This window comes from Erigeron canadensis, chromosome 9 (assembly GCF_010389155.1).
Source record: "Erigeron canadensis isolate Cc75 chromosome 9, C_canadensis_v1, whole genome shotgun sequence".
NCBI classification, from domain to species: domain Eukaryota; kingdom Viridiplantae; phylum Streptophyta; class Magnoliopsida; order Asterales; family Asteraceae; genus Erigeron; species Erigeron canadensis.
In genome coordinates this window covers 3,876,689-3,941,099 of record NC_057769.1, presented here as the reverse complement: position 1 = coordinate 3,941,099, position 64,411 = coordinate 3,876,689, and the positions used below count along the sequence as shown (strand labels likewise).

The window sequence follows — 64,411 nt, the reverse complement described above, 5'->3', positions numbered from 1 at the left end:
CAAAAATCATCCAAAGTGAGAACCGAATACCGTATTGATTACATAGGTACGGTACCGGTTTCGGTATTTCGGTGTTTTTCATGTTTAGTACCGAATGAGCTGTTCATCAAAATTTTACACCTCTACTTCCATTTTGAATTCTGATTTCTTACTTTGACTAAGCCCATCCTGGACTTTACACTTAAAATTTGTCAACTTTGTTTTATGCAAAATCATTCATTAATGTTACTTCAACTGGATTTTAGAAAAGAAATATTATCATGAACATCGATAGTAGTTGTGACTTCAAAGATATGTAGGACGCATATGAACAGAAGCTATGATTATCATAAATAATGTTAACACTCCATTTATTCATAAGGGAAACCTGTACTACTATCAAATATAAACGGAAGCCATGATTTTTTGTTGGAGCCATGATCACAAAATACAATACTCCATTTAAATGTGTTGTTTAAATCGTCCTCTCAGTGAAAACATATAAATAAATTACGCTGATCGAATAGATATTAACTCATAAAAACCTTCCATTCTTTTCGGTACTACAAGTTGGTTTCCCGGTACCAAACGATTGATACCGAAACCGTTTACTCCCAATTTTCGGTAGACGTGCTCATCCCTATCTGAAACTATCGAAAGCTGAAAGTATCAAAATTCTATAACTAATCTGAAACCAATTTTAAGTCAATAGTGGTATTCAATAGCAATCGATTCAATGTAAAAGATTTTTAGTAATTTTGTTCATCCCGATCCATATGTTTCCTTTATTTCTTTGTCTACCACCTCAATCCTTATCTTTCCTTTTTTTTCATATATGTAACTTTATTAGTCTCCTACTTACTTTTGGCCCAGCAGTTGAGGACGCTTTCCTTTTTACCAACTCCCACGTGTCACTTTTATATAGGAAAACAACATTTCCCCACCATTTCATGTCTTCAGTGTCCATCTTTCATTCTTTCTCATTTGACCATTTCTTTTTATCATATATGACACAATAACAATATATCAATCGAAAAATAAATTGTTGTTTTCTTATATGTTAAAATTACCAAATATGATTCTTTAAACTTGTTGGGTATAGTTAAAAACAGTATAGCAAAAAAAACCTCTTATTAGCCCAATTATGAAAATACAAACGTACTTTGATCATATTTGAATAGATTTTTACCTTCAATTATCGCATAATCGCATATAAATAAAAAGAAAATAGTCTTTCTATCTTTAGTTCTATCTTTAAATAAAGATATAATTATTTACATCTCAACTCATCATATAACAACAAACATCCGTATGTTTATACTATCGTACATAAAACATCAACAAGATTTTTAAGACTTATTTTGGGCTTTTTCAAGAAAAAGAAGAAGAGTAGGATAGAGAAAGCTACTACTACATTCGTCTTTTGACAACATGAAGAGCACATACTAAAATGGCATTTATACCCTTTGGTGTGATACATGTAAAGGTTGATTTTCCATCTCTATCACTAGCGAATAGTTGTCCTTTCCTTTTGTGGTTTGGACATCCTTCAAAATCTTATTAGCAATAAAGTTTATATGAATCTAATTCAATCTTCCACTTTGACAATCTTTTCATAAAAGTACCCTTTATTTGTAAAGCTTAGTCAAATCCATCCAATCTTTAATTTATTCTTCCAAACACTATCTTTTTTCTTGTGTTTTTTTTGGGTACATATACACTTCTCATGTTCATTTCAATCCCATTACCTTTCTAGGTTCAAATATTCAATAGTATCGGAACCAAATCGTGTATCAAACATGAAACCTTAAAGAAGAAGTTGGCGTAAGTCGTTGCAAAATACACTTAAAAATGACATACGCAGATTCCCCGTTTAGTAGAACATTTAGAATAACATAATATGTCTAAGTATTTAACTACGAAGCAACATGGTTTGGATTAGTGGTAAACACCATGGTCTCTGAAGTCAGAAGTCATGGGTTCGATCCTCATCCCATACAAAGGTTGGTGGGATTATTCTACCATTTAAGTAGAAACTGGAAGCAGCCTCTTTACTTAGGTAGAGGTAGGGTCTGCCTACATCATAACCTTCCCCCATACACCGTCGAGGTATTGGGGCTCAAAACCCACGGAGACGGCATTGAGCAGTTTCTTTCTTTTGTCTAAGTATTTAAATAAGACTTTAAATGCTAAGCTTAATACTGGTTTACCTTTCAAGTGCTATTTTGAATAAAAATAGAAGAAAACATGACCTTTAACTTTACTTTTGATTTTTGAGAATGAAATGAATACTTGGGTATATTGGGCTGCTTGTGTTGGGCTGGATTTAGACCAATAACTGGCATTTTGGTTGGGCTATAGAATGGTTGGCTAATTAAATTGTAGAAAAAAGATGTCCTTTTTCAAACTCAAGGCACCCAATGACCCAAGTACTCAACATTTAAGTTCCAAAATAAATAGGCATTTGCTTATATACTAAGAATTTATTTTGAAATGAGATGTGAAAAAGTTCTCATACTACAGTACTAATAATCAGAATGAAAATTTAAGACAAATTAGACACAAACTCGAATCGTATAAGTAGTCTTGCAGACGTATAGGGATCTCCTTTACGGTTACAAAGAGGCACTGCACGTATTCCAGGCCTTAACTCAGAAACCGGAAGGCAAGTTTGGCCGCCAAAATCATCTTTCTCAGACATGTCATATTCATGTACTTCAATTCTAAGCAAAGCTATTTCAGGAAGTGTCAACGGAAAAGTGAACTCTTCATTCCAAACAGGCGTCCAATCGTCCTCTATTTTTTGCGTCTTTCTCATTATTTCATCAGCAGGTGCTCCAGATATACCAACCTGTTAAGACACTAGACAAGTTCTTTACTCATATTTACATTAATTGTAAAATAAGCTTTCAGCATTTATTTGTATTATGAATATTTAACTTTTTTATGTATCATTTAGACCAAAACCACCAAAACGTTGTGTGTTGGAATAAATGTGTGTGAATATTTGTCTTTTTAAAAAAGGATATACGTTATATCGATAATTACCCTTGTGTAAAAATCGGGAGGGGAGTAGGCATCAAAATGAGTTTTCTTGAAATCGAGATGCCATCCATCTCCCATATAAATCTTCACCTGAGAATATAACATATCGCGATTTGAGAGTTGCTTTTCTAAGGGAAGTAAACAGAAGTATTTATTCAGTAAAGCGTATTGACCTTTAAAATTAACTTCACTGGAAGCTCTGCTTTGAGATTGAACACCTCGTTATTTGGCCCATTTGTCATCAAAAAATCCGGTTTTTTAACATAACCACATCCTCCATTGGCCCTGAACATTCCATGCATCAACCAAAGTGCTCTACCATAGCCCTGCGTAGAATTTAGGTGATTGACGTTACAACTAAGGTAAATGAATTCGTTTTCTTCATCAGAAAACCATAAAACTACTAGAAGGCCAACGTGCACCTGCATGTTGAATGCAACCATCTGAGCTCCATGAAGCCAACCAACTAGTGGCTTGTAATTAGAGGATGTAAAACGAGTGCCCTTAGGATAAATTCTAAGAATGTTCTTCTGAGTAAACCTGAAATAGATATAAGCATTAAACTTGGCTTCAAGAAAATAAAAAATTTATATCAAAGATTATTGATTATTTGGTTAGTAGTCTGTACTTTACTATATCCTGTTGATGGTGTTCTGCAGCTTTTTCCAATGCTTGTTCTGCCAAACTTAGACGTCTAACTTTATCCCTTTCGACTTTCAACGCCTCTTCTAGTCCACCTTTGGGCTTGCCAGCATGAATAGCAATCAAATTCTTGTAAGTAGGACATGTATCTGTTTCCTTTAGATGATCTTCTAAATCTTCATTATCATGATCGTTGTCACTTCCATCACTTTCATACTGCAAGTATATAAAGAAGAATTCGGTGTTAAACAAAAAATATATCACAAATAAGTCTAAAACTGGCAAGATGAGGTTTGGGTAACGGGTCAACCGGGGTGGGAGGTGAGGCAGGTAGACAGCTGGTTCATTGTTTGGAAAGGTAGGGTTGGGTTGACCAACAAAAACTTATTTGGTCCAATTTTAAAGTAATCTATAACTATTGCCTTAATCATGATCACTAAAACATGTTTTTCCCCATAACAATCTATACCCATAATTAATAGATTTGTGATTGTATGCGTTTGAACTTTCCCCTTGGTGACTGTCAACCACCCGTTTGCGACAATCCACACTGACCCGGTCATAAGTAAATCGGATAAACTTGCCACCTCTACTAAATATCATAACCCAAAAAGGCAAGTACCTTAACACTTTGAAATCTAATAGATGTGGCCCTTGAGGGCTCTGCACCCCAAACATCATCATCATCATCATTAAGGGTATCTTTAGCCCTCTGTGATTTAGTCCGCTTGTCCTCTTCAGCTTCAAGGTACTCCTTTGGAGGTTTTGTTGAAATTAGTATACGATGCTTCAAGCTTTCAGGTGTGGGTAATTCTTTTAACTTTCCGAATTTAGGGCAAAATAGCATGTCCCCAAATGTTTCATGGACCATCTAGAAAACAGAATATGTAAAAGCATTAACAACATGATATCACAAAAAATCATAATACATGACAAAGAAAGCATATTTACCTGAGCCACTTTATCCTGAAGATCAGGTGTAAGGTGGTCTTCTAGTGTTATGATGACGGGATAAGGTGAAGCAACGAAAGCATTCTCTTTGATTGATCTCAAACACCTTAGGAGATCAACAGGTGTTGTTAGCGTCCTGTGATCGTTCAACAGTAAGTTAACCTTGTAAGTTTTAGTTCATAAGTATCAAAGTAGGTAGTCATATATGTAATTAAGATGCACACCTTCCATGAAGAACATGCACATTATCTTTAGATGAGTTTGGCCATAAATCAAGTTCAATTACTCGCACACCACGTCTCAATGCCTTAATTATTGGCACTTCACTGCAAGGGCTACTCAGCTGGTTTCCAGTCAAGTACGAGTTGTGGCCAGTGTAAATGAAATAATGGGATAATGGCGCGTTCATATCATGGTGAACCTAACATTGGAAACAATGTAAAAACATAAAGTTACCATTTTCTTCGCTTAAATTTAACAAATTACGATTAGGAACGCAAAAGTGAACATTTCCTTCTATTAAAGTTCAACACAGCAATGCATATACTTGAAATGAACTACTAGCATATAATATACAGTAATTTCTAACATGTCTCTCCTTGAAGATATATCAGATCATCACGTTATAATGCAAACACGGTCATTGATATATTTTCTAGAAAGACAAGTATATATAATATAATCCACACGATTTTAGAACCCGCAACTTATTAGTTGACAAGTCATCACACATACCACTTGGTCGGGCAAATTAAGGGTGTCTCTGATATATATTCGCATATGCGAGGTTAAGCAAATCGTAGTTAGAAAATATGGACCGTTCAAGGTGCATAACATGTAATGTAGTTTTCAAGTCAATATCTGTGCATACATCATTCATTCACTAAGTTGGGGATAGTGGAGTGTGGGGTGCACTAATGTTCATTTCTCTCTATAACTTGCCCACACAAGAGATCAATGCAGAAAGTAAAAGGAGCACAAAAGCCACAACTATACATATGGACTATACCCTTACAGCATGGCAAATCGCTAGAAGGTCACTGACCCACGATACACATGTCGCCGTTTGGATGGGCCCTGTAGTCCGTATCAAATATGCATGGGACATGTCACTTTTTGTGGAGCCCGAGTTTGTGGTCAATGGTGCCTCACGAGTCAGAGAAATGTATCTAGTAAAAGCTTAGTCAAATGGAGCACATTGGTCAATTTGCATAAAGAATGTACCACATGATCAAAGGTGTTCATGATGATTTAAGTTCACGAGCCGGGGAAATAAAAGGCCTTTGTCGATATATAAACAAAACTTTTTATAAATGACGATTAATGTTATACAGTAATAGTTTGTGCCTTAAAAGAGGGCCCAAAATGGGTCGGGTTTCCCGTGCAGGGCCTCCCCTGCACATCAGGACATGATTGCTTTTCCAATAGCTAAAAAAGAAAGAAGTGGAAAAGTACATTCTTAATTTCTTATCACAACTTTTGGTCAAACTTATTCTTAACATTCTAATTTCCCCTCAGGAAAAAGTAAATATAACCATCGGCATTATGCCTTAGTTTAACCTCTTAATTTCCATCTGACTTAGGCCCATAACAAGATTAATCAATCAATCAATCAATATTAACCAATTTCTGTCACAATCAATCATCCACAATCCAGAACAAATAAGTAGGTGCCCTGAGTTATTACCAAAAATTGTGTTTTTAGAAAAAATAATTACTAAAATGGTGTATTTTAAAATTTTTTCACAAAAGTAGTGTTTCTTTTATATAATATTCATCTAACAGATAGATTCTAAATGGTAAATTATGACAACTAACCATATATTTTCGTCCCACTAAATCTTGTCCACTTTCAAATTTTCAAATTCAAACTTTACAAACTTTGACTAAAAATATTTTTTTCCTTGTGTTATATGATAGTTGACGAAAGTTATACCAATAAAATACAAATCTAAAACACAATCAATTCATATAAGTTTCATCAAATATTATATGACACAAACAAAAATATTTATGGTCAAAGATCGTAAACCAGTTCGCTCTTTTATGGGAAATAAGCTCCTCGTGTGCTGCCTTATTAATAAGGCCATCAATCTTGCATGTCATTCTGTAATTTAACTAGCCTTATATGTTATTTGCTAAAAACATTCTGCAATTTAAAACAAATTAATTACTCAACAAGAAAGATATATATGATGGTTTGCTTGTTCATAAGATGTGTATTATAGTTGCCCTGATTATTAGTATAAATTGCATCACTTAATTATGATTCCCAGTGTCCCATAAAACGGTGCAAATGTGCAATTAAGTTGAATTATACAAAGTTGTACCAAAGTGCATGTTTTTCTATCAGGAATATACCTAGCTATAATAATGAAAAAATTGCGAACCAAAACCAAAGTCATCACTATCATCAAGTCTTAAAACGTAAGCTAATTAGGAGTAAAGTGTTAAGCTGCATTGTTTATTTAGTAAGAACCAACAAACATTGTTCTAGAAAAGTATAAAAAAAAGCTATGCAAAAACATTCCCAACCACAACAACTTCAGTGAACTTATAATATGGTTGAGGAGATAATATACCATTTAGAATTTATAATAATCAAATTAAAATCTAACAAGAAAGAAAGGTAGGTGATTGAGGAGTTGAGTTTTTATCCAAATAATACAAAAACTTATAAAAAACACCATTTTAATAAATATTTTCTTAAAAAAACATCACTTTGATAAATACTTTTTAAAAGACACCGTTTTAGTAATTACTTATTTTTTTATACAATTCCACTTTGGCTAAGTAGGTGCCCAAGTCATCTATCTCATTATATTCTTACACATTGTTAAAATTCTGATTTGTATCTTCAACTTTACATATATATCCTTTCTTGATTTCCACCACACAACCTTTAAATAAAACATTTCTTTTTATTCTTTGATCCACTACACAACATTTAAAAAAAGATAGTCTTAACGAAATAAAACATGACTCTTTACAGATTTTCCAAATGTTTTTTGACTTCTTATTTCTATACATGTAACATAAGACTTTCCAAAAAAATCCACATTACTCAATATTATATCCGTTATCTATACAAAATCCGTGTCCTTCGAACTTCTTACACACCATATATAAAATAGAACGGTAGACAATAATTAAAACCTTTCGAGTACGAAAAATATGATAACGTATAGATTTGTAGAAAATTATATCACATGGTAAAACAATCAAAAATCATGGTACGTACATTATTAGTATCATTAAAAAAAAATATATTTACATAGATACTTACTTGAGATCCAATGGGAGGATTAAGTTCAGAATTGAACAAATAATGATGAAAATCCTCCAACGTAAAACACTTCCTATTAATCAACGACGTAATCGGATGTCGTTGATGAAGCACATGTTCCACTATCTTTTCCACATCTAAAACCGACTGATGATCATCATTACGAGTATTATTGTTAATTCCACCATAATGATTATTGTCTTGAAACTGATCATTGATAAACCTTTGCAAGTTATCAACATTCATATGTATCCCATCATCAGAATACTTGAGAAATGCTTCTTTAACATCAGACGGCGGATCGGCTTCTGTGACTTTGAATTTTCTTGTAAAACAACAACATATTCTGTAACTTCCCATAATATTTTCTTTTGGTCAACGTTTGACTTTGTAAATTTTTTTTTTTTCTCGTTGGATCTGTGTTTGCTATGTGTAATAGTACAAGTATTTAAAGTGGTTGTGTACCATTACTGCAAAGGCAACGTGACACATGTGTGAATGTATACACTCACACACATATACATACATATAATAATGGAGACGAAATGAAAGTGTGTGGGGTTTATATATATGGTTTGGGGATTAGAAACTGTTGGTTTGGACAATTACGAGTATTTAATAAGAGAAGAAGATATATGGGTTGCCGAATGTGCTTCCCGCCCTATTTTTCTAACCTTTTTATTTATGTGAATGTGAATGCAAAATAAATACTCTTACCAAACCTACATCAATGATTGATTTTATCGGGTTTAGTATATGTGAACGTAAGTATGTAATTTTTTATTCTTTTTAAAAAAGAAACTATTATTATTTATATACTGGCCAAAAAACTCGAACAAAAGTCGAGTGGCCAAATATTACATACAAGATACTTACATCAGATTAAAACTCAACCAAATATTCCCAAGGGACAACACAATTTTTAGTTCTACAAGTATACCATAGGAAACCCAAAGTTTTGACCTCTTGAAACACTTTGTCAGCACACATCTTCACCTTGTCAAATCTATTCTTGTTCCTTGCCTTCCAAATAGCCCAACAAGCCACAAAGAGAATCCCTTTGAAAACTGTATTCCCAATCCTTCCTAGACTTGATTGTTTGTTCAGGCCAAAGATATCTTTGAGCGAAAATAAAAAGATTGGAGGTACCTTACACCAAACATTGATACGCTGCCAAACTCCCATAGCCAAGTCACATGAGCATATCAGGTGCTCAGCTAGCTGAATCTTCCCCTTGTTCACATTGGTTATAATCGGTAGAATCCACTGCACAATTACGAGCCACAAGAGCAGTAGCGACGTTAACCCTGTTCATGGCTAATCTCCACATGAAGATGTTGCATTTTTTAGGTACCCATTTTGACCACTTGAACACATATTTGCCGCTATAATCTTCATTGCTTTTTGAAAAATGCTTGACTCCTTTGATCGTAAACTCGGACTTCTTTCCTCCATTCCAAACCTAACTGTCCAGGTTATTGTTCATCCGAATTCCTTCAAGCAATCTTCCAATTTAATCTTTTTCATCCGCCTCTTCGGGATGAAGCACCTGCCTTCCCCAAACCTTATCTCCCCAAAACTGGTTAGTGTCAATACACCATTTGTCTATAATAGTACATTTCTTATCTTTATCTATGGAGAATAGTCTTGGAAATCTATCTTTTAGCGGTTCCTCTAGGACCCAGGAATCTAACCAAAATCTAATATCCTACGTAAGTATGTAACTAGTGTGAAAAAGTTAAAGTTGTTTTCATAGTACGTAATGAAGTTTTAAATCATGTGCATTTTATATATATTCGACTAATAAAAACTTACTAGTGACAGCTTTATTGTTGGCACACACACACACACACATATATTTGCATGATTTAAAGTTCATTACATACAATAAGCATGTTTGTTTATGAGTCATACTAACATTGCTTCCAAATGAGACGTTACGCTCTCTCGGCAAAGATAATTCATGTTATCATGTCAAATTGTGTATGCGTAGACGGACATCATTAAAATTCAAATACCGTGGAACCTTTTTAAGTTAATAATCGATAGATTAATAACCTCGATAAAATTTATAATTTGTCCGGTCTTAACATGAGACCAGTACAAAATTGGATTAAAATCGATAAAATAATAAAATAATAACTAATTTATTGCAAGGTTGTGGAAGTCGATAATCGCTCACAGGTCGGTTGACAAACGAGTTGGGAGTACTCGGGTGTATGCGGTGAGTACTCGGGGGTCAAAGTGGTCAAGTCGGGGAGTACTCGGAGTAATCGGCCGACTCGACATCCTACCTTGTAGCGAGTATTCGGAGAGTACTCGGTTCTCCTCGGTGAGTTTTACAACAATGATTTCTTGGTTCCAACATAATTATAAATTAATAATTCCGAAAATATTTCAGAATTTTATGATTATGTGAAAAATGAATCTATATTCACTTGCTCTTTTCATTTTTTTTTAACTTTAAAACTATATGAGTTCATCTTTGAATCTCTTAATTGTTTTTAAGAGTAGAGACATATTGTATTCTAATATTGCAACTAAAGTTGTGAAGCATTGTTGTTGCTTGCAATGCTTCTTTCCGGGTGATCAGTTTTAAAGCTACCAATTTATCTTTAAATTCGTCATACATGAACCTATTTAAATTATCAATATAATAACATCTTATTAAATTAATAAAATATAACGATAACAACTTATTAATTTATAAAGGTTTTAGTTTCTCTTGAGCTTAAACCATGGGTTTAAAACTAGCCATGTAACTTCTTTCTTTTCATAAAATTTTTTTATCAGGAAACCGCCAAACTTACCCAAATCGCGTAGTGGTCATTGGATACTTACATAAGTATACAATACAAACAAGGGATTATTACTTGTGAATGTAACTAAATATGACAAAATGTTTATGTTATGTAAAGATCTTATAAAATATCTATGTAATGTAATGAACTATCAAATCCTGGTTATTGGATGTACCTAAATATATGTGACAACCATATAAACTGTCACGTATATGTTTTTTACAGGTCAGGTACATTCAATAATCGGGATTTGAAAGTTTATTGCATGACATAGATATTTTACAATATTTTACAAAACATAGACATTTTGTTATAGTTAGTTACATCTATAGGTAATAATCTCTACAAACAAACATTATACGAGTTCTAATCTTGCCAACTCAAACTACATTGGTTTCCTATTCCTAAACCATAAATAGACGTTTTTATGTCTTGAAATACCTTCTCAACCCCTATCGTTCCACCCTCAAATTTCTTCTCGTTCCATGTCTTTAATGACACCATCAAATCACAAACACGATACCTCTGGTCCTCTTTCCAACACCAATGCTAAAACTTGCCATGTAACTTGGACATCAATATGATCCCCTCCTTTAAGGAAAATGGAAAAATGTGAATCTCATTGATTGATTAATTGGATCGTATAACAAACAATGACTTCAGTCCTTGACTATTCACATTCATATAGTTATCATTTAAAAAAGACTAACTACTCATTTCACATGGCCAGTCTTGTGATAGGTGTTCACGGTCTAAGAACCGGACTGAACTAGACAAATACAAGACCGAACAAATGACCGTAAAAAAACTAGAGCCGAGGATCCAACCGTAACCTTCAGTCCGGTTCATGCTCGGGTTACAGCCAGTTTTCAGGTTAGAAAGAATGGACCGAGAATCGAGTAAATTATGTACAAATGTATTAAGATTTTTTAGAGATAAAGTTATACAGTATAAATTATGTACATGATGCTGATTTTTGCTAAATAAAAGGAACAACGTGTATATCTTAATTGCATGCTACATAAAAGGAATATATGTATATACGTCAAAGGAACTTAGAATTCATCTTAAACTTAAATTTGTAACTTTATTCACGGTTCGGTCCTGAACTCGGTTTTTGTAGGTTTGAACATGGACCGGACCGAGACCTGATTTGCTTAAATTCATAGGACCGTGGACCGGACCGAGGACCTCGGTTCAGTTTAGCTTCGGGCAAAATTTGGGCCGGTTTCTATGTTTTTTCGGTTTGGACGGCAAAATGAACGCCCCAAGACTGATATATGCCAAGATTATCATGTACATGTACTACATTAGAGAATTACTTTTAAGATAAAATGACTTTTCAAATATTTTAAGTTGTGTGAACTTTCTTGTTTAACAAACTAGTTCAACTAACCACTTTGTTTAAAGTACTACAAGCCACGTTGTTGAAGATATACATTACTATTGGTTCAATGCAGATTATTTATACGAAAAATAAAATCCACCAAAGATCTTGACATTTCCAACTTCTTACGAGATGATATTTGCTTAAAACTAATGTTTCTTAATTGCTGTTCAAAAAAAAAAAAATATATGTTTCTTAATTATTTAATTTATTATAACAAAATATTAATTAGAGTTAGTAAGCTTTAAAGCTATTCTAGAAAAGAAAAAAAAAAATACAAAAAACCACATTATACTTCTTACATTTGTCCGAATACCCAACTTATTAGTCGATGGATCAACTACGTATCATTTGGTTAACTTATTAATCAACTGCCATTCCTAATTAATATAATGATATGACATAATATAGAATACATTTTGATATACTTTAATACTATCAATTAAACCTATTTGTGTGTATACACAATATATATATATATATAGTAACAACCTGGTGCACGACACCTTGGTTGACATTTGTTCTCAGTTTGGGTTTTCAACTCATAAAAAGTTAATATCGAGAGACAACCCATTATGTCCAACTGATATATTATGTACCTTACTCGTGGGACAAAGGGCTTAATGTATACGTCGATTTGACAGGGTCATCGCCATTGATGCAAACTATTATGGCTGACAGGTTGATTTGGTGCTTACTCGTGCGATTCTTGGGGCTGCACACAACGTAAACACATCAAATATGAACTAAGTGTACGAATATTGGATATGAGTTTACTCTCTTCTCTTTCTTTTCCTTTGGAGAATTTAAGAAGGATGTGGTAACCTTACTAAAAGGACTTCGAAAGTTCTAGTGACTCGGAACATTGAAACACGTGTTGCTGTTTAAATGTTTAGTAGAATTAGTTTTGTTATAGATAAAGAAATGAGTATCTAAATAATATCTCGGCTTATTTTTCATAGATCATATATTATTTTCTAATAAAACTATAAAAGATATGTTTGAAAAATTCAAATATAATAATAATCATAATGGTAATAGTTATGATAAAACCGTTAGAAATTTATTACCTATAATGTATCCAAACAAAATATTTTTCCTTTCGTTAGTTTTTTTAAAAGGTGAATTTTTGATAAAAACTTCGTGTCATGATTCGACAGCGGGAGGTGTAGAATATGTTGTTTAATGAAATATTTTCTGATGAAATTGTATTAATTGATTATTATTATATATTTAGTTTTGAAACATCAAGTAAGACAATCTCGGTTACTTTGTACGTGACGTCCTAATAGTTAATAGTATGCACATACTGATACGAATTGGCCCAATTAACTCTGGGTCCAGGGTAACCCACCCGCTCGAAGGCCCACTAGTTGTAAAACTCAATCGCGCTCTAGGATCGAAACGGTGACCGAAATCCCATCGTTCTTTATTCATTGAGGATGATGTCAAATACAATAATAAATAATGTTGATGACACGACCTTAACATTTTTAACTTTAACCATCTCAAACTAAAAATGCTTTTGACTAATTGATTCTTTTAATTATGGTTTTCTTAGAGTGTTAATCACACACTGACACGAAAACTAGTAGGTAGTTTATAGCTTTACCTACTCCAATCTCTTCGTATTATTCTATAGTTTTCATCACATGTGTAATCACATAGTATTATTATTTTTGTTACATACAAATAAATAATTAATGAAGTTTACTACACTATATTTTATGAGGGACGTGATAATTGAGTCTTTTTATACTTGTGTTATGTAAGGCCTTCTCGGATAGGCACATCGGTAGGTTTGGCCATCGGTCGACCATTCAAATTGATGCTATTGTCATCATATTATCACGTACTATCTCATCAATTAGCACTCATGAACTTGATATCTACAAACCGACGAGATGTGATGAGGAATGGATTATGAATCATACGTTTTTAATGTGTTATGTATTTATGTGGATTGTATATGTATATATACTAGATGGATGTTAGAGCTTGGCGTGGAACAAATTTTAGAAGGGATAAAATTTAAAAGTCCGTGAAAAATAAACTTAAAGGGGGACAAAATTTTAAAAACCTATAGAAAAATTTTAAAAATTCATTGAAAAATTAAAAATCCATGACAAAATTCAAATTTTGAGGAGGGACATTTGCTCCCTTTGCCCCCCTTTAGTACCGCCCCTGGTGGTGGCGAGTGTGGTAGAGGCAGGTAATAAAGGTCTGTAGGTTATTGATATGAAGATTATTTATATAAAAAAGGATAATGTAGTTATTTTAAGAGTTACAAGATAAATATTGTAAATTAATTTTATGTAAATTAATTTTATTAATATATTATTTATAGATATATACTAATAAAAAAACATAATTGACGAATAAAATACTGAGAAAGTGATAGAGACCATAAATAAAGATACATACGTGATATTAACCGATGAAAAATCTACTGAGCCCTATTAGAAGATGCCTAATGACACTCAATTTTTGTAGTAGTGTTATTATGTACGTTTGTTATTTTATTTAGTTATTGTAATAAATATTTGGTGATGGTATGTTTGACGTATATATAATGTGTTAGGAATATGGTGGTAAAAAGGTTGAAAAGATATTTATAGCAGTCAGTGACAACTTTGAAGTACGATATATCTTCTTTTAAGATATGAGTTACTTTTGACGTTAGTAGATATAATATATTGTCTTAATCGGGTCATACTAACTTTTTCTGATTTAGATTCTCTTGAGAAAGTCTTTTCGATGAAAATATCCTCATTTAAACCTGAATTCATAAATTTCTATCTTGTGAAATCGTGAACATGAGACATAAGAAATAAAATTTCAAATCACCTTAAAGCTAACTAATGACTAATTCACCTAAATTAGTTGGTTTAGAAACCTTGATATACTATTGCTTTAAATGAGTAGTTAAATAACTAGAGTGATGCCCACACGTTGCAGCGGCGACGGTCTATAACGCTTTAGACACTGTAATGGTTTATAGCTTTCAGTTTACTTAATGAGATGCGTCAATGCATGATCTAACCGTACACATCATTCTAAAAATAAGTCGCGTATTAGGTGTAAAAAATAATGAGGTGCAAACACTAACCATGAAAAATAACCACTTACAATTGTAAGGGATGAGACTAAGACAATTAAAAAAATAAATAGTCAAAGATTAAAAACGGTTTATAGCGTTCAGTTTACTTAATGAGATGCGTCAATGCAGGATCTAACCGTATATATCATTCTAAAAATAAGTCGCGTATTAGGTGTAAAAAATAATGAAGGGCAAACACTAACCATGAAAAATAACCAATTACAATTGTAGGGGAGGAGACCAAGGCAATTAAAAAAATAAATAGTCAAAGATTAAAATTGAATACGAATATAAAAAGGACATAATTGGTTCGTAATTTCTGGAGTTATTAAATGGTAATTATTGTTTAAACATTTTGTAATATAATCTCTGACAATTAAGATGTTTTTCCTTATCCGTAACAATACCTTCAGCAATAATTTTAGAGTTAATGGGGATTTTATAACAATAGGGGTTTTAGGTAATTGTGGGGTTTTTTTATTAAGGGTAATTTCGGAATTTCAGGGATAAGGTGTGTGGAGGTAGTTTACATGTCGAGGATATATTAGGTAATTCAAAAGCAGAGAGTTGAATGAGGGAGGAGGTAATTTGTTTATATAGGTAGTATAAATATAGATGTAAAAGATGTTAGAAAACCTCAATGCATTATTGTTTTAAATGTTTGTACAACTCACATTATATTATATATATATATTACCGGTAAAGCAGTGAGAAAAAAATAAACTCAACTTTTGATTTGGGCCATTGAAATTAGTTTTACAAATTAATCTAGACTCTTGAAATTAAAAATCTAAATATGGTAACTACTTTATTATATTAAATGTATACAATATATATATGGTATAAAATTTATTTTGTTTTTTTCCTATTTCTGATTTGCCACATTTAACATTTAATTTCTACCACATTGAAAATAATAATCACAATTCAAGAAATTGTGAAACCATGTCTAAATTATGAATGGAAAAATTCAAAAAACAAATATATTGATTAACCTTTGAAGTAACCAATTGTTTTAACGAAACATGATATAAAAGTTTATAGTTTTTTTTTTTAAATAAAATTGAATCCAGTTTATATTCTCATCCTTAAAAAATTCATGTGAGTATATTACTTTCTAATAAGACATTTTATTGAATTTCAAACTTCTAGAATGGTTATTTATTGTATAAAAGGTGTGGTTTATCAATGGCCTTAGATATAAACGGCCTTAGATATCTTAAGAGTACACTGGTAAGAAGTATGGCTATCTTAATTTAGAAGCAAATTTGAATTTGGACTTTTGGAGGATATTGCATAGGCGTATACTGGACAAGAGACATAATCTTTAAAGTCTGCATGCTTGTGTGCATTTGTGGGCTCATGATGTTCCAAAATTAAATAGGAACTGATATGAAATATGTTTTGATCTTTGCACAAATTCATTACAAAAATAACTGCCAGTTTCTATATTTTAATTTTTTTATATAAATATTGCCCTTATATTAATGGTTATTGTAAACAAACCGATTTTTTTTATTGAAGTCGTGTTTTTACATTGTGGACAATTATTTTATTAAAAAATAGCAAAATATTTGTGGACAATTATGGTGGTGATGACGTCAGGTAATGGTGGCGACAACGGTGGGTGGTGGAGGCGTCAGTACAGTGATGGCAGTGGTGGGGTGGTGGTCGAGTTGGCGGCGACGATGGGTGGTGGTAGTTCCGGTGGCAACGACGGTGGTGGTGTGTTTTCTAATGTAAAAGTAATTGATGTAGTTCTTTCGGGGACATCCAATAAAATTAGAACAATACAGATAACTAATTGATGTAAAAAGGAGTAGTTAATTATTTTAAGAGTTACACTATTTATACGGAAGTTTAGGGAAATTAGATGTGTAATGGTATTATAGATGGTTGAATCCTTTGCATAATTAGTAGTAAATGGTAGATAAAGTAAAAAAAAAATGGTCTAATCAATTTGGTTTAGTTTGTAAGCATAGATGGATAGTAAACTCATCGTCTTAAATATCATCTAATTTTCTATTCCATTCTAATTTAGATCAACCAAGATGCTTTATAATATCGTTGTCATCAGATCAACTTGAGTCGACCTACGTTGGGTTGACGGGTTGAAAATCTTTAATCCTAACCCGACCAATTAAAAGTTAGGGTCAGAATTAAACTCAGACTTGACCTGGGTCGACTTAAATTAAATTTAAGATTTCACTAAAATCAAATTTAAAAATGATGATCGTAAACTTTACTTATGAAGACGAGTGTGTATGACGACGGTCCACTTCACCAACGGTCGATTTTAAAATTTCTAATGTAGAGGTAAATAATCTTAAATAGAACAATCACTTAAATCTCTATGTGTATAATTATATTATATAATTATTATGGGTTTAGACTAACGACTTCGGGTTGGTTGGTTGAAAATATCCAATCCGAACCGAATTGATATCAAAATCGACTTAGAAATCTTAAACCAAAACCTATAAACCCCGACGCACTAACACAAAAAAAAAAATCAGATTAATGGGTTGGTGAGTTGATTTCAAGTCACATAGATTGGTGGGTTGGTAGGTTGGCGTGCTAAATGGGTTGGTGGATTGATCTCAAGTCATATAGGTTTGTGGGTTGACGGGTCGTTCAAATCAAATGAGTTGTAGGTTGTCTAATCAAATGAGTTGGTGGACTGACCTTTAAAAAACGTTATATAAATTTAAATATTTTGGGTTGTTGGGTTGAGTTATTAACCAAAAAGGTCCACCCACCAACCAAAAAAATTAAGTTGGCGGGTTAGCAGGTCAAGATTCACAACCTAACCCCGATTAAAAATGTGAATATACTAACCACCATAAGTTATTAAAAATGCATAACGGGTTCAGGTTGGCAGATTGAAAATACATAAAACGAACTTGACATAATATCAACATCGGGTTGAAAATCTCAATGCGAACCCAAATAAATAAAAGTAGCGGGTCGAGTTTCAAGTCCGCCAGATGAGTTTATGTGAAACTGGTCATATGGGTAGTGAGTGGTGGGTTGACGGGTTGATTTCAGATCAAATAGGTTATGGATTCACGGGTCAAATGGGTTAGTGGGCCGCCATATATAATAGTTATATAAATCTAAAAAATTTCTAGGTTGATAGGTCTATCGGGTATCTTAAAGGGTCAGCCGAAACCGACCTGAAAATGATTGACTGGTCAAGATTTCACAATCTTAACCCCGATTTCATCATCTCAATTTCAAATCAGTTTCACGATGGGTCGATTACATTATGGTATACTATAAAACGTATAGTTCTCAAAATGTGTGAATGTGCGATACATGTTTAAATTTATTTCATAACCCGGTCAACGACCGGGTATTAATCTAGTTATGTATTGTTTAAAGTTTATCTCTTAATTAACTAGTTTTTGGAACCGGACGTTGTCCCTGGAAGAATAACAATATGTAAAACTTGTAATATGAATAAGAGCGGTGATACATACGTAAAGATAAACGTACATTATAAAAGCGTATCATGAAGTCAAAAATAACAATGTGAAGAATAAAAAATGGTTCAAAAGATTATTTAAACACAATATTACATCATAATGTTATGTGATTATCAGGTCGTTGGCCATATAAATATCTAACTATTTTTTATTTACTAATCAATGAAATAAAAAATATTAATAAAAAAAAAAAGTGAATTGAAAAAAAAAGAGTAAGCAGCAGACTACTATACAGCTAGCAGACAGCATGCTTGCTTTACCGTTCTTAATTAAACCAGTCCTCAAATGTGTAGATATACACTAATACTAATGCTAAAAAGACCTTTGTATATATTGAACTATAAATTAGTGATGTAATATATTTAGCAGAAATGGATCTTAAATGACATAAACATATATTCCGAGCTCTTGTTAAAAATGAATAAGGCTTTTTTAAATGTTATTTAGATACATAAATATACACGATTTAATTGAGTTATATCTGCAATATTATTAAAAAAATCTGAACATAAAATTTTTTTTTACTTAAAATGTCGGACTTAACACTTACTATAAAAATATTAAAAAGTTTGACTGTTAAGTCAAGAGTTTAGTATCTGAAATTGGAGTTGAATATGTAAAGAGACATGCCGTTAAATTCAAATTTATCATTTAAAAAAAAAAAGACAAGAGCTCGGCATCTGGAGGTGCAAGTAACTTTACACTTTCCTATTGTATGAATATAACTTTCATTTGGTTCATTGTATGTAACTAACCCACAAAATTGAACGATTAATATAAAAATATATACGTGGCACACCATATGAGCTGTCATGTAGAAGTTTTTTATTGATCTTTTAATCTAAAAATTTAATCTTTTAATCTAACAAGTTTGATACATACAATAAACCAAATTAAAATACATTCACATAATAAAAAAATATAAAATTTATTTACACTCCCAGATACTTAACTTAACTCGTTAAAGCAAACATATATGATTAGAACTACTATACGTAGTAACGTACCTACCTTGCTCCCTTGCATAATAAAAATAATGGAAACCCCCTAATCCCATCCCATCTATCATTTGGTATAAAAAATAAAAATAAAAATTATAGTCAACTTAAATAGTGCCGGACCAAAGGGATGTTCACAATTTCACATCATATTTTTCTCGTGTAATGGAAATTTCATGAAACAACTTTGATTTTTAAAATTCAACATGTCCTAAGTGATAAATTATTAAATCATGCCTAAGAGCATCCCAATGAGAGTTTTATTAATCTTTATTTGTCAAGAATTATTACAAAGATCCAACTTAAAAAAAACTAGTTAAAATTAGCGTTTGATAAATTAATAACTTTGCTAAATTAATAAAATAGTCCAATCTCAACACTATTCATTTTTAAAAGGTTTCTTGTATTTGTTTAGTCTTAAATTAAAAAAAATATAATAAATTAATGCTCAATAAATAATAACTCGATAAATAAATAAATAGGTCGTTTCAAACAATATATAAAGGTTTGAATGAAGTTTCTGGTATCCGTTGTTGACTTTTTGTATATATGCGCGTCACTGAGCTTACGTAGATGATATATTCTATTCTACTACCAATCAAATCATACACGATATAACCGGTTCATTTAAAATAGTAGTTAGAGAAAACAAACCGGCCTGCATATACATTCGTAATACATTATTTACACATATATATATACCTGCACGTACAACCTAAGAACCCGTCCTATTTCACCACCAAATTAACTTGCTGCTTTATCCTCATTAATTGATATCTCCGGTAGTAGCCGGCGGCAGCACATCACAAAACCTTGTGTCTAATATATATCACATTATGGGCTCACTAAACATGTACGATTTAGAAAACAATAATGATGACATTATGAAGCCCATACATCATATCACTGAACCCGAAAGCTCATCAACAACGTTGTTTCGGATTATAACAAATAATTTTCGCGAAGTTCTTTTCGGGACGAAACTTTGCGTTCTTTTACCATTGATTCCGTTTGCGTTTGTAGCCAAATATTTTGATTTCGGTAGTGTAAGTATAGTACGAGTAGTTGTTTTTAACTTTCAATAATTTGTATAGTGTCAACTTATTTCAATGTAAATGTTTGTTTTTTTGTAGGCATGGATTTTTGCATTAAGTTTGGCAGGACTGACTCCCCTTGCGGAGCGTGTGAGCTTTCTCACCGAGTAAGTTGTTACTCGTATTATTTTTTAAATCGGGCCAAAATGCTTGGAAATGTATTCAACTTCACACGAACTACTATTGTTGTAGTTACAAGATTATAAAAGTTACTCGTGTCAAGTTGGATACATTTCCAAACAGTTGCCGTAAATAGAAGTCTTTACCGTGTATAAGATCCTGATAATATTTGTTGTTATTTTATTTGTGCCAATTCCAAAGACAAACTGCTTACTTCACCGGACCTACAGGTATATTTCTTGATCAGTTTCATTTCTGTAATTCTGCAACCTTTTGTGCTCACTCCAAATTAACAAGTTAGATTGATGAGATTAGTTAAACAGTAAATTACTGATAATTAGGACAATGTATGGTTCAACGTACGGCGGATGTTACAAGTTTCATGAAACAAAAGATATTGAGAACGAACTTACGAATTTGAATAGAATGATTACATATGCAGTGGGAGGTCTTCTGAATGCAACATGTGGAAATGCAACAGAGTTGATAATAGCATTATTTGCTCTGCGTCAAAGGAAAATTCATGTAGTTAAATACTCGCTTCTGGGTTCCATTATTTCGAACCTTCTTCTTGTTCTTGGCTCATCTCTCTTCTGTGGAGGCATCGCCAATTTTGATAAAGAACAAAAATTTAACAAAGTAAGAAAATTATTCATTCCCCCAAACTATCTTAATTAGCTTATTTACTCATTTATAATGATTAACAGAAGCAGGTAGATGCCAACTCTTTGTTGTTAGTGTTGGGGTTGCTATGCCAGATTCTTCCATTGCTGTTTAGATATGGCGGCATGAAGGAGTCTGTTTTGGCTTCTGGTTCGGTTGTTGAAATGTCGAGGGCAAGCAGCATTGTGATGCTTCTTGCATATGGTGCATACCTTTTCTTTCAGTTGAAATCTCATAGCCAAGTTTTTGAAATACAAGAGGTTCATCATACTATTTTGATTTATAATTAATTACCTTTCGATGAGACCATCATAATATAATAACTTATAGTGATTTAAATAATTAGGAGGAAGGCCGCACTGAGGAGGTTGAACAAGAAAAGGCAGTGATAGGATTTTGTAGTGCATTTGTATGGTTGGTCGCAATGACAGTGATCATAGCAATTTTGTCCGAGTATGTGGTGGACACCATACAGGTACGTGATAGATATAATAATAATCTTGAATTACTTACAAGTGAAAATTTATCAGCATTATGCAGCTTCATGAAATGTATCAGATTCTGATTATGGCATGTGAATTAGGTCACATCAGATACTTGGGGAATTTCTGTGAGCTTTATTAGCATAATCTTGCTGCCGATCGTGGGAAATGCAGCAGAACATGCTGGGTCCATCATATTTGCCTTAAAGAACAAATTGGTATGACACAAATTATACCCAATTTTAAGACGTCCTGCATATGTCAGCTGTAACACTTATGTCCTCAAAAAATTGTGCTGTCGTTGGTGCAGGACATATCTTTGGGTGTAGCAATTGGCTCTGCAACTCAAATATCGACATTTTTGGTAAGCCATATCATAGTATCATACCATAACCTAGAAGTGACAAGATGGGTGGATTGGGTAAAGGTCAACATGGGTTGGGTTGAAAGGTTTGGGTCGAAACGGGCTATCTTGACCCACAAACACTACTTACAGACTTTATATAAGTTGTTAATGCAACACTTGTGAGTTGTGAATGAAAACAGTTTTGTTAACCTTAATCCAAGTCTTTGAATGGTTATATGCATTAAGCTAGACGTCCTCACGTTGGGGGACTTTCAACCTGTTCAATCCATTTGGCATGTATTCCCTTAAGCCAACTTTTGTTAATTTGACGTGTTTGAGATAAACCACAAGCCAAAACAACTCCATCGCAATCAAATTGTTTGAACTTGCCACCTTAACTAAATTTCTTTGTAAAACTCATTGAACATCAATACATATTAGAAGTTCTCATGTTAAATTTTCGGGTGGATGTTATATTGCAGGTTCCTCTGTGCGTTATCGTGGCTTGGATAATGGGAATCCCAATGAGTCTGGATTTTGGACTTCTTGAAACTGGTTGTCTTGCCTTTTCCATTCTCCTTACCGCCTTAACTTTACAGGTTTACCATTTACTCTGTATATACTTATAACATCTACTTATATCGAAAGATTTGCCACATTTATCTTTTTAATCACCCTCACTCCTACACATGTTTTGGTCGTGTTTGAAAAAAAATTCATACTACCAGTTATCTCAATTTAAGTTAAATAAATGGTGATATGCAGGATGGAAGTTCACATTACTTAAAAGGACTGATTCTAGGCCTTGCTTATGTAGTAATTGGAGCATGTTTCTTTGTTCAATATGCTCCCTCCAGTAAGTGCTCTATAGTCTATACAACTTTACTTGTTTTTTTGAATTTCAATTCATGTTTTTGGTTCCAATTAAAAAGATGTTACTTTTTGTTGGATAAAAAGTTTTAGAAGAAACTTGATGCTTTCAACTTGACATTTCCAACTGTGCATCTTAACTCTAAACTCAAATTTGTGAACAGACCAATACAGTGCCAATGACTTGGATATTCAACTGTCTTATGAGAAACTCGATATTTCATCCGCTTAAGTGTCTGCGTGGTAGGATAGCCCTGATCTCCTGCATCAGTATCAGCGTCAAAAGTTGATGTGTGATCATTTGGGATTTAAAGGTGGCTTTAAGGTTTTATTTTTTACTTTTTGTAAACGGGATTAGAGGACCTTGAAAAAGAGAGTGTTATAGCTTAGGAGGTGATATCGTACCTCTTTTTGATACTTCTACCACACTGCTGCATATATTTTATAAGTTGTATAGTGTGGTAGATGGATAAAAAAAAATGGTACTAATATCACCTCCCATAGTTTATATAAGGGGTATAAGCCCATTCCAAGAATTTTGTGTTTTTCTCTTCCTTCATATAATTAAATGGTAGATAGTATCAGGGCTCTTTGCAAGACCCCTTCAACGAAATCTACTGGCTATAAACCAAAACAGTAAGAATTCACAATTCATGGTCAGTTTGATATTTATATAGTTGTTAAGATTTCACTCTCTTCTTTTTCTTGTTGATATCGGCATAGTTCATCCAAAGCCTTCCTTCGATAAGAAGACATGTCTCTCTACTTGTCGTTCCAATCTAAATTTTAATTTGACTAAGCAGTTAACTTAATTAATTAATAACTGCCATATGGAAAATAAAAATTAGATATATTTTTGATTTGTCTGATTTACCCTTTAAAATGGTTGGTGATGTGTATGTTGACTATTGATTCTTGTTATTATTTTTATCTTGTTTTTATTGGATGGTCATCCTATATATATTATTTATATATATATATATATGGAAAAACAAATATGTTGCTAAAAGCATATATCTTCTTCCATTCCCCCTCATAATCTCCCTCTCTGAAAATCACATGTGTAAATACAAATTATCCTCTCTCACAAAATCATGAAAGTATGCTGCTTTGTTATCCCCATATATATATATATATATATATATATATATATTATATATATATATATATATATATATTGTTATCCCCGTAGGGGGACAATCAAATAAGAACAGTTTTAAAATAAGAACGGTGAGAACACTTAAAAAACATCATTTTGATTCATTAAAAGTCTATAAAACTAACATAGTGCTTAACTAATTATCATTTATTAAGTGTTTAACAACACATTATCCGTCAAAATTGAAAAAATCACGTGTTTTGGTGGATGCATTATTTTGAAGAATACGCATCCACAATGGATGCACAAAATAAAAAACATGATTTTCTTGATTTTGACAGGTCAATATGTTGTTATACACTTAAATAATGATAATTAGTTAAGCACTATGTTAGTTTTATGGACTTTTAATGCATCAAAATGATGTTTTTTTTGTTCTCACCGTTTAAGACCGTTCTCACTGGAGGGTTTATATATATATATATATATATATATATATATATATATATATATATATATATATATATATATATTATAAACATGAAATGAATTGTTATAGATCATATTTACTTGCATTAAAATATTAAATTCAACGGCTTTGGAATAAAAATAATGAGCATCTTTGTGAGGCCATGTAAGAGAATCTGGTGCATTTTTTAGAGCTTTGGGATTTGCAACTACTGAAATTTCATATTAATGTAAAAAGAGAGTCACATGTTTTATTAACCATTAATTAATATGAAGTCATTGTTTATTGTAATAAAAAGATGATGTATTTTTCGATTGGCATAAAAATACATTCTTAAAAGATAGCATATGTTGTAAACTTAGCATCTTGCTAGTTTTTCATATCAATAAAATGGTTTTTGAATGTTCAAAAAAAAAAAGAAAAAAAAAAAGAAGGTACAAGATTACCTAATTAAGCTATTATATTTATAACTTAAACGATAGTTATTGGGAGTAGACTAGTAGTTGCTGTAACAAAACCAAAAATCAGCAGACCACTTCCCTACAGTTTTATGTATCTACAAAATATTAGCATAGATTGCAATCAAGCCCAGAAAACCAGAATTTCAATCTACTCCCCCCCAAAAAAAATAAAACTGAGACAAAACACTATTACTAGTCACTTATATACACTGTTCAGATTTTAAGACTTTTTCTTCTTGCTGCTGCTACATGGAGTAGTTACTACTATCTTTGCTTTTTTGTGCTTTAAACTCTTACCTTTTTTGCTAGAAAAATCATCACCGGAATCATCATCATCGTTGTCACTTTCATCTCCAAATTTCTTGATATTTTTCCTATCACAGAGGATAATTTTTCTTTCTTCCTTCTCTTGCGCCATCTCGGATTTCTCTTTTGGCCTCCAAATGAACAGAGACCTAAACAAACCCTATATCAGCTTTGTAAAAGTTGGAAAACAAGTTCCACAAATGAAGATCTAAGAGCTAAAGGGTCAACTTAAAACTACTACCCTTTTTTTAATTGCTAAATTAAAGACATCTATTTTAGAAACGCAATTATCCAACAAACTCACATATCTAGCATGGGACTAGAGCCCACAACCTTTTGATGGAGGGGTTACTTTGGATAGTCGGATATATTCAGACCAAGGCACTTTGGTAGTTTAATAAAATTCTTACTCACATCTAACAATGTACAGACACTTTTTGGTTTCATAAGATTGTTCTTTTTGGTCATTTTATGTATAATAGTTACTTAAAAAGTCGGAATTTGCTATAGACTAAAAGAGCCAGTTTTCTGATTATACAATATGTATATACTTCAAACGGCAGCAACACATCTTACTACTACTTTTTGAAAGGTAGAAGCACATTCAACTACTATCTCCTAAATAATGTTTTATTACAATTAATTTATAATCCTGTTTACTCAGTAACATATACTTACAAATGCACATCCAATGTCCCTTAATGTTTTTATGGAACCAACACAAAAATAAAGATGGAGATATTTAATAGTAGCCAAAGACCAAACCTTGAACTACCCGATGCCAAAACATCATCTCGCGGATGCAATTTGTTCACCGGACTGATTGTGGTTATGTTTGGGTCCATAACCTCAGCAACTAGTTGGCCTGTGCTGGTGTCTATAAAATCAATAGGATGTAAAGCAGCTCCATTATAGTTTTCACTTATATAACGCCCAACAACCACAAGGGACTCTGATGGATCCTGCATAAAAGAGTGTCTTCAGAAAGTCTCCTTATTTCTGTGGTGAATACTGAATTTTTCCAAATGAAGGTGTCAAGATGTGTGAACTGGGCAGGGTGGGTAATAGGTCATATAGGACAGAGTTAGAACAAGGCATTTTTTAGTATGGGTTCAAACAGAACCAAGTCAGGCAGGTAGATCCGCAAACATTTCTTTGTATCACTAAAAATAGACTTTGAACGACTTTTAACCTCACTGGCCATTTCACTTTTGGCTAAATTCTCTGATTTGAAGAGTTTTAGATAAGATACAGTCCAAACGACTGATTTATAAGTATTTGGATAACGATTACCTCCTTTGATAGAGAATGTTGATATTTATCTAGGATAAACAAATAATCAATAGAAAGAAAGAAATTGAAGAATCACCTTTGGGTCCCACTCTGCTCGAAATGGAGTCAAATGTCGATTAAAATCATGGCTGTGCACAATTTCTCGGCTTGGTGTGTCCAAGTCGCCAAATATAGAGTCCCACACACGGATTCGGTTATCTATTGATGTTGTGACTATTTTGCTTCCACTCAGAGGAGAAAAATAAGCAGAGTTAACCACCCGTTTGTGTGGAAGCCCGTGAAGAAACGATTCGGCTTCTAATCGGCGCATATCCCATATACGAGCCTATGATTCATAGATATTATAAGCATAAAACAGATACTTTTAAGTGACGATAAGGTAAACAAAAGCAGGCAAAAAAGAGATAAGAAAATTTACAAAGTGATCATTTCCACAGCTCAAAAGAAGATCTGGCTGAACAGGGTTGCAGTGCAGTCCCACAACTTTTGTTCCTTTCTTATGGATCAGAACTGAATCTCCTTTTTTAGAATCGGATCTTACATCCACCCTATATATGTAATATAAAATGTGAATGCGTTAAACAGTAAAAATATTATATCATCAGCTTTAGTGATCACTTCAAAGGAAAAAGCAAAACATACAAGTGTAAGAATCCAGAGCTATCCGCAACTAACAAGACACCTTTCTCTGCATTAAGCTCCATACCATATAGCATTCTCCAATTTTTAGGCCCCTATGTACACCATCAAACATTTATGAAGAGAACAAGATAATGTACTTAAACAACATAACATCAAAACTCCCAAAATAATATAGATGTACCTGCCACCCGCCAGGATTTAGGTCCATCAAACACGTTGACAAACCAGTCTCTAAGTCTGTTGAACTGACGGTTCCATCTGAAGAGGCTGTATACACTGTTCCATCATTTGCTGGACTGAACCTGCATATTAGTCAAATTAAACAGTCTACAAGCAACGGTCCAGTTTCCTCCACAGATGCATTAAGCACAAAATTCCCAAAAAAGAACTTCACAACTCGGATTTTGAACAATCATCACCTGATCATCGGCTTAAACAGATCGGGTTGCAGAAATAATGTTTGGATGTGTTTCTGTTGCTTAAAATTGTCATGTTCAGATAATCACATGTTTCAGTATTTGAGAAAGTTGAATTCTTTAACAAATTAAAAACAAAAAATTAAATTAAAAAAATGACATCTTTCTCAAATATATGAGAGACATTTTGTCAAACATTAAACAAACTCTATTTCCCCCAAGAATCCTAGATTTAGCTGCAGCTTCTGAGAAACTAACTATTTGACCACTACAAATCTTGTTTGTCCATAAATTAAAACTTGCAATAATCACTTCCAAAACGCAAACAGCTCTATCTAGGTACATGGTAACAACTTACTTCATATTGTTGAGTAGGCAGTTATGTATGTTCGCGTATACAGTCTTCTCATACACCTTGCCGAAATCCCATACTCCTAGTTGTCCTTTCTATAATGAGAAGAAAATGTATAAATGAGAATAAAATAATAAAACATAACAAAAATGGTCTCATAACAACTTCAAAAGAAGCTAGCTAACCTTATCTCCTGACAAGAGAATGTTATTATTAGTCGGATGAAACTCCAAACACGTAACCCGTCTACTATGGTATCTAATCACTGCACAATTCACTTCATCCGGGATCACAAATTCTGGTTTTATCTATCGTGTACCAATCACCACACACAAAAAATAAGAGTAAATCAAAATCATAGTCTTTAATTAACTGAAACAACTTTAAGATAAAACAACCAAAAAACCTTACAGAAGGAACTTTATGCCGCATTTGGCGTTCAAATACATAATCAAATGGGTTATTTGTTCTTTTACGAGAAGCTGGAATAACCCCAAACTCCATAGCCGCTCGATGAGGACAATTAACCGTCGTGTGACCTTAAGCATTCAAAAACACAATCTTAACTTGACATCCTATTTTCACTCATAACATTTCCTAATTTCCAAACAATCAAACACATAAACCAAAAAAAAGAAACAAGCAACATACCGGGCAATTTGCAGAGAAAACAAGGTTTCATTGGACAATCAATGTAATTAGCTCCTTGAAACCCCGCTTGATGTCCAGTTTTCTTACAAACCTATAAAATCACACATCATATTGATACACATTAATCAGCATAATAAAACTTTACTTAAAAATGCTAATATATAGAAGAAAAAAAACTTTCAAAACTTTCATTTCATGTAACAAAACCACAAAGCATTACCATTTAGTCATTTACTTATAAAGGTAACATTTTACGTGTTTCGTTACATTAACTGAACATTTTGAAAGTTAGTTGAACAAATTTAACATCTTTACTGTAAAGTTTCATTATATTGTCATTAATTAAATCATTTAACTATACATAATATATATATATATATATATAGTGAAATAGGGGTGAGATAATTTGAGACCACCTCCTATTTTAGGACCAACTAGGACCATTGGTTTTTGTACACCATCATGATCTACTACGATATACAAGACTTTTTTGTAAAAACACTAAGACTTTCAAGCGACGGGCCCACAGAAAAATCATGTGTAAGTTAACTTACACACTTACACATGTGAAAGTTACACATGTGTAAGTAACTTACACATGATTTTTCTATGGATCCACAGAAAAATCATGTGTAAGTTAACTTACACACTTACACATGTGTAAGTTACACATGTGTAAGTAACTTACACATGATTTTTCTATGGATCCATCGCTGGAAAGTCTTAGTGTTTTTACAAAAAAGTCTTGTATATCATAGTAGATCATGATGGTGGTGTGTAACTTACGAAAATCAATGGTCCTTTTTTGGACTTTTTTTAGTTGGTCTCAAATTATCTTTCCTCTAGTGAAATATATATATATATATATATATATATATATATATATAAAACAGTAGTTAACCGAGCCTTCTAAAGCATTCTTCAAATTCAAACCTATGCTAAAAAATTACCACATAGGATTTGTCCAATGTGTCATCTCCCTACTTTTTTAACAATATTTTATCTTATATTTATAAAAAATAAAAAGAAACAAACAAAAAAAATCTTCCATCAAAATTATCAAATCTTATTTATTAAATCTAATTAAATAAAAGCAATATATAAAATATTGAAAAAGTAAAAAGTATCAAATCTTATGTATAAGTCTCTTATGGCCGTATGTAATATATGATAACTAAATTAAAAAAAAATCTTTTCCAATTTAGATAATGAATTACAGAGGATCAAACCTCAAACCTGGATGCGTTGAATATGTGTTCAACCTCATTTGTTGTGTCATAGATATATAATTACGAAAAGGAAAATGATAAATCCTCCTAATAATTAGCCTAAAAATCCTCCTAAAACATTAACAAGGTGACATATGGTATCCACTTATTCTCTTTCCTAATCTTGCCTCCTGATTTTTCCACGTGTCATCATCACATGGTTAGGAGAATTATTAGGTTATTTGGTTAGGAGGATTAATCATTTCCCGATATTGGCGGATTTGCTTCAAGTGGAACTAATCCACCTATTCTATGACACTTTTGGCCTTGCAATCTATATACATAAGGACCTCGACCATTATCTAACTTATGATCAACCATACAACCCATAAAGGTAAAGGAAAACATTGTATTATATCGGCGAATGTTTTCCATAAAGTGTTTACTTATGGGATGATTATTGGTGTATAAATTCCCTTATAAGGAGGGTGGTTTTCTTGACCACAAAATAACATATCAATGTCGAAGAATACTTTTCATATCTTTCGAGTTTAATCAAGTTGCCACCGATCAAAGTTTTTACTTACATATCAATGATTCTCATGTTATTTCTTTTAGTGTTTACAGGTTACTCCATGTGGTAAAACCAATCCGACTGAAAAAGACAACAAAGAAGGTGAGTTTTATACCTACATAACATACTTTTACAAGGATAATTTTGATCACTTTTGTGGACAACTGATTTTGCTAATCTTTATATAAAAAAACAACAACATAATTTTAGCATGGCTTCATTGAATTTATTACTGAATGGGGAATAATTTTTTTTGAAAAAGATATAATTAGTTAAAATTATCGAATGTAACGGTTAAACATACTTGTCCATTAAGTCAAAGTTATCAATTAAAATGGTCAAACATGCCTGCCCATTATTTGCTAAGTCAGTTTATTTTCTCACATAAAAACTTATGCCCTTTTATGTTAATTGTGAGAAACAGAGAAAGAAAAGCTAAGGGGGCGTTTGGTTATAGAAAACACACTTTGTTTTCCATTTTTGTTTTCCAAGAAAACATGGAATACAGAAAACGCGTTCTAATCATAGTTTTCTAAGAATGTTTTCTAAGAAAACAAAAAACAAGGTTTTCTATTTTTCCATAGAAAACTTGAAAACACCTTTTTCTTGTTTTCTATTTTCCATTTTCATTTTCCAATTCATTTCACCCCTTCCCCTCCCAATTCAACATGTTTTCTAGTTTTCTAATTAGAATGCGTTTTCAAAATTTTTATTTGTTTTCTAGAAAACAAGAACCCCTTTTATTTTCTAAAAAACTAAAAATAAAAAACTAGAAAACATTTTCTACAACCAAACGCGCCCTAAGTATTTCTTTTATAACTTACAACTTTTCGATCTCTCTATACAAAAATTGAGTTAAACTAATAATGTTTACAACTCATGTTGAAAGAAAATAATAATAAATCAACAAAGACTTTATAACTAAAATCACTAATAAACTAAATATACAAAATAAGCAATCGAAATATATGATCTTCCGTGATAAAAGAATCTTACTAAATGGTTACGTATAAAATGGTGACAAAAAAAGAACAATATCATATCTATCTTAGCTTTTGTTTTTCAACCTTTTTGAACAATAATTATAACAATCAATCGTGCGGGTAAAATACCTAATATATATATATATATATAAACCCTAAATTTAAGATAATAGTTAGGGTTTAATTAACGATTAATTACCTTACAGACTTTTTTAAGACTAATAGTAATTGGTGCTTTCCCTTTCACATTGGCTGAAACGACATCGTTTTGAACTTCATCTTCTTCTTCTTTATCAACGGCGTTATCATCAGATTCAACGACGTCGTTTTCAATTTCTAAATCATCATCTTCTTCGTCGTCGGAACTTTCGTCAGTGTCGCTGTCTCTCTCAATAACTACCTCCGGAAACGACGTCGTTCGTCTTGCTCGTGCCGCCATTTGTATCGATCGGTTATTATGTATATAGATATAGATTTTTATACGTATAGATGATTGTGTGTGTGAAATGGAAATTGAAGTAGAGGGAAAGGGAAACAGAAGAGGGGAGAGTGAACCGACTTTTAGAAGAATGTTACGAAAATATCCTTGGAATTGTAAGGCTGGGTTTATAAGTCTAGGGGTGTTCCGGAAATGGAGAGACAAACACTTCTTATGTTTGGTTGTAATGAAGAATGGGAAAGAGAATCGAGAATATGTAATCGATTTCATTCTCTTAATTCTCTATGAAATGTTGAGAATTGATGTGAATGAAAATTTTTAAAACTTTTTTTTTATTTTAGTAATGTTATATGTATTAAATTTGATTATTATTTAAAATTTAGTATTGTACCAAACGACAGAATCGATTATCTTTTCATATACAATTTTTTTTTTCCACTATAATCATTTTCTATTATATTTTCATTATCTTTTATTCAAATACACCAAACACCATTAGGGTAATATGGACATTTAGATAGGTGGGAAGTGGCGGGAGTTGACGTGGACTGTTATTGGCCTTTCTTGTGTGGTTGTAGTTCCGATGTGACTACGTGAGTGTCTAAATGTATCTGGGCTTTATGTAAGAGGCAATGGGTATCCTGGAGCCTGTGAGTTTCTGATAAATGTGGGCTTAAATAAGAGTCAGTGGCCCAAACTGATACAATTGGCGGCCCAAACTCCTAACAAAATTAGATCGACGGAGAAGCTCTGACCACGTAGTCCTTTGGCCCCGCGTGATCCATTTCAATGAGCGCTTGTGTATTCATACCCGCAACCAATTTATAGCAGAAAAAAATAAAAAATCCTCTATAGTGACACATAAAGCGTTTGCGATGGAGCAACTCAAACTCATACAAATAAATATTTCTGAACGACGCATACTTTTACTCCTAAACTAACTCGAATGTCTATTAACTTAAACTCATACATACAATATGACATTTTGAATTTATTAATTAATATTTAAATCAGAAATGTCAATTATGTGAATTATTTCATATTGTTGATTTATTTATATAACTCAATCTTGGATAATTTCACTAAGGTGGTTGTGTATAAAAGATGTTAACGTGAGGTTGTCTAAAAGTTTATAATGGCAGTTTATTGGATCAAACTATACCTCTCAAAGACTTAAAAAGACTGCTTGGTTCTCATAATATATGAAAGGAATGGAAATTAGGATTTCGTATGTCAACTTAACATGACAAAAAAAAATAAAAATTGCATTCACCAAATTCTCATACATTCCGTAAACCAAACACTCTCTTAGTTTCATGCAATGCTCAACTGAGTTGAGGTTTTACAAAGCTAAAGATTTAAATCCGAAACCTTTACATCGACTATGAGACTAAAAGTTGTTTTGTTCAAGCATTTATATCAACAATAATACACCACTAAGGCCGAAAGCTTATGGTGTATAACTTGTATAATGCTGACATAATAGTAAGTATGTAACATCATTAGTTATGAAATATATTGTATCAGATAATGTACAACAAAAGTTTGTATTATATAATGTGCAAGTAACTTTCAGTGAATTCTATATTATTCTTATTAAAAAAAAGTGATTTCGATCCTTATTGGGCCGCCCATTATTGAAATTTAGGAGGCCCTCCCGTCAATTCATGGGCCTACCAAGATGTCTATTTCATCTAGTACGTACTACGTAGTCGTTCAATAAGTTCAAATTTAAAACTTTGAGGCTTTGAGCTATGAGCAGCCGAGCAGGTACCAAATTTATATTAACTTGGAACCCTTATACAATTAATAGATAGATAAATCCCAAAATTCACAAAAAGAAAAGCATCTTTCAATATATGAGGTTAGATTTGCAACTAACTTTCTTTGAATTTTTCAAACATGTGCCTCTTAAATAACTCGTAACTTTCCTAAAAAAAGCAAAATTATATTATCTAGATACAACATCAAAAAGACTTTCAATACAAGACAAATCAAGATTGAAGATTCACTCGATCGATCTGAACCACAAGTATGGATGACAAACAAGAAAGGCACACAATTTAACGTTATAATTATGATTCGATAAACCCCGAACAGTTGTCAAGATCATTATTTCCAACCGTCTAAGCCATAACTCCATAAGTCATAGAAATACATGGGTTCATATAAGATTAATTCCAAGCCATATAAGATAACCCCAAAAACTTCAATGTTAAATTGAATTTGCACGTATCAAATCATATTCGGTTCAACTAAATAATAATTAATAAAAATATTTTTCTTTATCACAAAGTTAAAAAATAAAAAATAAACAAATAGGTAATCATTATCACTTGATTAAAATCAAAAGTCATGATTAAAAAATTAATTTTTAATCTTAATCCATGATTTTAACACAACGATTAAGATTCTCCTAACTTTACTTATAAAGAAGACAATATCGTCATTATTTTTTTTAACAAAAGGGTATTAAGCACAACATTTATAAAGTTAGATTATTGATTATAAGTAAATATTGATTTTAAAACCAATGGGGGTTGGTGGCCCATTGATAAGGTATTTGAACTTGGGGAAATCCATTTGGGTTCGAGTCACACTTCCCACATTTGTGGAGGTGGATTAATAAGGATTTTTCGGAAATCCTGAGTTTCATCGTAGACATGCGTGTAATTTAAAAATAGGAGTAGATTAGAATGTCGTCAAAAAAAAATATTTATTTTAAAAAACAAAATAAGATTAACAGATCAAAGTTTATTTGTATCTAATTAATAAAAACTTTTGTGCGGGTTAAAAATTGTAAACCATGATTATTATACAATGCTAAAAAAAACTAAAAGTTACTCATACAATCTTAATCTTAATCTTTTATAATACTAAAGTACAGTTGCTCTAATAACTTATCAACCAATCACAGCTCTCAATTTTTTAATGTTGATTTTTGTTTTCAATTTTGACTTTAATTTACACTTTTTTATTTTCCATCACAAATTTACACTTTTTACCCGATAATTTGAATATAATAAACACATATAATAATAACTAATATATATCCGATAAAATAATAGCTAATAATATGTTCTATCATATATATATATATATATACTAATTAATTAAAAACAAATTAAATTTGATGTAAATATATTAAGATTTTAATAGTAATTGTACTATTTTAAATTTAATATATACTAAAAAACAGTTGAACTAATGACTTATTAACCAATCATATTGCTCGATTTCATCAAACTGACTCTCGCTGATGTCATCATTTTGTTTTTTACATAGTTTTATTTAATTAATAAAAAACAAATAACTAAAATAATTAATTTTACAATGTTATTAAAATTGGTTTCTATCTACAAAGTCCGGTTTTCACACACGAACAATTGTACATTGCAGTATCTCGGATTAAGTCGAGAAGGGATTTAAGGTGTTAATATGTGACAAAGATCAAAAGACAAAAAATATTACAACAAATTTAGTCCATAAAGAAGTCTTTCAAATAATGAAGGAGAGTATATCCTTTCAATGTTCTTTTATTACATTAATTTTTTTTTATTAGTTTAACATTCTTGATATTTGAATTGAACAATAAGTATCTACTTATATCTTCAACTTTGAACTTATAAGCTTTTATGAGTTACATGTATTAATATCTAATATTAATAATATCGTACGTCTCGTGTCCAGTGTTGGACACGGATCTAAAATATAGTATATAATGTATTATTAAGATAACTATTACAACAACAAGAAGAAGTCATGATAGGATATTAAAAGATAAGTTAAACTTTTTCGTCAATGTTATCATATTACGTTATTTATTTTTGACTTTAGCTTTGTTCTTTTAATCACATTGTTTATAATTAAATTTACTGGTTTGTTATTTCTTAAATTTTTGTTGGATTACATATATAATTTATTTTTAATAAAATATATTATCTATACTCCCTATATAAACAAACTATCCCCTCCCAAATTAAACACTCTATCTTTAAAATCCTTATTTTACCCTTTTAATTTACATTAGCACGAAACCCTTTATTCCTAAATCTATATCTATACTATATTAATATACAAACTAACCTTAATTTTTAACACATTCCTAACTCACACTAAATCTATCCAATATATTCTTAAAATATTTTACACCCATATTTTTCCAAACTATCTATCTCATTTACTAATTAATTTAAATATTTTCACCTAATATCTCTATTATATTTTTAATAAAGTTATTTACAAAATATACATCTCTTAACCACAAAATAACTAAATTACTATTTACATCTATTACTTTAAGATTGATAATCACATCGTTAACACCCCCGCCTGTTGCCGCCACCATCGTATTGCATGGGTATCCATCTCGTAAACAATAGTGTGTATAGGGTTCAAAATATAGTATAACAAAAAAAAACAAATATAGTATAATAATTAAGATAAAAACAAAAAAAGCAGCAGAGTGTTCTTCCTATGCAAGGATAATTGTATTTGTATCAGGAATGTCATGTCATTAGACACAAAAACAAATAAACGTAAATCCTTTTTTCTTTTTCTTTTCACAAAAGAAACAAAAAAAAGTTCATATTTATCGAAACCAGGAATTTATTTAGGGATTCTCAATGTTCATAAAAAACTGTGTTTTGAATAACGTCAAAAGCGTTTATTTTTTTTAGTACAAGGCAATTTAAGCTTTCTTTTTCTTAAAGCTTTTTAATTTATCTATGATAATTAATGGGTAAGAATAATTATAAGAATTCACTTAAAGTTCTTGAAGCTGATATTCAACATGCCAATACTCTGTAAGTATTACTATATACTACTAAATCTTTTTATTTTATTTTATAATGAGTGCTGTTTTGATGCTGAATTGCTGATTTTTTTTTTTTTTATTTTTTTTCGTGGATGTTTGATATTTTATTACTTATTATATAAACTGCTTATCGGTTTATTTTATAAGTCCGTACATTGTAAAGAACTGATTAGTAATGTCAATTCACAATTATCTTTTTTCTTTTCTAATCTTAAAGATGACTACAGTACTTTTTAGAGATGGTATGTTGAATACTATTTATTATATATATATATATATATATATATATATATATATATATATATATATATATATATATATATATAATTATCTCTGATTTTTTGCAAACACCGTAGTTGCGTAATCTGTGAAAACGCTATCACGAACACCTATGAAGTTGGTAAGTTGTGAAATTGATCAAGATTTTGAAAAAGTACAATGGGAAATGTGGTTCAGATGTTTACTTGCTTTACCATGATTGTTTTAAAAGTGACATGAAGAAATAATGTTTATTTTGGTGATGATATTCAGGGCATTAAATACTATTAAGGATGATAATGGAGCATGTATTCAAATGAGGCTGTATTTTAGTCCAGCTGCAGATCTTTTTTCCTATCTTTTTCCATGGGCAAATTGCAAATTTGCCGGAGCACTTGGTTTGGTTCGTGTTTTCATCTATACGGTACACGTAATTCTGTAACACCTACTCTGATAAGGATGTTATGTTTTTATTAGTTACTTAATTGAGCTGCAAGTTGATTACTGAAACAGATATATGCTGACGGCAAAACTACTTTGAAAATTAATGAAAGAAATGCAAGCATCAGGCAGTTTTATGGTAAGAATTATGAAATATAAGGGTAATCGAAGTTGATCTTGTTCAAATGTTTTAAGGTTTGAGTCTATGTGTACAGGTTTTATGTTTCCCTCGATAATGCAACTGCAAACCGGGATTACTGATTTGGACGATAGGAAACAGAAGGAGATATGTTTGGCAAGGTACTCAAAAAAGAACGGATTGGAGAATGAGAAGCCCTCTGATGCTGATGTGGAAAGAGAAAGGGAATGCGGGATTTGCATGGAAGCAAATAGCAAAGTGGTGTTGCCCAGGTGCAGTCATTCACTATGCTTAAAGTGCTATCGTGATTGGTTAGTGTCTTTTTCTTTCCTTTCTAGTTCCACTCTATAATGGTTAAAAGATTCAAACAACACGACCTGAACCGTCGCAACATGTATTAAATTGCCCATCTTGACCTAAGCCCGTTACCTGCCTGCCCTTTTTGCCACCTCTAGTCCTCTACTATAGTACCTTAGTATGTAAGTTGAAGTAGTTCAGAGTAACGTTGGTCAAATTGTGACAAAAGGAATCAGAATCAGTTTAAGCTTATGGTTTTACCCTGACCTGAACCCATTTTACCGATCCTTTACTCGATAAATGCTTTGATCCTTTTTTTTCTCATCTCTATCTACATAAATCAAAGTAGTTTGGGTGAAGTTGGTTATATCTTGACAATATCAGTCAGTTTAAGATTGTGGTTTGCCCCTGCCACTTGCATTGAAACCCTTCTCTGATTTAAAATTTATCTTTTTTCAAGTTTAAATTTCAGAATTTCAGCTTGAGATTAGTTACTAAACAGGCTATCTCCAAGATAACTTGGATTAATTTTATTCTGGAGCTAATAGTTTGACTTTTCCTTCTGTTTTGTAGGCATGGCCGATCGCAGTCATGCCCTTTTTGTAGGGAAACCCTGAAAGGAGTGAAGTTAACTGATCTCTGGGACTGTGTTGAAGCTACTGATATCATCGATCTAGCCTTGATCTTTCAGGAAAACTCAAAGAGGTTATTTATGTACATAGAAAAATTACCTCTTGCCCCAAATCCAGTTTAGTCTTAGAGGCGTACATAATTTTATATCTGCAAAGTTTGGAGCTGTAAATCCTGTTGGCTTTAGCCTGAATTCCCCCGTTTTAATTCAAGTTATAATGAAGCTCTACGGGATTTTGATTTTCATTATGGTTTCTCTGACCTTACATATGGAGTTCAGACCAGCATAGTCATCTTCTCCCCAATGAGTTGGCCAGTTTGGGTCTAGATTAGATTTTGCAATTTCAACCCATATACTAGATGGGTAAGTTTGGGTTGTATTTTGCCTCAAAATAGGTCAGATAAAGAAGGATCAGCTATAAAGAGAACAACTTAAAGTGGGATGAAAGGATTAAACATAACCCAAAGTCCACAACCTCCTAAATGTTCGTTATTAAAAGATTCAGGTGGCGTCCGTATTCTGTAGTCGAATTAATATGGGTATAGATTTGATAACAAGGTGGAATGAGAATGGGGCAGAATTCTTACAGAATATTTTAAATTATCTTATGGGTATCAACCTCATTCTCTCAATCACATAACCTTAAACCAAACATACACTTGGATTAAAAATAGGGATACTACTCTTTTATAATCATAACTAACACATCAGTCTTGCATAACTGATTTAAGAGACGGGAACAGACAATTGTTTGTGGCTATAGCAAACCAGACTCGGTCTTCTTTGACACGTTTAAAGAAAGACTTGTTGGACACAAACATGTTATGACCTGTTATTTGCTCTATTCATCTTACCATCTCTAGTTTAGAATAAGAAATATTTTGCAACCGTTATTTTGACACCTTTTATGCCATACAAACAAACTTATAGACATATATAATAATCTTAAATACACGGGAAGCTAGAGATATGAGCTCAATTCGTATTCGGACCTGAACTTTACAATCAATCAAAATTTACCAGTAGTCTTTACATGAGCAGTCCCCTGCTTTAAAATGGTGAAACCTGTAACGATCTCTCAACAAAATATCTCTATCATAAACCTTTGAAATTAACTTAGCAACGTTATGGCAGTCCCCACAAACACGAAGATTCTTCATAACCCGAATTGGTTGTCCTTTTTTCTGGCTAATGAGCCCAAAGGCAATAGCTAACTTCTCACTATGAAGATGTAGTGCTTGTTCTTGCATATCTTCTTCTTCAACACATTGCAGCACTTGAGACCTAATTGGCTCATGCCCATTTAACTTTAGCTTCTCAGAAACCTCATTCAACTTTCCATATATCAGTTTGGATTGTGGGTGTGTATTATCTCCCACAGCAAACTCATGAAGACTACCATCTACCTCAATCGAGCTACAACCTAGTTCTTTCTTTAATCCAACATCTTTCATACGTTTTCTTAGCATAGCAACCTTATCCCATTTCCCTGATTTTGCATAAATATTAGATAAAAGCACATATGCACCATGATTCCATGGCTCCAATTCAAGTAAACGGTCACTAGCGTGTTCTGCAACAGATACGTTTCCATGGAGTTTGCAGGCACCTAACAGAGCTCCCCAGATGGAACCCAAAGGAGGCATTGGCATGGTCTTAATTAACTCTATAGCTTCATTCAAATGACCTGCACGTCCAAGCATATCCACCATGCAAGCATAGTGCTTAACTCCGGGGACAACCTCATAAACAGGCTCCATTTTCTTAAAAAAATCCCGGCCCTCCTCCACTAATCCCGTGTGGCTACAAGCGCATAGTAAATTCGTAAAAGTAACCCCGTTAGGCTTTACATTATTATCTTGCATTTTGTGAAAAAGTTCTATTGCCTCTTTTCCACGGCCGTGCATTGCTAGACCAGCAATCATGGCGCTCCAAATAAACACATCTCGATTATCAACAACAGAATTAAACACCTCTAACGCCTTATTAAGATCGCCACATTTTGCATACATGTCAATCAATGAGGTAACAAGATGACAACTGAGCTTAATTCTATGTTTCTTGATATACACATGGATCCACCCACCCATATCCATAGCACCTACTTGAGCACAGGCCGATAGAGTACTAACCAAAGTCACTTCATCAGGTTCTGCCATTTTACTCATCTGTAACTCATTAAAAATTTCCAAAGCCTCTTTCCCGTTACCACTTTGTTCATAAGCCGAGATTAACGCATTCCAAGCAGCAATATCTTGACTAGGCATCGTCTCAAAAAGCCTTCTAGCAGTTACATAATCTCCTGATTTTGCATACCCAACTAACATAGTTGTCCACGAAACAATATCCTTTTCAACCATTTCACCAAAAAGTTTCTTAGCATCCTCTAAGCTACCACACTTCGTATACATATCAAGCAACGCGTTATTCAAATTCAAGCTCCCTCCAATCTTATTCCTCTCGATATAACAATGCATCCATCTCCCAATCTCCAAATTCAACTTCTTACTACAAGCAGTCAAAACGCTCATCATCGTCACTTTATCAGGCGTTACAACACCCTCTTCAATCATTTTATGGAACAAATTCAACGCTTCATCAGGGCAATCACCTAAAACAAAACCTTTAATCATAGAATTCCACGAAACAACATCTTTCACAGGAACATTCAAAAACACCCTATACGCCGAATCCAAACATCCACATTTAGCATAAAAATGTATAAGGGAATTCAGAACAAAAACATCTGAACCAAACGACGTCTTAACAACCATCCCATGAACAGCTTTCCCTACTCTCGAATCCGAAACTTCAGTTGCAGCCTTGATCACAAAAGGGTATGTAAATTTATCAGGTAAAATCCCATTATACATCATTTTAACGAAAATTACAACACTCTCAGTAGGTACATTACTCAAAGTACAATACCCGCGAATAAGTACATTCCAAGTGTACACATTTGGTTGCGGCATTTCATCAAACAGTTTACGTGCATACTCGATATCTTGCAACGGAGAGATCGCGAAAGCTGTGAGAAGTGTACTGGCCGAAAAGGGGTCGTAGAAAAGACCGGTACGGAGCATGTGAGCGTGAATTTGTTTAAGTTGGTTTGAATTTGAGGATTGGTTTATGAGTTGGATTGTTGGGTGGTTTGAAAAGTAACGGTGGTTAGTGACAGTTACGGAAGCTGTTGAAGGTGGTGGAGATAGGTGGTGGTGGGGTGGTGGTACGGTGATGATGGGCATGCTACGGCCGGCTGCCATGGAAGCTGATTGTACGCTGTTGAATACTTGATAGAATGATGGTGGCGAAACTAACTATGGTTTTATTATGTTCCCACTTACGAGTATTATCTTTCATGTTATCACTAGTGACTAGTGAATTCGTTTGTTTACTGACTTGTTACTTTTGTCTTTTATGCAATAAATTTTAATATCCAATTTAATTTGTATTTTCAAAATATAGTAGTATATAGTATTTTTGAAATGAAAAATAATAAATCCTTTTAATAATATAAAAATTCTCTCATCTATTAGATGAAAAAATATAAAAAAATTAAAAGACAAGATTAGAAAAAAAATAAGTAGAATCCATAAGTCACCATCTAATAGTTTTAAAAGAATTTTCAAGCTAATTTTTATTAAACCAGTTTCAAGCTAATTTTTGTTAAATCAGTAAATCATAGCTAAAATTTATCTCTTTTACATATTGTCTTAACTCAAAATTGACAAAAGTTTGTCTAGGTGATATATTTTCTCTCTATATAATTATGAGAGAATATGTATTTTCTTATGTGATGTAACATCCCAAACTTTTCAAGTTTGACTTATCGTTGACCGTTAGTTGATCCTTAAAGTCGTTAGTCTCTTTAATTGCTAGTTGATTAATAAGTTGTTAAATGATAATTAAAGTGCCTACATGTGGATATGTTATAGAGTTATGTGATGCTAAAATGGTGTGTCGGTTCACCATTATGTGCTTAAGACGTTAGTTGGCCTTCCGTTAGTGTACGTATTAGCTTCGGGCCTTAGTTATTAAACTAATATGTGTTTTTGGACTTGTTTGAGTGGGTTTTAGTCAAGCCCAACCATCATGAACGAAAATTAAAGCTTATTGGCTGGTCCATTAGGGTAACAAGTCTAATAACTTCCTTTTAATCCATTCTTATCATTTTATAACCTATTATCATTAGGTTTTCTCATTCTCTCTTAATTCTCCACCCTATTCTCCCATATTTTGATCTTGAACTCCTGGAAATCAGTAAGCAATTTATTTTCATATGTTTATGTCCATTACAATGATCTTTACTTGTGTCTAGTAATTTCTATACCGAATATTAACGTTTTCGGGTATATTTTGGGATCTCAATGATGATGGTCATACAAGCAGAGATGATTAGGGGTGTTCAAAACGGGATATCCAAAAATCGGATATCCGAAATTTCGGATAGTGGATTTGGCCATCCGAAATCCGAATCCGAAATTTCAGGGATATCCGAAAATTCGGATTCGGATACCGGATTATCCGACTATCCCAATATGTTATTTCAAAACCAAGATTGAGTAAACAAATAAGCATAAATGAAATGAGTTTATATAAGAGAAAGCAACATAAATGGAACGAATGAGTAATTTACGCTGGTTCCTAATTTCCCAGATTCTTTAGTAAGTGTAGCCTTCAAATCCTTCTTTCACCTTGTATAATAATCTATATTTATATTTATAAAGATTAAATATTTTGGTAAACAATATATTATATAGTTACCCAATTGTTTTCCAAATGATAAATCATAAAGATAGATGATATATATGGCTTTCGAAAGCCTTATATGAGCTGCTAAAACAAACAAAAAACAGTAAGATATATATGGGATGCCATCGTTTACCAGGTGGTTATGATCGGAATATATGGCTTCCAAAAGCATTATTCTAGTGACTGGTAACTTTCACGTGATAAAGAACAAATAAAAAGGGATTTTGATTTGAAAAGCTCAATACGTGTGTGTTATACATCAGAGATAATGAAGTTAGCTATATAGCAGCCCAACAGGAACATGGCCCAAGCCCAACAAGTATATATGGTTATGTGTAAATGTAATTTTCGGATATTCGGATTATCCGAATATCGTAAATTTTTGAAAATTCCATCCGATATCTGAATCCGAAAATCCGGATATCCGAATTTTCGGATAATTTCGGATCGGATTTTCGGATATTTTGGATAGCAGATTCGGATTCGGATATTTTGAACACCCCTAGAGATGATTACTGTAATATGGTTCATTTTTAATATTTTTTAATTTTGTTAAATAGTTTGGGATGATCTTGATTCATACATATGGATTTCAATACGATTTGTAACGTTTTTAATACCTTTTTCGTGAGATCCAGTGATAAAAGCGATTTAAATGAGATTTGTTTCCTGTAATATCTTATTTTCTGAAAATGGTGAGTTTTGGAAAAAGAATCATCTGAATCCGTTGAGTAACGAAGCGGCAATCGTGATTTAAACTTTATACGTATATAGTTATCGAGTTTTTAATGAAACCCGATGATGGGACATTTTAAAACGAGATTTTCTTATGGATTTAGATTCATCCATAAATTTTGCAAAAAGAATCGTTTGAAACGAAACGAAGTCTCAGTCGCATTTTAAAGTTTATATATTATATAGCGACGAAACTAGCGATGACTTGGCGACGAAAATATTTTTCCCCGATCAATTTGCAAGTCCCATCCGCTGACGTCATGTCGCTGACGTCACTGTCAGCAGATTTTGTAGTTTTGGTCCCTGTAGTTTTGAAAATGATAGTTTTGGTCCCTGAAGTTTCTGATTTGACATAAACGGTCCCTGTAGTTTCGAAAATGACAGTTTTGGTCTTGAAGTTTCTGAATTGACATTAACGGTCCCTGTAGTTTCGAAAATGACAGTTTTGATCCATGTAGTTTTGAAAGTGACGATTTTGATCCCTATAGTTTGAAAAGTGACAGTTTTGATCCCTACAGTTTTGAAATTGACAGTTTTGATCCCTGCAGTTCCGAATTGACATATTTGGTCCTTGCAAGATTGAAATTGTGTTTTGAATCTTGTGAGATTAAAATTGTAATTTTTGATCTTTATGGTTCAAGATTGAAATTGTCATTTTTGAATTTTGTGGTTTGAGATTGAAATTGTCATTATTGAACTAAAAGTTATTGAATATTTAACACCTTAAATTAAACATATTTACTAATAAAAACATGATGTTGAGTCCTCATTAAAAGACAATGATAGTGAGTAAATTAGCAATTAATTGGACTCTTTTGTACATCGTAGGTACTGAAGGTTTGAGCATTCACTGTTGAGTCTTAATTGGTGTGACACTTTGTTATTGCATTCTTATTGAGGTAAGATAACATTTTTCGTCACCTGAGGGTACAACAAAATATAGTTTTTATAAGTTAAAACCCCTAAATGAATATAATTGCATACTTGTATGATTATGGGATTATATGGAAGGTTTTATGGGATATGTAAGTGTACCATTGATGATGAGTGATAAGTTATCTATGTTTCAAAGGTATGATAATATGCATATGTTATGAAATGATGAAATATTTTTATGAATGTTTGCATGGCTTGAACACCTAGTCACTAGACATATGAATAGGATTGCCATGACACGTGCACGATTAAGGGCCCTAAAGTAAAAGATGATTTATGTGATTAGTTTAGGTGAAAGTGTAACCTAAGCTAATATAATTAAGAAGTCTCGAGCATATTAATGTGTTGTGGTAAGCTTAACCCGTGCTAGTTTCTCGAAGCTAGGGCGTACGTGGTCACGTGGTTTGGGAATCATGATACCTCTCGTGGCATAGTTACGTTTGAGTATTCCGAGTGGAGTAACTAACCACCATTGCGTAAAGGCATAAACGGTTTATTCAGTTGGAAATGACTTTGTCAATTCCTTAACGACGCCGATGGACCACCGAAAGGTTTACCCATCATGTCGGGTGTGAGGACTCCATGTATGGTCTACGACCACCTGCACACAAACCTCACCTCCCTATGTAAGTGGCGTAAGTCACTTAGCCTACGTCTAGGCAAAGAAACAAAGTAAAGAAAGAAAGATAAGAAAGAAATTCTAGGCACATTAAGAATATGATGATCCTATTGTGTTATGTTTATCTTCTGATGTGATATGTATGGGATATTAACATTTATGACATGTTTTGTTAATATATTATGAATCGGCAAATGTTTTCAAATTATGTTATCTTACTTAGCTAATTTATTAGCTAACACTTGTTCTTTGAAAATGTTGTGCCTTCAGGATAAGCAAACTTGAGCTAGGAAAGGATTAGCTCGGTGAAATGAGTAGAAGTAATAAAGAAGACTAGCATAGATTGTTGAATGCTTAGACTTCCCTTAGCCTTACGTTTTGGCTACTTTCATTTATGATTTATGAACATGTAATAATGATGACATTTATGTTGGTGCCATAACTTGGATTTCATTTATATTGTTTTGATGATGCACGTTAGTAACACCATTTTATAAATGTACCATCCGGTTACGGATGGGGCAGTTTTAAAGTGATCTTTTTCAGCTACTTTTTAAACGTCGTTTGACAAAGTTTTTTGAAACTTAGATTTTTAAATGACGGGTGTTACATGTGACATTTTTAATTTTTTGCCACATTGAATTTTTAATTAGGTATCATTTTTCCAACTAAATTATTATAGTTATGTTGTCATGTATGCTATTAATTTTTATCCCAATCATAATCTTAATCATTAATATTTTTTATTTTTATTTTCTGAGTATAAAAATGTTAATATATATTATGCTATGTTTTTTTTATTAGTTCAATGATAATTATTTTTTTCATATGAGATTGTTTATTATATTATGTTTATTTATTTTTTTAAAAAAAGTATGTATTATATTATATTTAAGAAAATATATATTATAATAAGTAATTTTATAATTTATAAACATTATGTTTCATTAGTTATGTTTTTAACATATTTCCCATGTATCATATCTATATTATTTTATAAAGCATTTTGCTCTTTTTCAAATTCTCAACTAAGTATTTGAACTACTTAAGTTACCCATCTTCTTTATTCACTAATTTAAACATCTCTACCTACAATACTCATAAATCTCAACCACTCATTTTTTTCTCTCTCCTCAAATCTCAACCACTCATTTTTTTTTCTCTATCTTTCATAAATCATTTTATTCCTCTAATTCGTATAAAATCTTTTATCTCAAAAACCGTATATCAATAAATTATAAAAATTGTATGGGTGTTCTTAAAATTTCATGTTCTTTCATTAAAGATGTCATTCGATATACTTTCGACGAATTTTTAAATCCGATGACAGAGCCTGTACGGCTAAGACATAATGGCTATCATATTCTATGACTTGACCTATCACCCCCACCATCTCAACGCCGCAAAGCGCGGACACTATATCTCGTATTCATAAAGCATAATATTATTTTTTGCATCAGTACTAATCTAACAGTTTTTTCTAAATCATAAATAATTAATAAGAATGTAACCTTTAATATATTATACTTTCATTTATTTTTTCAGTCAATCCAGCACAACTTGCATTTAAATGTTTAATTTAGTAAAGTATAAAATGGTATGAAAGAATTCAGAATACATCCCCTGTTGAAAGTTACACAGGGAGAAATATCCAAAATACCATTTTCATAAATACTACAACTATCATATACAAATTCACATTGTAGTTATTCACACACAAACCTTAATTGGAGCCACCAATCATTTTCCCCATTCTTTCTTTTCATGCGTTTTATGCCAATTTTAGTAATTTATAAATGAATTTGAGTTGGTCTTGGATATCTAGTTTAGCTTTGGTGTTATTTTTTCTTTGAATCTTATATGGTTTCCGATAAATGATTTATACGGCCCTTACATTTTAATGCATGCTACGCTAATATATAAAATGGAATCCCTTGTGAAATTATTCACCTTAGTTTTATGATAGCGTTCATACGACATACGTTAAGTTAAATGACATTCCAATTAACAGAAAAAAATAATAAAAAAAATCAATGTTTATAACCAAATAAAATGAAATATGATTTTGTTAACGTCAATTTTTAGTTGTGTAAGTAATAAGATATTGAATGCATAAAATTTTTTATAGTTATAAAACTCAATAACTCAATGCTTTATTTTTTATATACAAATGTAACATATCGATCAATTACAAGAATTTTGTTATCAAGAAAGATTTAAAATATAAGCATACAGATAGAACAACAACTAATTTTCCAATGTTTTAACCGACAGACGATGATTTTTAACACGTGATTTTGCGTTGCAATGGCAGTGAAGGTTTAACACCTGGCGTAATATTTATTATTAGTGTCTGTTTTTCTCTACCCATGAAGCAGTCCAAAACAGCTAAATTTGATTCATTTCACACGTACTTTCAAATTTGACTTACAAAATTAAAATGAAACTATAAAAGAGATGGAAAAATAAATAACTAGGTAAAGTATCACGTTTTGTTAGAGAAAAGAGAGAGCAAGAATTGATGGGACGGTCGGGAGGCGTGGCGGAAGACGAGTGGGAATTAAAATTGTTTTGATACCACCGTTTCAACCGGTATCCGGTGCCAAGTGCTAAGTGCTTGCATTGAGGCCCCTTACGGCCTCACCCCTTGTTCCGCAAGTGGCAAACAACATTACAACAAGCAACAATGGATTATTATTAGTATTAGTATTATTATTATTTTTAGAACGGCAATGGATTATTATTATTACTAGTTTTCAGCGCGTTCGATGAACGGGTAATTTTAAAATATATATTATATATATATATATATCAAAAGTAAATATCAAAATGATAACATGTATTAGATGATAATGTCTAAATCTTCAACATGAATCAACGTTGTCTTCTTTTCATCTAACAAAAAATTACAAAATATATGTCATATTTTAAATTTAGAAAAGAATGATAATTGTGAGCAAAATAAATTTATAAAAATAAAATCTTTTGTATGAGAAGAAGTCATGATCAACCTACAATCGATAACAACATAAAATAAAAGAGTTAAAAATTAACAGTAACATTTCATTTCAATATCAAATGATGTGAAAACATAAACAAAATATCAAAAATTAAATTAAAGTGATATAGAAACACGTATGTTTATTTTGTTGAGAAGCTATATACCATGATTTTTTTTAAAGATATCAGAAGAGAAATAAATGAATGATAGAGATTGATTAATAAAAATTTAGGTAGTATACATAGGGGTGTTTAGTATTGCGATTACAAAATAAAATCTGCGTCTTCAAAATAAATTATCAGGGGTGGAACTAGTAGGGGGACTGGGGAGTGTTTAGCCCTCGCCACCATTCATGTTTTCCATTGCAAAGCTAGCTCATAGTCATCTAATACAAATGTTTTTTGAAGCAAGTCACCCCCAATATATAAATGTATGATTTCTAGCCATGACAGTTCAAGTAAAACCTTTACATTTAGTACATAATAGTAAACCATCACAATAAAATTCTATTTTACTAACATTTTATTAAATGATTATGTCTTTCACATTATATTGTATACAACGATCTGGAAAAAAATAGCATATACATAATAATTCTTGGGAGGATTTTAAGGATAGTATATACATATGTCAAAAATTAAATTAACGTGATATAAAAAATGTTTGTTTCTTTTGTTGAGAAGTTATATGACCATTTAAAAATAAAAAATAAAAAGATAGGAAGGTGAGGAACAAAGGAAAATAATAAAAATTATTTTACGTCTTGTCGAAGCGTTGTGTAAACGAAAATATTAGTTGTTATCTATACTATTATATAAAAATTATACTCACATGTTGAAAAGTTAATATTTTTTATTGATGCGAAATTAACATTTTACTCTTAATGAATTAACTTACACAATCATTCCTTATTTTCTAAAAAATATTCATTACTCTTTTAAATCAAATTATCTTTATATCAATAACTACACAACTTGATGATCTACCGTCACTATCCGTTGATGTCACCACAATACTGTCACTGCCATCGTCGTCGCATTTTGCGAGTATCATGCACGTTAAAAATGATTTATAGATTGAAACGTAATATATGTACCAAAATCAAACAATTATTTAAAATGAAAAGAAAAAAGAAACAATTTCTACAGCTAAGAATCTAAGATCATATATAGCTAAGATCCGACTCTCGATGCGCACCTCCACCTGTCATTTCCGTTACTCGTATAGCTAGGGTCCTTTCCAGGTACACGTACGTACCTTCAAATTTCTACAAGTCTAATTAATTGATTTATATTGCAATTTGCGTATAAATATTTTTTCCATGTGATATAACCATTCTCACGGGCCTATATATATGTCGCTCCACACTATTTTTAATTTCGTCAACTTCACTTCACACACATCAGGTTAGTTGCTATTTATGCCAAATTATTTTCATATATTTATTTTTCCAATTAAATCTTCTTTAGATCCTATTTTAATGCCTAGACTACAAGTATGTGTGTTTATATGCATGAAGTTAATACTTTTTTTTTTTTTTTTTGTAGGTTTTGTTCAATAGCATTTATAACTTTTAACGTGTGTTAATTGGTTATAATATGGGAGTGAAGGTTGGGTCTGGATGTTTTAATTGGTCACAACAACCTTCAATTTCCCAACAAACTTTGGCTTCTTCAATCTCTTCACCTTCATCAAAACGATATAGTTTAAGTGATGTGACGCTAATATGTCGTGGCTCATCTTCATTTCGCACGAAACTGAATAGATCTCGGTCGTGTGAATCTTTGAAGACATCAAACAACAAACAACATTCATTTAGAAGAATCGTGAGTGCAAATTTTGATTCAGAGTTTTTGAGGGAGATTGAAGAATTTGGTCCCAGATTCCATTATGAGGACCAAGATTTCAAATTGTCAGATTGTCAGACTGACAAATTGGAATCAAAAGAACGAATTCCAAACCAGTTTGCTGACAGAGCGAACTGGTTTGGAGATATTATTCCATCAGATATAGAAAGAAAGGCAAATAGTTTGGAGTTACCATTTTCGTTAAGAATTATAAAGAAAAAGAAACAATGGGAAGAAGGATTCAAAGAAGGCAAGGATTCTACTCGCAGTTCAATGAAAAAGGCTTTTTCTTCGATGGTGTTTATAATTAGAGAACTACAAAGTTACACTCTACAATTGAGAGAAATATTATTCTTGGAAGATTTACAAGAAGTTTTAGTAAGTGTACAAAAGGAAATGAATGCTTCTTTTGTTTGGTTGTTCCAACAAGTGTTTTCACATACACCTACTTTAATGGTGCATGTGATGATCCTTTTAGCGAATTATAGTGTTTACTCAATGTCAAATAATGTTGCGTTTGCTTCACCACCACCTCCTGCCACCGTGGAAACAATTATCTTCACGGTGAAACAACAAAAGGATAGATACTTTGATCATTCAATGATCAAAGTGTTCTCTGGTGATTTAGGTGGAATAAATGGGGGTGGTGGGAAACCCCGCCCACTAACTAGTGGCACAGATGATGGCGAGGAGTCGATTTCAGGTCAAGTAAATGAGGAATGGGGTTTATGGAAGTCGATTGTAATGGAAGCTGAAAAGATGGATGGAGTTTTCAATGATGGATGTCTTGACCATGAAACTATGCAAAGATTTGTGTCGCCGGTCACGGCTAAAATGGACCAAGATGTGGAAACTTATGATTACTTGAAAACGGAGACCATTTATCAAACGGGCTTGTCGCAAGAGCCTGATAATCCGCTTCTTTTGGCGAATTACGCTCAATTTCTGTACCTAATTGCCCATGATCACAAAAGGTACAATTCCTAGACTGTTATTATTATCAATTATTATCAATATAAAGTTATGAACAAATTTTAAATTAGTGTGTACTTATATTTAATACGGTTTAACAATATGAAAAATGTCAAAAACATCTTTATATTTCATACTTTGCATTTTTTTTTGTCTTGCATAACGAAGTTTGATTTATGTACGCAAGTCTTTATGTCTTATTCATTCCTTTAATGGATTGATAAGACTGAAAAAATGGGTGGTGGGTGTGGATGCTTTTCTTTTTATGGAAAAGAAGTTTATAAAATCCTGATATTTTTGTTGATTTATTTTTGAAAATAACAGGGCAGAAGTATATTTCAAAAGGGCTTCAGAAATTGAGCCAAAAGATCCGGAAGCACTAAGTAAATACGCAAGTTTTTTGTGGCACGCTAAAAATGACTTATGGGCCGCTGAAGAGACCTTTTTAGAAGCCATTTCTACTGATCCTAGCAACTCGTTTTATACTGCGGCTTACGCGAATTTTCTATGGTCGAATGGGGCCGAAGACACATGTTTCCCTCTCGAGTCGTCCGAGAATATGTAAATTCTGATGAGTTTTGACCACATCCGGCCAAGAAAATCTATAGAAGAAAGCAAAAGAAAATAAACTTACGGCATTTGCTCACTATGTAGTTTTGCTTAGGTTCTTTTTCTTTAGTTTTGTGATGACAATTGTACATTGTGTTGGGAATGTTGTATTTTTGTTCTTTGGATATAGTAATTTGTATTCTGGAAAATTTTGATATACATTTTGGAGGATTGTCAAAACGTTTTGAATAAGACAGCAATACCGTCTAAATTCATTTCAATTGATAAACAAACTATTGTTTGCAAATTTGCCTTTCTTCTTTGTTTTCTTTATAAAAATTGTCACTTAAAATCGTTCTTTGAGTTTATTTACCACTTTGATAGGCTCAACAAAACTAGATTAGAAGCAACAAGAATAAACTAATTGTAAGATTTGGCTTGGTTAAAAATTGTAAGATATACTTATTAAAGTTTTGGTCTTCCCATGCTCTTCTTCTGTGTTTCATTTGGGCTTCTTAAGCTCTATTAAAATGAAATCTTACTAACTAAACAACAAACGGGTCCATAGCTCAGTGGTAGAGCAATTGACTGCAGATCAATAGGTCACCGGTTCGAACCCGGTTGGGCCCTTTTGATTATTTGATTTTTTTCTGAAGTATTCAGAAAGTTATGTTATGTTTGTACTTTGTAGGTTCATTTCGATTGTAATTTTATTTTATTTTATCATTTTTATGTCTTATGTTTGTAGCTTCCTTACTGTCAATATTTTTTATATGTGTTATCAACCATCTTCACATGGACTTGGTTTTATAAGTTAGATCTCAAACCAAATTAAACCATGAAACTTAATAGAATCTCTAAATTAATAACTCTAATTTCCACATCAGTCGATCTAGGGCCGTTTTCTAGAAAAGTTATCAAACACTTATTGAATGAGACAGCCAATATTTTAAAATGGATCAGTTTTTGGGTACGTACACTCGGTTATTTTTCTAGAGTTTGTTACATCTATATGATAGGTGGTAAATAGTATTAACAAAAAAAAAACTAAAATTTTTATATCGATTATTGTTCAATTTGTTAATGATATGCAAATATTTCGGAGCTTACTTATTAGCCTTCACATAATTTTTCTTAATTAATAATAACGTTTCAATTGATAAGAATAAAAATCCAAAATCAAGGAATTAAAATCATGGCTTAATGACCTCAGTTCTCCCAAAGACCCTCCCCTCAATAAATTCCATTAACTCACAACTTAACTAAAAAATTACTACTCCGTATTACATAAAAACCAGCCAATCACATCACTCCACGTCTTCTTTGAGTAAGGGAGGAAGTCTAAAGGTCATAGTCAAGAAAACTTGTCGACCATTGGATCAACTTCTCGATCAAACGGCTCTCATAACATGGTAGTAAATAATAATGAACCCGAATGTTGCCAATACATTTTTAACTAGCTAATATATTATGAAGATATAAATACACCAAAAGAGTAACCCCCATATTCTCCTAATTATATCAACCTTTCTCACTTAATTATACACTAGCTTCAAAGCAATGGAAAATGGTGATAATCATGTTGGTTTTGATAATTATTATGTGAATAATTATCAAGATCACCATCCTTCTTTGTATAAGCCAGCACCTCCACCATTAACAGCCATTGATAGATCTTTATCAGGTCGAACTCGAGTCTATCATCATCAGACCGCTCAAAACAATAATATTAACATCGACGACCGCGAACCTTTCGTCTCTTCTAGTGGGGTTCCCGGGTTTTCTATCTTAGATAGTAGTGGGATTAACAAGGAAAGCCAAATATGTGTAGCACCACCATGTTTACCAAGTTTTATACTAGACGGAGATGTGTTTGATAATAATGACAATATTATTGGGGAATGTCTAACTTTGGAAGAACTAGAAAAATACCATAATCGTGATAGAAAACTACATGATTGTAACCAACCCGAAAAAATGAGAAATTTGGGGAAGAAATCAAAAGGTGGTACTGCATCTAAGGTTTTGATTAAGGGACAATGGACAGATGAAGAAGATAGGTACGTAACTTAATTAGTTTCTACAATTATTTTATTTTATTTTGATTTGCTAGCTAGCTAGTTTGATTGTTTTTCATGTTCATGCATATATAAAAGTAAATTATCATATCATGGAGAGGATTTAATTAAATTTTTTTTTTTGTATATATTATAAGGGAGTTAATCGGGCTGGTGAACAAATATGGAGACCGAAAATGGTCTTTGATTGCGGGGAAGATGGTAGGAAGAGCAGGGAAACAATGCCGTGAAAGGTGGCGCAACCATTTGCGTCCCGATATCAAGGTTTTCTTATATGCTTTCATTTCCTGAATTTCTAGTACAAAAGTTTAATTACATATAGACGTATATACCGTGATAACTAATTAAAGATGTAAACAATTCATTTTTTAAACACTTTTTGATAGATCGATTTGCAATCTAGGATCATAGATTATGTTTGGATTTACTTAACCATATATATATGAACCCTTCTTTTTGGCTCTTCCCCCCCATATATAATCTGTTTATATGTTTAACTAACTACTTAGCAATTGAATTTTCTGTTCAAAAATTCATTTGTATAAAACTGTATATTATCTTCATAAAGTAGTAAATTCAATCTTGGTTTCCAAAAATTAATTTCATACATTTTTCATATTCATTTTTCATGTTTTAGTTCCTTTTATCGCTCATTATCAGTAAGATTTCGTAGCAATATGCAAATAGAAGATATGCAAGGTCCTCCACGCAATCGATTGTAGTATTCTTGAATCAAGTAGCAAGTAATGTAACGGTTGATCCTTTTTAATTAGCCAACTTTTTACATACATATGTCTTTTTCCATGAATGTATTTTTCAACAACTTTTGCCATGAATCCATGATATGTGTTATAATTAAAAGGTAACTAAATTCATGTTTCCCATTGCTTTTAATTTGCTTTCAGAAAGATACATGGAGTGAAGAAGAAGTGAGAATGCTAATTGAAGCTCATCAAAAGGTAGGCAATAAATGGGCAGAAATTGCGAAATTAATCCCTGGAAGAACAGAAAACTCCATAAAGAATCAATGGAATGCAACCAAAAGAAAGCAAAATTCTAGGAGGAAGAATTACAAGAAAAAAGATGCCAAAAATAATAAGTCTCAATCTACTCATCTTTTAGAAGATTACATTAGTAGCAAAACTAATGGGCATCAAAATCTTGAATTATCCCCATCTTCCTCTTCTACCATTCTCTATTCAGAGTTATTAGCTACTTCAAACAACAACGATTCGGATGATCCATCTCTAGAGATCACTCAATCGTACGACGACGAGTTGAAGTTTATGCAAAGCTTCTTCCAGACCACCCCCAACACCACCACCTCTAATGTTCTAGAGGCGCAATCTCCAACTTTTCACAATTCACAATGCGGGTTTTCTTCGTTGACCTCAACTTTTCTTGGTGAGATCAACTCAAATTTGTACTTGAACTTTTACCCTGAAGATAATATAACGAAAACCCATTTGGCTCCTGATGTAAACCACTTGGAAGAAGCCATTGCACGGCCTAGCTCAAGTGACTATGGCTACCATGAACACGTTTCTTCATCAAATCCGGAGAAGATAGGGATTTGGTAGGGGCAAAATGGAAGGTTAAATTATATGGTTATATATTCATATATGCATGTCCCATAAGATTATTACGAGTACAAAATTCATGGGAGTGAATAAATTGAAATAATTCGGTGTTTTTAAAATTTTCAATCTAGAGGAATAAACTACAAAGTGTACGTGTAGTTTATATTGAATAAGTCTTAATTTAGTGTAGATGCAAAATAATAACTTGAATCTAGCTTAATTACCGGTTTCTATCCATGGTGGATCAAATGTTAAGTAAAATATATCAAGTGTCCGTATTGACTATTGACTAGTTATTGAGACATGGTGATTAAATGAAAGACTTCAGTCAATTTAGTCATTTTGATATGCTATTTAAAGAGTCTAGCTAGCTCATGGTGCATAACCGGCCCAACAAAGCAATAAGTGAGACGATTAAAACCTGGCCCATTTACAGGCCCTGTTGGCCCCAATGCTGGCATAGTAAGGCTCGGGGTTTTCTCGGGTGCAGGGCTAAGCTAGTGGTCGCTTTTATACCTATTTTTTTTTTTAAGAACGACATATTAATCTACTTATGCTCCTAATTAATTCACCCCACAAATGTGGAAAGTGAGACTCGAACCCAAGTGGATCCCCCTAAGGTCATATAGTTAGTTATTTAGTTGCCAAGATATCCAGTGTACTAGAGTTAGCACAAGACGAACTAAACCCATATGTAGAAACTCAATCGAACCAATAAGCCGATCGACATGTTATGCACAAAGGGTAATGCTAAGTGACTGAGACCCTGGTTGCAAGGCATGTTGCCAGGCACATAGTCGGGTACAAATTGAAGGGTCGAATTCAGAGGTGGAGACAAGCAGGGGGGCGGGGTGCCAAGCCTCCCCCAATAGCACTAATACGTTTGATTTTTCTATTATCTCGTTGTTGAGTTATCGAGTTTTATATAGTTGAACCCCCTTTAATGAGTAAAGAAATGGTGGAAATCAGAGCTATTGAAAACAAAAATGGTGGAAAACGGAAGAAGTTAACTTGGAGAAGATAACTGATGGGGTAATTTGGTTGGTAGGTGTGGGTCCGTCAATTTGTCTAGTAGTGTAGCACATGGTACATCTGTTTTTATTTTGATTTTCATTCTACAGCCTTTTACTTTTCAAACGTTTTTAATATAACCCTTTCAAGTATAAGTTTTCTAGCTAAGATTATATTATAAGTTAGTTATAATTTACATTTACCATGTTACGACAAAATATATATCCCGGCTCGGTCAATCGGAAATCTTGGTTCCGCCTCTGGTCGAATTAACTCATTCTCTGGAATTGGCCTAGACCTAGAGCATAGCCTAGTTAGTAGTTACTACGTATGGAAATTCATATCCGAGTATCATTCTCGAGGATCGGGCTCAATAGGCCTATACAAAGAATTAACCAATAGCCCAAGGAATGTCAAAGATGTACTGTGAATATTCTATTATATATACGCCTTTATTCAATTTTCTTACCTCTTATGGGCAAGTCTCATAGAGATTCATGATGGATTGATGGGAATAACTTGTGCTGTCATAATTTCCATAGTATAAATATTAAAATAATGATAAATATTTCAAAACAATGGTCCTAAATATTTTTTTAATTATGTGATTATTACACTTAATAGAATAATTCTTGGAATGTTTATTATGAGGATATATCATTTCTGTAAATATTAATCATTGACAATTTATATTTATGATAGGAAATAGATTACTCCTTCCAGATTTTATATTTGACAGGTTTGCGTTTTATATTTGAAGGACCGCGAGATTAACACGTTTAACAGGACTATGTCACTATGCTTGTCAATAGTTGGTTAGAAATAAATCAACTTTGTTTTGAGATTAAAAGTAGTCTACTCATTTTAGTGATTTTACCACTAATTCTTTATGTCCCTTAACAAAATATTTTTCAAGGGTATTGATTAGAAAGTTGTTTGTAGATGCCGAACTTGCATTTGGTTCACATATGATGTTTATATTTTCTTCAAGCAAAAAGGAATAAAATGGTAAAGTGATATGTAACACATTAAATTTACAAAACATGTACTTATTTTGTATAAACGACTTATTTGATTGGTAATTTCTTTCTCATAATAGCAATATCCAATCACTAATAGGAATACTCAAATCTTAAAAATACAAAACTTATCACTCTACCATAGCTAAATTCTATCCCACAAATCATATATTTAAACAGTGTAAACAATCACAAAACAAGGCAACACAGCCCTAGGATTAAACACAATAAGCTCATCATTTTCATCCAACCTTGTTTGCACCACACCAAATTCCCTCCCAACTAAAGAATCATAACCCGGGTCATCTTTATCACCCAAACCCGGGTCACACCCGACCCGACCAGCTATAACCCGACAAACGAGCATAGCCCGTTTCACATTCATGAACCCAAACTCCTGTTCAATGTCATCAGGGATTGCCACGTGTCCTTTCCAGCTATTTGATGAAGTGGATATACCATCTAACTTGGGTGAAAATCCGGATCCGATTATACCACAAACACTACAATATTTATGGGCACAAATGCTAGAGTTACCATTTTGGCCCAAGTCACATAAAAAGGTTGTGCAATGAAACCGTAACTGCTCGTTACCGTCGGCTAGACACCGTGGGTCAGCCCGTTGTAATCCACCGGGTCGGGCTGCCTTTGACTTCACGGTTTCTCTATATTCTTCAAACCGTGTGAGTATTTTTGGACTGTTGTGGATCTTCATGACACGATAAATAGTTGGGATGGACCCGGGCCAACCCGACCCGAATATGATCCGGACCACATTTTTACTCGGGTCATCATCCAAAAGCTCATAAACCGTGTGTTTAGTTGACTGATGTTGTTCGAGCAACCCTGATTTTGGGAACACCTCGCCACAATGCGGACACGGATGGATTTCATAGTCGGAAACAGATCGGGTTTCGGGTCGGGTCATGGATGATGACCGGGTCGAAGGAGGTTGGGAGGGTATTTTGGTGATTTCTGATGTCGGTTTGTATGAGAAAATTCTTTTGATGAATGAAAAAGTGGAAGAGATGGTTTTATGGCGTTTGAGTTTGGCAGGGGAGACGCGAAGGAAAGGGGACGAAGAGGGCGGTTTTAGGTGGTGGCGAGTAGAGAAGGTAATGAAGCAACCAAGGTGGACAAAGATGAAGATAAAGTTTGAGAAAAATGAACGTAAATTGGCCATGAATGTTAATTAATACGAGTATAAGAGAAGGTTGATATGAAGAAATTAATTAAAATGAATGGAAGTTGGTTATGCGGTTATGAAGAGAGAATTGAAGAATAATAGAGGAGATAGAGAAAGGTTAATGGCAAGTTCATCTGGCATCTTGTCATTTGGTTCTGTCGATCGATCATAGTAACCCTACTTATTTACCCCTCATGCAATAATTTGATTAAGTGATGCATGACTTATATTTGGTGTTACTCAAAAGTTATATATGTTGCTCATTGCAACGCCTTTATAGTCATATTCATATTTACATAAAATAACACGAACATGGTACTCGTATAATACGGTGGCGGTGTTAAGTGGTGTCGGTTGATATAATTGTGATAGTAGAAATTTTTAAAAGTTTAAAGTGTTAATTATTAAAATAAAGGTTTAAAGTTTAATAAGGGCAAATTGATATTTTATAAAAACTTTTTCCATAATTGGTGTTTATTAATTAAAGGTAGTTTAGTATTTCCGTATGTAACCACTATTGTGTAACTATTTATTAAAAAGAGGGTATGGAGTATGTAGCTGTTAGATACTCAACTTGGGTGTGGAACCCCTCACATCTTGTTTTTTTAATCCATGAAAAGCATGGGGGCCTAAACATTTATATATATATATATATATATATATATATATATATATATATATATTAAAATATTGATATGTGAGGGGTCTACGCCCAAGCTTGGGTATCTAACCGTCCATACTTCATTTTCTGTATTAAAAATGGGGGTATGATAATTTATATAAATTCCTATACGAGGGTGACCAAGTAGTATTTCACGATCCATTTTGTCTCTTCAAATACGTTAATCCATCGGGACATTGAGTAATTTCATTTTACTAAATGGTTAATAACCAAATAATGGTATTTATGTAAATAAATCATTCATAGACTGATATGATAATACACTCTTTCAGTCCATATTTAAATGTTCAAATTTGACTTACTGAGTATTTTTTTTCTAACCTTGACCGTAAGTATTATTGTATGTATAACATAATATATGCATAATGAAAATTATATCAATGAAAAATACACTTATGCTTATTCTATCCATATAATTTAAATTAAGTATCGTATAACACACAAAAAAAAAAATTACGGTCAAAGTTATGAAAACAAGATTTCAAAATTCAAAATATGATATTTAAATTGGAAAAGAAGATAATATATAACGGCTACAGATTAATATTTAAAAAACAGTTATCTTCATGTACAATAATTATTGAGTGTTCTTCATGATCCTAAAAATTACTAACAGAAAAATTCAATAAAATAATACAGGGGCGGTGGAGACAACTTTGCCTCTCGGCTTTTTGTCCAAATACATGTAACTAGTGATGGAGTCATTCGGTAAAAACCAAACATATTTGTTTTTATAATTTGTGAAAGATATTCATAATAAAGGTTATATTAATATTATACTTTTATATTAATACGTTATATTAAGATCAAAGTATCGAACTATAACAGCCAACACTTAAATAAAGTAAAGATGGAATCAAAAGCAAGAAAAAACAAGCTTTCATGACCAAGAAAACAAATATTCTCATGTTCACTTTAAATTTAATTTATAATAAAAAATAATAATCAGTTAATTACTCGACAAAACATATACATATAGATAGTATCAACAAAGAGAGAGAATATATAACGTCGATCAAGGGATATTCACGTGTTCAGCAGAAGACACTGCTCAAACGTGTATTTGTTTAATTACGTATAGTAAACTTCATTATAATTATAACTTATACACGTATAAATTAATATCTGAAATATAATAATAATAATAATGGTATTATATAATAGTTGCTATTATATTATTTAACAAAAGGTACTACTTGTGGCAGTATTATACAAATACAAATGGAAAAGTAGACAAGATTTTGAGTTATCCATAATTCCAAAAAAAATATCGACAGCTTTAATTTGGATACTCCACAGATGGAACTCATGGAAGTACCCGGCCAATTATATTATGATGTCACTAATTTTTCTAATTATATACTAGCATGGTACCCGTGCAAATGCAGCGGTGGCGGTGGCAACGCGGTGATGACTGGTGACGACGACGAATGATATCGATGTAAATGTAATTAATATAATGGTTAGTGTAGTTATTTTAATAGTTGAGGGACTGGTGATATAATTTATTTCATTAAAAGGTAGTTTAGGTATATTAGTATATATAATTAAATTAGTGAAAAAAAAGGATAATTTAAATAAAGAGTAAGGGTATATTAGTCATATCACATAGAGTAACATTTCTATAAATAAAATAGGCTATTTTTTTATATAGAAGTATAGATAATGACTACATGTTAACAAATAAAAATGAATAACAAAAAACATATATAACATTTTTTTTTAAGAGAAATTGTCACAAATCGTCAATTTGGTTCGCTCGATTTGCATTTTCATCCCAGTTTTTTTTTTTCATTAGGTGTCCTATATTTTCATTTTCATTGTCAGTCGTCTCTGACACTAACAGTCGTTAGTTTTCATCCGTTAATCCTCTCATGTGCATTGACATTTTCGTCCAGTTTGTAACCACAAGGATTATTTGTGATAAAACATCTTTAAGGTTTACACACTTCATCATCTTCCCCCACAATTTCGGCCACCATCCCTGACCGGCCGGTCACCGCCGGAAAAGTCGTCGAAATCCGAGAACCACCACCACACGTCATCTCTTTCTCTTTCATTCTCTTTCTATCTCTCTGTGTCGTCTTTGATGTCCTGCCACCCTTCTCTTTGACAGTTGCTACCAGAAAGACATCAACGGAAAACTCATTTTTGAGATTTCTCCCGCTATTCTTTGACTTAGAACTCGAGGTTGGTACCAAACCGCTCAGATGCGAATTCGCACAAACCCTAGCCAAAAGAAACTCCCTCTTAGCAAGTGGTGTGTTGGTATTGTTCATAGAGATTCAACTCAGAGGGAAAAGGGAACCCGTTGTAGGGTTTTTAGAGAGAGATCGCATGAGGTGGAGGTTGAAAATGAAGGCTATCGGCGTGGGGTGGTGGTTTTCGACTTTCGGCGACTTTTCCGGCGGTGACTGGACCGTCAGGGATAGTGGCCGAAATTGTGGGGGAAAATTATGAAGTGTATAAACCTCAAAGATGTTTTATCACAATTAGTTATTGTGGTTACAAACTGGACAAAAAAGCCCTCATGTGCATTGCACATGAGGGGTTTAACAGATGTTAGTGTCAGGGACGACTGACAATGAAAATGAAAAGTACAAGGACACCTAATGAAACAAAAACACAGAGATGAAAATGTGAATCGAGCAAACCACAAGGACGATTTGTGACAATTTCTCTTTTCTTAATGTTTGATATGAACAAGTTATTGGTCAGAATTACACATTATTTATATATTAAAAGTTTAGTGATTATCTGTATATTTATTTAAAAAAAAATAAAAATGGGTATGTTTAAACTTCTCTATAAATAAACGTTATTGCTAATATAAGTCTACTATTAATTTTGCTGACTTCTAAGAGAATGAAAAACATATACGACATCTCGCTTTTTAAACTTTAAATAGTTTTCCAAAAAATAGTGACGCTTAATATTTTCTTAAACAAAACCCCGTGAGAATACCACATTAACATCATTTTAACCAAAAGTCTTTTTGGAAAAAGTTTATTTTTGAGTAAAAGTAAAACTGTCTATACTCTATTTACCCCATGCACTGCTTAAGGATTGAATTTTGTTGTTGGTTGTTGTTTCTCCACATCTATCCATCTCAAGCCTTATAAAGAAACCTTCAATGTTCGCAAGTTCTAGGAATCAGCTAATAGATATGAGACTATCAGCTAATAGATATGAGACTTTCGTACATTATTTTTTAATAAAATGGGCCAAGGACGATCTCCCTTTGGTACAATAAATCCTTGTGATCCCTTTCATTTTTGACTTATTGCCCTACCAAATCCCACAATTCATTGAATTAATTTCCTTTAACTATTCCTATTTATTTATATTTTAACTCCTTACAACTCATTGTTTTTTTAATAGTTGGCCATCATAACTTTGTGCCTCAGACCGTTAGAATAATCTAAACCCGTGCAAACGAAACTGATGAGTGATGAGTTTCTCTTGTGGAATTTGAATGAATCTATAATTGTAGGATCGTAATCGAAGTAACAAACATATAATGCACCAATGATGACTAGTCCAACTGGTTAGAGGTATCCCAGGTTTTACCTAAGGTTTTGAGTTCGATCCTTAGGGATGACAAATCTTGTTTTTTTTTTCTCTTCCGAATACTTGTAACGGCCCATAGTTAACATCTCGTTGTTTAGAGTAAGTGCAAAATTTTATCATTATACGGTGAGGTTTTCCACATGTCTCATACCTATTTACTTTTCAAAAGAAATTTATACCTGTTTTTTTAACATAATATAATATGATAAAAAGCCATCACTCCAAGGTCAGTAAAACAAAAGACGCAACCCCACTTCCAACCTTTTTTTGGCAACCAAATTCTATATACTTGTTCTACTGTATTTTTCTAACTGCAAGATAGTCATATTACGTAAAGAAACTAAGCGTTCTCATAGCACAATTGTCATCTCCTAAATTTTATCAAACACGAATTCTTTAATTCTAAACGAAAGGTAAAAACGAATTGAACATAGATTTAGAAAAGAAAAAAAAAATTAAGGTATGAAGATTTAAAAAAATTAGATTTTTTTCAACACCCCAACCCTTACGTACCTTTTATCATATCTTCGGTATAAGCCCATTGAAAAACCATCAACAAAAAGCATATGGTCCAAAAGGGACTCACATATCTAAAAAAACATACACGCCATAAATATAGTATAAGCAAAATTGATGTAACATAAACTCTACAGTTCATTATTATAATTACAAATTCTAAATATTGCATACAATCACCTCTGAGAAAGTACCGAGAGAAACGAATTTTGTAATTACAAAAATTGACACTTGAGTTCAAGTTGACTATCCTTATACGAAATTGTTAAATAGTGTACATGTTAGAAAACATATTTTTCACTAAAAAGTCAATATAAATTTATCAATAAGTGGGTAAAACGCACCACATCACAAAGAGTCTTAATCACAACATCGTCTCCCTACTCTCTTGGTTTAGACATTCGACTCACATAATCATCAAAGGGCTCATTCTGGTTATACCAGAAAGGATTATATCGGACACGGTTTGAATTAATATGAAAAATTAAAGAAAAACCTATTATCATGGACATGCTTAACAAGAATATAACATGAATACCAAGAAACCAATTAGAAAAAATGTGTAAAAAAACAATAATATAATAAATATATTTAAAAAAATCAAAGCAAAACGGAGTGCAATAAAATCAAA

At 32.4% G+C, this 64,411-nt stretch overlaps 8 protein-coding genes and 1 non-coding gene across 10 annotated transcripts; 5 read left to right on the top strand and 4 right to left on the bottom strand.

Annotated features, from left to right (window-relative positions):
• Positions 1 to 2,418: 2,418 nt before the first annotated feature.
• On the bottom strand, positions 2,419 to 8,341 carry LOC122581639 (phosphoinositide phospholipase C 2-like). 2 transcript variants are annotated; one of them, XM_043753884.1, is made up of 9 exons: positions 7,904 to 8,341; positions 4,842 to 5,038; positions 4,618 to 4,753; positions 4,289 to 4,537; positions 3,653 to 3,882; positions 3,447 to 3,564; positions 3,198 to 3,350; positions 3,028 to 3,114; positions 2,419 to 2,830 (listed from the first exon to the last, which is right to left on the bottom strand). In XM_043753884.1, the coding sequence occupies exons 1-9, from the start codon at positions 8,261 to 8,263 to the stop codon at positions 2,525 to 2,527; spliced, it is 1,836 nt and encodes a 611-aa protein (XP_043609819.1). In that variant the 5' UTR covers positions 8,264 to 8,341; the 3' UTR covers positions 2,419 to 2,524. The 2 variants fall into 2 exon arrangements, with proteins under 2 accessions (XP_043609819.1, XP_043609820.1); XM_043753885.1 differs by lacking the exon at positions 7,904 to 8,341 and adding an exon at positions 5,325 to 5,349.
• A 12,187-nt stretch (positions 8,342 to 20,528) lies between these two features.
• On the top strand, positions 20,529 to 23,484 carry LOC122581565 (vacuolar cation/proton exchanger 1-like). Its single transcript, XM_043753796.1, has 11 exons — positions 20,529 to 20,723; positions 20,811 to 20,878; positions 21,093 to 21,121; positions 21,334 to 21,530; positions 21,599 to 21,814; positions 21,901 to 22,029; positions 22,138 to 22,254; positions 22,347 to 22,400; positions 22,865 to 22,981; positions 23,148 to 23,238; positions 23,417 to 23,484. Exons 1-11 carry the CDS (start codon positions 20,529 to 20,531, stop codon positions 23,482 to 23,484), a joined length of 1,281 nt encoding a protein of 426 aa, XP_043609731.1.
• Positions 23,485 to 25,262: 1,778 nt separating this feature from the next.
• Positions 25,263 to 32,219, bottom strand: LOC122582846 (protein DAMAGED DNA-BINDING 2). Its single transcript, XM_043755280.1, has 11 exons — positions 31,906 to 32,219; positions 28,942 to 29,032; positions 28,702 to 28,829; positions 28,476 to 28,598; positions 28,297 to 28,385; positions 27,704 to 27,824; positions 27,523 to 27,614; positions 27,299 to 27,428; positions 26,957 to 27,205; positions 26,353 to 26,549; positions 25,263 to 25,736 (listed from the first exon to the last, which is right to left on the bottom strand). Exons 1-11 carry the CDS (start codon positions 32,143 to 32,145, stop codon positions 25,502 to 25,504), a joined length of 1,695 nt encoding a protein of 564 aa, XP_043611215.1. The 5' UTR covers positions 32,146 to 32,219; the 3' UTR covers positions 25,263 to 25,501.
• A 4,627-nt stretch (positions 32,220 to 36,846) lies between these two features.
• LOC122582847 (E3 ubiquitin-protein ligase AIRP2-like) lies at positions 36,847 to 38,972 on the top strand. Its single transcript, XM_043755282.1, has 5 exons — positions 36,847 to 36,950; positions 37,493 to 37,643; positions 37,733 to 37,799; positions 37,876 to 38,110; positions 38,670 to 38,972. Exons 1-5 carry the CDS (start codon positions 36,883 to 36,885, stop codon positions 38,848 to 38,850), a joined length of 702 nt encoding a protein of 233 aa, XP_043611217.1. The 5' UTR covers positions 36,847 to 36,882; the 3' UTR covers positions 38,851 to 38,972.
• Positions 38,973 to 39,697: 725 nt separating this feature from the next.
• LOC122582425 (pentatricopeptide repeat-containing protein At2g29760, chloroplastic) lies at positions 39,698 to 42,094 on the bottom strand. Its single transcript, XM_043754813.1, has one exon. The coding sequence runs from the start codon at positions 41,988 to 41,990 to the stop codon at positions 39,744 to 39,746; it is 2,247 nt and encodes a 748-aa protein (XP_043610748.1). The 5' UTR covers positions 41,991 to 42,094; the 3' UTR covers positions 39,698 to 39,743.
• An 8,023-nt stretch (positions 42,095 to 50,117) lies between these two features.
• On the top strand, positions 50,118 to 52,445 carry LOC122581203. Its single transcript, XM_043753373.1, has 3 exons — positions 50,118 to 50,176; positions 50,318 to 51,591; positions 51,914 to 52,445. Exons 2-3 carry the CDS (start codon positions 50,369 to 50,371, stop codon positions 52,152 to 52,154), a joined length of 1,464 nt encoding a protein of 487 aa, XP_043609308.1. The 5' UTR covers positions 50,118 to 50,176; positions 50,318 to 50,368; the 3' UTR covers positions 52,155 to 52,445.
• A 251-nt stretch (positions 52,446 to 52,696) lies between these two features.
• On the top strand, positions 52,697 to 52,768 carry TRNAC-GCA. The gene has a single exon. It is a non-coding gene; the product is annotated as a tRNA-Cys (tRNA).
• Positions 52,769 to 53,698: 930 nt separating this feature from the next.
• On the top strand, positions 53,699 to 55,796 carry LOC122581564 (transcription factor MYB64-like). The gene is made up of 3 exons (XM_043753795.1): positions 53,699 to 54,198; positions 54,354 to 54,480; positions 55,122 to 55,796. Exons 1-3 carry the CDS (start codon positions 53,699 to 53,701, stop codon positions 55,794 to 55,796), a joined length of 1,302 nt encoding a protein of 433 aa, XP_043609730.1.
• Positions 55,797 to 57,877: 2,081 nt separating this feature from the next.
• LOC122582159 lies at positions 57,878 to 59,208 on the bottom strand. Its single transcript, XM_043754514.1, has one exon. The coding sequence runs from the start codon at positions 59,007 to 59,009 to the stop codon at positions 57,999 to 58,001; it is 1,011 nt and encodes a 336-aa protein (XP_043610449.1). The 5' UTR covers positions 59,010 to 59,208; the 3' UTR covers positions 57,878 to 57,998.
• Between the last annotated feature and the right edge of the window lie 5,203 nt (positions 59,209 to 64,411).

What these genes read in the sequence shown, in the direction of transcription:
- LOC122581639 (XM_043753884.1), bottom strand. Translation starts at nt 8,263, where the DNA reads ATGGGAAGTTACAGAATATGTTGTTGTTTTACAAGAAAATTCAAAGTC. An exon ending in CATCAACAGGATATAGTAAA is followed by an intron (nt 3,565 to 3,652) that starts GTACAGACTACT and finishes TATCTATTTCAG; the next exon opens with GTTTACTCAGAAGAACATTC. An exon ending in CTCCCGATTTTTACACAAGG is followed by an intron (nt 2,831 to 3,027) that starts GTAATTATCGAT and finishes GTGTCTTAACAG; the next exon opens with GTTGGTATATCTGGAGCACC.
- LOC122581565 (XM_043753796.1), top strand. Translation starts at nt 20,529, where the DNA reads ATGTACGATTTAGAAAACAATAATGATGACATTATGAAGCCCATACAT. An exon ending in TTGCCTTAAAGAACAAATTG is followed by an intron (nt 22,255 to 22,346) that starts GTATGACACAAA and finishes TCGTTGGTGCAG; the next exon opens with GACATATCTTTGGGTGTAGC. An exon ending in TGTTCAATATGCTCCCTCCA is followed by an intron (nt 23,239 to 23,416) that starts GTAAGTGCTCTA and finishes ATTTGTGAACAG; the next exon opens with ACCAATACAGTGCCAATGAC.
- LOC122582846 (XM_043755280.1), bottom strand. Translation starts at nt 32,145, where the DNA reads ATGGCGGCACGAGCAAGACGAACGACGTCGTTTCCGGAGGTAGTTATT. An exon ending in TGCGGCATAAAGTTCCTTCT is followed by an intron (nt 28,599 to 28,701) that starts GTAAGGTTTTTT and finishes GGTACACGATAG; the next exon opens with ATAAAACCAGAATTTGTGAT. An exon ending in TTGGCATCGGGTAGTTCAAG is followed by an intron (nt 25,737 to 26,352) that starts GTTTGGTCTTTG and finishes GGGTTTGTTTAG; the next exon opens with GTCTCTGTTCATTTGGAGGC.
- LOC122582847 (XM_043755282.1), top strand. Translation starts at nt 36,883, where the DNA reads ATGGGTAAGAATAATTATAAGAATTCACTTAAAGTTCTTGAAGCTGAT. An exon ending in TTCGTGTTTTCATCTATACG is followed by an intron (nt 37,644 to 37,732) that starts GTACACGTAATT and finishes TTACTGAAACAG; the next exon opens with ATATATGCTGACGGCAAAAC. An exon ending in AAGCATCAGGCAGTTTTATG is followed by an intron (nt 37,800 to 37,875) that starts GTAAGAATTATG and finishes CTATGTGTACAG; the next exon opens with GTTTTATGTTTCCCTCGATA.
- LOC122582425 (XM_043754813.1), bottom strand. Translation starts at nt 41,990, where the DNA reads ATGGCAGCCGGCCGTAGCATGCCCATCATCACCGTACCACCACCCCAC.
- LOC122581203 (XM_043753373.1), top strand. Translation starts at nt 50,369, where the DNA reads ATGGGAGTGAAGGTTGGGTCTGGATGTTTTAATTGGTCACAACAACCT. An exon ending in ATTGCCCATGATCACAAAAG is followed by an intron (nt 51,592 to 51,913) that starts GTACAATTCCTA and finishes TGAAAATAACAG; the next exon opens with GGCAGAAGTATATTTCAAAA.
- LOC122581564 (XM_043753795.1), top strand. Translation starts at nt 53,699, where the DNA reads ATGGAAAATGGTGATAATCATGTTGGTTTTGATAATTATTATGTGAAT. An exon ending in TGGACAGATGAAGAAGATAG is followed by an intron (nt 54,199 to 54,353) that starts GTACGTAACTTA and finishes ATATATTATAAG; the next exon opens with GGAGTTAATCGGGCTGGTGA. An exon ending in ATTTGCGTCCCGATATCAAG is followed by an intron (nt 54,481 to 55,121) that starts GTTTTCTTATAT and finishes ATTTGCTTTCAG; the next exon opens with AAAGATACATGGAGTGAAGA.
- LOC122582159 (XM_043754514.1), bottom strand. Translation starts at nt 59,009, where the DNA reads ATGGCCAATTTACGTTCATTTTTCTCAAACTTTATCTTCATCTTTGTC.